We start from the raw sequence: 72,089 nt of genomic DNA on the forward strand, positions 1-72,089 counted from the left end.
TTTCATTTTTCTGCCTCCCAGAGCTGTTGATTGAAATCTGGAGGCAGGTGAATAATGACTAGCTCTCTCCAAGTGCTTGAAATGCAATATGGGCTCCATGGTGATTCATTAAATTCGGTAAGAATACACGGAGGTTTTCCCAAATTGCAGGAAGCTGTCCTAGTTATTAGAAATGATAAATATTGTTATGAAAATAAATGAAAACTAAATCATCACTTTTATTCCTCGGGATGTTCACAAATCACTCATAATAATCAGTCAAGATTAAACACCTCAGCAATCTGGCAGATCCAGAGTGTCTAAACTTTAGACATTAAATACCAATGCTTCTTGTCTGCTGCCAGGGACTTTGTCCAGGATAGGATTTCAGACCTCAATAAATAGCCCTTGTCCATCAAAAGTTTGGATAAAAGTGGTGTTATTGCCATTTGAGAAAAATTGGCGCAATTTATTTCTTCTGAAAAATTGTGCTTCTTAGAGATATGGACTTAGAATCTCTACTGACACTAGGGATCATTGCTGGTGGCCAAAACTTTAGAAATGGGCATGATTTATAGGGCAAGCATGGGAAAGAAAGTTGACAGCTCTGCTAGTTGTGATCTCAATAGGGGTGCTGGATCTGTGGCACCTCACAGATTTCCCACATGGCACCCATTCAGAGCAAGCCCCATAGGAAACACTTTCATCACTTCATTTTCTAACTCTGTTTCTACCTGCTCCATAGGAATGAGATGCACCTTCCTCTCAAATCATCCAGCTGAAAGCTCACTCATGCCCAGTTTGTTGTGATGACTCCTGACCTGTCCCCTTCCTGGCTGGAGGGCACCTTAGTAAAATAGCAGAGTAAACTTATGTGAGGAGAAATTTTTCCTTTTTTTTTTTTTTTTTTCCTGCATAACAGAGAGCTGTAAATTACCAGCACTGCTTTTAGCAAGGCAGATTACATCTCTGATGTCCTGTAGTGCTGCTGACTGCAGTCACTGCATCATTAAACCCTGTGTGGCAAAGGCAGGTGATGGTTCACTGTAAACAGAACAGGACTTTTCCCCTCTTGTGCATCTGAAACCCCTGGACTACAGGAACAGTCTGTAACAACTTCTCTGTGGGGCCACAATGAATCAGGAGGACTTGGGAACAGTGTCAAAGCAGTGCCCAGGGCTGGCAGAGAGCAAAGGAAAGGAAGGTTTCCCCCTCTAAGGACTGAAAAGGAAAGCCAGAAGGGGTTGCCATAGAAAGGGAGGTAAACAAGGATAATTTGCCTACAGTGTGTTCCAATAAGATAAAGGATACACTAAAACTTTTCTAATAAGGAATGAAAGAACTGTCAGGGGTGTAATCATTCAAATAAACACTTTTTACAATTTCAGTCACAAGGAAATTTCTGTGACTGGAGAGAGTAAACAGTGGCTCTCACAGAAGATTATTTCTAAGTTTGGGAGCTGAGGCTCAACAGACATTTAAAATAGAGTTTTTTCCTTTTTTCACTCTTCTTCTGAGCCTGAGGGGAAACATATAATGTCAAACCTTTAAGTGCAAAGGTGAGAAGCATGTGCACAAAATTCCAGAAAGCATGGACAAGGTCACTCATATGGAAGGGGACAGTGGCTTTCAATGTCCCCATGTATACTGTAACTAGCAAGGAATTTTTAATTTTGAAGAAGAGCTATTGAAGATTTTAAGAAAACGTCCACCAAAGCTCGTCAACTACAACTGCTAGAGGCCTGAGGCAAAAATCCAGCCCTTCACCTCTGTTGCAACCTGCTCCAGAAGGTGAGAATAACTCAGGTTCTTGTTAATAGATCTCTTGGGCTTGATTAGAGTGAAATGACACTGAATGATCAGTGTGTGCAAAAAAAAAAAAATAAATATAGACTTTATCTTTGAACAATTTGGTTGCAATGGAAGTTTTCCAGCTGAGCCACTCACAGTCTTCATTTCTTATGGGACTAGACTGTGTTTGGTAACTGACCTCAAGTGGGAAGACAGCTCCAAAGAAAATTGTTCCAGGTGAAGGAAAGGAAAGAACATATAAATGGGACAATCCATAAGAAAACAAAATTATCTTCATCCTAATTGTTCCAAACATATCATCAGTCTGCCTTACCCATTACCTGAAAATTATCCAGTATCTTTCATGAGTGTTTAGTGGACAGTTTGCTACACAAGGGTGTTGTTGAAGTAAAAAATCAGCTCTTTCCAAGAACAAGGTCATGGATATTTGATGGTTTAGTTAAGGATAAAGAACTGTCTAGTAGAAAATTAAGAAGAGGCTTATTGCCTTAGTAACAGATAATACAGCTATGAGGGGGGTAGTGATGTGAAAGCAAAAACTGGGGCTTCCTGGAATTATTCAGATGGTTTGGAAGCCAGCTGAGCTTCCGACATCCAGTTATACCTAACTGAACAAAACCACATTCAGCAGATCCCTGATTTTGCAGAGATGCCAATATTTTTGTCAAAAGCTATGATGTTGATTTGCAAAATAAATACACCCTTCAGTGAAAAATTAAAAAAAAAAAAAAGATAAAATAAAAGGGATTAATGAAGTAGCAAAAATTTACTGTGTGGTAAAGTCTGCAGAACCATTGTGGTCAATTCATCTAAGATAGGAAGCATTTAAATAATTATATAGCAGAAGTTCTTACAAAGATTATAGAGTATTGCCTTGAAAACAGCAGTACAGCCTACAGAAGATGCTGGCCAAGATAAAAACTGGCACACTTAATTGTTTGAGCTTCAGAAGTACTTAAAGGTTTACAGAATTGCAAAGAATCCATAGCTGCAGATGAATTGACTTTTTTATTCAAAAACACTGACACAAAGACAAGGAAAGATGACACCTGTAGGGATAAAATCAACTGTGAACTTCCACCTGCTAACTGAAAGAGTGCTTTGTCAGGATGACTGACTCCATGTGTGCCTATTATTAAAGAAGCATTATGGAAAAACAGTTAAGAAAATAAATGATACAGAGAAGCAAACTGTCATTATGGATTTTTCTATCTGAAACAGAGAAATAAAGATCTATCTGACTTAAACTGCAACAAAATTAATCTTCTAACAGGAGAGTTGGGTGGAGTTTCTGAACTGCATCGCATCTTGGACTCTGAGCAAATCAGCATCCTTGGATGTTCAAAGCCAGACATCCCTTAGCTTAGATCTTCAGCTTATAAAAATGGCACACAAAACTGATCTTTATTTTCAGCAATTAATTAGGCCATTACCTAGATAAAAGAAATTCATCACTGAGAACAATAGGCATTTCTGTCTGTGGGCAGTTGTCAGCAGGATGGGCCCAGACTCTTCAGTGCTAGGCAGCCACAGGACAAGGGGTAACAGTCACAAACTGAATTTCCATCTAAATAAGAGGGAAAACTTTACTGTGAGGATGACAGAGCACTGGAAGAGGCTGTGCAGACAGGTTGTGAAATCTCTTTCTCTGGAGGTACTCAAAATTCACCCTGATGTGATTCTGTGCAACCTGCTCCAGGTGAACCAGCTTTAGCAGGGGATCTGGGCTAGATGATCTCCAGAAGTCCCTTCCAATCCCAACTGTTCTGGGACTTCTGGATTTCTGTCATTCTCTGGATACTTCAGGGAAAATTTGAGCTGTATTCTGTTTTTTAGGCTCCCATGCCTTTTTCTAAAGGCCATATTCTGGAAACTGCTGCTTTCATTGCTCAGGTCATTATTGGATCAAATAATATTTGTTCAGGTTCTCTTGGATCAAAACATGATTGTTATAGGTAACTCTGATGCAACATACAAAGCTAGCACACAATGTAACATCAGTGTTGCAGAGAAGAGGAAATGCTCTAGTACTCAACTGTTTGTGTCAAGGGCATCACTGGGATGACTAATCTAGAAACCCAGAGAAGCTTTGGCAAAATGATGAATTAACTGACATAAAAGAAGCTGCTTAAGATGTTTGGCCATGACATGGCCAAAAGAAGACATCTTTTGAATGTCCTGAATTGAAGCATGAAACATGCTCTGAAAAAAGAGAAAGAAAATTGAAGGGAAAGTACTGAAAGTGTCACCTAATAATACAAGAAGGGAATGCACAAAGAGTGAAAGAGGTTAAATGAACCAGTGGAAAGGACACACATTAGGAAGAGGGCTAGGGAAATAGCAGATTAAACATAGATGTTTTTTTAAAAAGGAGAGTTGGGATGAAGCATTTGCGGCACATTCTCCTTTAATGTATAACACAAGAGAAAAGATGACACAGATTAAAAGCCCCCCTTTGGAAGGGGGAAAAGAAATAGCAATTTTAGGCAAACATCAAAGGGTGTAATTGCTCTGTTTATATTGAATGAAAAATGTTCTGCAAAGGAGTCAATTTACATAATGTGGAGGCATTTAGTATGATTTATAGCCCTGCCTTAAAGGCAGTGGAGTGCAAAAAATGTTCTTAAAACCCTTACATTTTCCTAGAGGAATAATTGATGTTGAAGAAGAAACTTGAAAGAACATCACGAGTTCAGAGACTGGGAAGAAGGTGCAGGTGGACGTGTTATTGCACAGTTAGGTGGGCAGCTGCAAGGACACCTTTTCCTCAGTACCATGGAAAATGGGAGGAAAGAGCCTTGCAGGCAGCCAGAGTGAGATCCCATAAGACCCCGAAAAGGACAGACTTTCCCCACAGTGCTCTAATGTGTGGTGATATAGTCTCCATCCTAAAAAGTAAACTAGCAGCCACCTGCCCTGCTGAATCTCCCCAAGTTGCCTGCCTGCCTGTGCTCTAGCTCATGTGTCATATTTTGCTTGGTAATTTCCACACCAAAACCAATCTGAATGCAAAAACTGTTTCTTCATTTCTTTCTGCTCCTGTTGCCAGCTGGACCTGCTTCTTGAGATTTCTCAGGTCTCGGGTACCAGTACTCATAGGACCAAAAAAGTGGATATGGAAAACACCCAGCCCAGCAAAGGGATAGGGCAGGACCTCTCTTGTGACAGCTGCCCCTCCGATTTTGCAGCTTAAAGCAGTTGCAGAACAACAGCCTCATTCCCTGCAGAGATCCCAGCTAGGAAGAGAGCTAAATAAGTGAGAAGCACAAGGCCTGAGATTGTATCAGGCTTCAACAACAAAACAACTTTCTTATACCATTTAAATTACACTCAGGGGAAGAGAAGTGCAGATAACTCAGAAGAGCCTCCTTTACACCAGTGTGACAGGGCTGCCCAAAGTTCATGGTAGGAGAAGCCTGACACAGAAGGTCTGGCAGAGCTTTGAGAGAGAGCTCTGTGCAGGTGAGTTCCCAGCTCTGGGGGCTGTGCTGATCACTGCCTTGGAGCTCAGAGGGTGCACATGGCATGAGCACTTGCTGCTGGGTGCCTTTAGGCTGAGCCTAAAGTTACAGCTCAGCTTTGCTGCTGAGATCCCGGGCAGCTTTATTCCCAGGCAACCTCTGGTCTCATTCTGCTCTTGAAAAGGGACTGTTTTTCCCATAAAGATGTTGCCACAGCACTCTGTGCCTGCCCTTTATGCTGATCCTTCTGCCCTCTCCTGTTCTACAGGTCCTAAGGCCAGGCAGCGTTAGCTCCTTGCGACTGGCACAGGGATATTCCTGTGAGTTCTGCATAGCCTGTGAAATGTTCTCCTTTCCGAGAAAAACTGCTCTGCTACTCACCTTCCAGCTGAGAAGGAATTTGTGGCATTCCTATTTTGTTTTGAATCAAAAGAGGTGATCAGATTTTGATTTGCCCACGGATAACATTTAGTGCAGGCTTTTAAAAGGAAGTCTTTTTGCTTTGTTCTGCAAGACATTGAGCACTCCCAAATTTTTAGCAGCCTGGCGTAGTGGGACTTGTCCCTGTCCATGGTAGGGGGGTTGAGGCTCGATGATACTTTAAGGTTCTTTCCAACCCAAACCTTTCTATGATGCTATGATTCACTGATCTAAATGACAAATCATAATTCCCCACATGATAATGGAATAGTCTTGAGCATGTTCTGGTGATAGCCTCTGAGAAATTAGTAAAAGCTAGAGCTAAACATTCTTGTTTTCAAACTCAGTGTTCTATTTACTTCCTTGAAAATGTAGAGATTGAGCTTCCTCAACCGAGCACAAAGTAATTTCTACCAAACAAGTATTTATGGAACAAACTTGTTCATGCATTTTTGAAAGGTATAAAAAACAAATGAGAACATTTTTGTGAAAATTGCCATATATAATGTTTCACTGTTTATCTTTGAAAAAAACATAACAGAACAACATTAAACTAAAGACTCCACCTCTGCTAGCCAGGGGTTAGCAGGTTGATAGTGCATGTAAAATCAATACCAGATAACTTAATTGTCAGCTAATCTCAATTCACACATTCCTAGGGATAAGTGTACTATACAGTCTGCTAGGGATAAGTGTACTATACAGTCTGCTGGGATTTTTATCCTGTTTCATTAATGAAAAGGAAAGATTCTTTCCAAGATTACCCAGACTGTTCATTTTATAGACTGCCCTTTAAAAAAGACTGTTCTGTAAAAGTGAAGAAACGGGAATCTGATAAAAATCTAATGCAGAAGGTAGTCAGGTAATTCATAATTTGAGCTCCATTCATAAATGTATTAGCTTCATAAAGGTAGAAAAATATTTACCCTCTCACACACAATCTAACTCATTGTCCTTGTCTGGTACTGTAGTCAGGACATTTGTCTTTTGAGCATTATTTAAACAATTTAAACTCATTAGGGACCATAATACCATTACTTACAGGGAGCAACATCTTACATAAAGAGCAGTCTCACCTGTCTCACCTATGGAAGGAGACATTGGCCAAAAGCAGTAGAGATTGTACAGCAGGGTCCTGAGTGTGTGGTAGCCATAGCAGAAAGAACAGGAAAATGTCATGGTATTTTTATGTTGGCACGAAAGGTCTTATTGTTCCCAGTCGAATTCTCTTTATTCCTGAACATGCTCTGTTACACACTTGCTGTGGGATTTTCAAGCTATTTTAGAGTATCTATGACTCAGTTATGAATCTTCATAAATACAGATCATTGTCAGCATGGGCTCAAGTGAGTTCAGCATTTCCAAGGAGAAATAAATAGGCAATAAGAAGCATTCTTCTCATTTCACATGTCTATTCAAATACTGTCTAACATCAGTCAGATCCATACACTTTAAAGCCTGCCTCAAGAGACTATGGCTGCACTTGTAAATAGGAGCAGAAGCACTCAACAAGCTGAAAAGGAGTCACTGTGGGGATGTCACTGAACACAGAGCTTGGCAGACACTCATGGAGGAGCATGACAACATGAAAGCCTTGACTGAATGCGGATCACGTCCATGGTTGTTCATTTGTGGGTTTTTTTAAGGAGAATAATCTCTGCTTCCAGAGTGATTAGGAGTCTTATTTATTGCTTCATTCTATCCACTGTAGAATGGATACACTGTAGTGTAACAGCACTTCACTGCTATTTCTTTCTTTGAATCACAGGATCAACCATGTTGGAAAAGTCCTCTGAAATCACTGAGTCCAACCCACAACCCAACACCTGCCAATTGGACCTAGGCACTGAATGTCACATGCAGTCTTTCCTTAAACACCACCAGGACAGTGACACTACCACTTCCCTGGGCAGCCCATTCCAATATCTAACCACCCTTTCTGTGAAAAAACTCTTCCTAACATCCAATCTAAAGCCTCCCTGCAGAAGTTTAAGATTATGATGTCCTCTTGTCTTGTCATGTTGTCTGGGAGAAGAGGCTGATCCCTCTCTGGCCACAACCTTGTTTCAGGCAGTCACAAAGAGTGATAAGGTCAGTCTCTCAGACAATATACTTTGCTGCTCTGAGAGAGCATTTCTGCCCAGGGAACACACCAAAGCCTGGCAATTGTCTTGTAGGAAATGGGTTGGATTTCAGCTGTGTCTCAGTCCATCCTCTCTGTCTGCTTCTCTCTTCAATCAAAGAAAAGTGAGTTGCTACATACTTCACAGGGCTTTGCTCCAACAGCCATGAATTTGATGGATGATTACATTGATAAGGAGATGCTTACCTGTCTGACACCAGTGTTCCTATAAATTATTAGTAAATAACAGCAATCCCATGATTAAGCATTTCTCCTCCTTTGTCTGTAACAATTGCATTTGTAAGAGAAGTGACTTAATTTTCAGGAGGTAAACCATTAGAAACCAGATGTTTACAACTTTACATTTGCCTCAGGATATAATGCCTAAACCTAAGAGGAAGATAAAAACTAAAACCAACACCAAAACCAAAACCAATGTAAAAACATATACTGCATCTATCCCCATGCTGCACAGGTGGGGCCCATAGCATTAATCTAAAAATTTGAAATCCTTTCTACTATTTCTGATACATGATGGACATGGGGAAGATGAGAAGTACTTTGTTTTTATTAATCCTGGTATCTATTACAGAAAAGGTGATCTTACTTCATCCCTGACAAGCATCTGCAGGGTGTTTGCCAGCTTGCCAATTCCTCTTGATTAGGGCTATTTGGGTCAGCTCCAGTGAAAATGTTAATTGTTGTATTGAACCAAGTACAGGAAGGAAAAGATGGATGGGTTGGTGGAGTAATGACCGCTGCTTTCGGGGGAGGTGCAGAGCCAAAGGCATTAAAAGGAGTGCAAGGCTCAGGAGTGCGATGAAGATGAGAAGCCAAGGTGAGAAAGGTAAGGGAGGGCCGGCCCTGGAAGGGGCTCTGTGTGTGTCCCTCATTCTGGCAGTGAAGTGTGAGTCCTGCCCCATTAGAATATGCTTACTTTACTCATCTACCCACCTGTTCACTCCTTCAGTGTGCAGTGGAGGAACAGCACAAAATACAGAAGCATCTGAGGTGGCAGTGTGCCCTGGTGGCCAAGAAGGCAAATGGAATCCTGGGGTACATAAGGAAGAGCACTGCCAGCAGGTCCAGGGAGGTGATCCTGCCCCACTAGGCAGCCCTGGTGAGGCCACATCTGGACTGCTGTGTGCAGTTCTGGGCTCCTCAGTACAAGAGAAACTTGGAGATCCTGATGTGGGTTCAGTGGAGGGCAAAAAAGAGAAAAGATGAATACAGGATCTGAGCATCTCTCTTATGAGGAAAGGCTGGGGAAACTGCTCCTGGTTATCCTTAAGGAGAGATGACTAAAAGGGAACCTCACCAATGTTTACTCAGTATATGAATGGAGGGTGCCAGAGGATGGAGCCAGGCTCTTCTCAGTGGTGCTGAGTAATCAGACAAGAAAACAACAAAAAGTAAGAGTCTTTTGAACTCCACTAACAAGTTGAAAGGTAATTTCTCAGAGTGGAAAACTTTTGCTCATAGCTTTTTATTGTGGCTTAGTTTATCCTCACAAAACACTGAATGAGCACTCTTAACAACCATTCTGAGTGAAAGAACAGCTTGGGCAGTGAGGTGAAGTGCCTCCACCTGCTGTGTTAGCCCAGAAAAAAAGAGCACTTAGAAATGCCTTTACAAACACAGAGCTTACTGTCAAAAAAGGTATTTTCATTTATCAGCTCCCGCACAGAGTTTTCATAATAACATTTTCTAGCTTTTCTGGTTCTTTGGTCTCAAATTAGAGCTATTCAGATGGGAAATGTAGGGTGTCTTCCTGAGTACAAATATCTTGATACTTTTACTCTTCAGTTTAGTTAAAGTTTTTATGTCAGGAAAATGCAGTTAGGCATTGGCCAAGAGTGTTCCCAGCAGCCTATTGGCATTAATGGAAAACCTCCTATTTGACTACCAAGGTATGGAAAAGAATCACAAAATTTGGACTGAGTTTTCAGTTGTGGCTGAAAGTTATACAGCTGTGTTGGGTTGAGTCTGCCTCAAAATTGTTTTAGATACTGTTGAGGACATGGTTTCATTTAACCTTCATCATATTTAACACACTTGAAATTGTGCATTGTACATTACAGAGAGCAGCCTGAACTGTTACTGCTGATAAATGTCTTATCTGAACTGCTGGGTTTTTTTTACCTAAGGAATAGAATGGTTTTCAGTTTTCGATGGCAAAGCATTTAATTATTTCTACTCTTTTTTCCCCCCATAATAATATGATATCTGTGTTTTGGCACACCTGAAAGAGCAGACTGGATTAGGCACAAAAGTTTAATCTCACAGAAGGTGGGTGAAGGATGGTCCTGTTTTCAGTCATTACTCAAGTTCCTGGAAAGGATTTTCAGTGTGACAGCATAATTGGTGTGTTACAGATAATTGCTGATAATTCAGAGTCCTCTGATGACTTTCATCTGTGTCCAATACCCCACCAGCATAGCTGGTTTTCTGAGGCTAGAAAATCTTCATTTTACTGACAGCATCTTTGCTAAATAAATGCCTGCTGAAAATATTTTCTTTCCTGTCAGATTGTAAGGTGGAAGCAGAAGACCTCAACATTCTTCATTTAGTCCACAATGTGTTCATATTGCCTGAGGTTTAAACTTCTTTGCTGAATGGAAGTGAATAATTTAGTTTCAGCTGCAAAGTTACTGACAGCTGGAACAGTCCTTTTGCCTTTTCTAGTGCTGCATATTGCATCCAAATTAACAGTACAAACACACTAGAAGAATGCTAATACAAAGATTGCAGGGTGGATGAAAAGCAACCCAAAGTTAAAAAAAAAAAAAAAAAAAGGTACATGTCCAATGTACATGTGTCCCAAGAAAAGAGATCAAAGCAAAGTGTCACAACTACAGCTCCACAGCTCCAGTTGAATGACTGCAGAGCCATTCCTTGGTAGAGGATCCTCAAAGCATTTGTCAGATGCTTTGTCTTTTCCATATTCACATTTTCACTGAACTTCCAGGATGATACATTCACTTTGTACTTGAATTCTCTCTTCTTCTAACAGTACAGTCTGACAGATAATAGGATTAGTTCCACGAAATGCAGAAAAAGCAATAGTTATACTTGTTGTATTGTTTTAGGAAGCCCCTTATTTGAGATTTCTATGAATAGGATGTTTGCTGAAGCACAGTGATATGCTGAGAAAATTATTCAAAAAGTAATTTATTTTCCACACACTTGTCTGTCTGCCCAGAAAACCAATAATTTGTTTATTCAGTTAAATCAGATAGGACACTGACTTGCCAAGAAACAGAAATGAGTGCTGAGAGCTGTCAATACATTCATGAATACAGACAGTATTTTACACTGACTTTGATTTAATTTTAGCTGAGGGCTTATGCAACTTTCTGAAAGATTTTTTCCCTGTGGTATTCATGGTAAGAACCATCAGGGCTGTAAACTTCAGGGATCTTCCAGCTCTCTTATTTTGTATGGATAACACCCATCGTGGGAAGAAGAGCTGTATTTTATTGGAATGACATAACTGAATTGAGGTCCTATTAAATCATATCCATTGGCACATTCTCTACAAACCTTTGGCACTGAGATATCTGAGTGAAGTTTAGGAACATGTTTATGAATGTACTCTCCATAGATGGAGTGGGAATTGCACACTGTGCCTTTCTTCCTTACGAAGCATGGAGAGCTTTCTCCTGGTTCAGTGCTGACTTTTACCAGTGCATTCAAAGTTCTGTATCTCAATTTTGTCTCTCTCTGCAGTTACTATAAATGCAGAACTGAATTTGCTGAATGCTGCTATGTGTCTTTTCCTGGTAAATCAAGACAACAAATCTCTGAGTTCAGGGAAGTTATGCTACTAGAAAAGCAGTGTGATATGAGAATTGGCTGTCTGTCTCATTGCAGGCTAAGCTATGGTCCAAATCAGACTAAGCTTTACCTATTTCACACTTTCAGGTTTCCTTCTGATACACTATTTTTCTGGGGATAAAAGCCCAGTTATTTCAGCATTGCAAAGCCTTTTATCCCTCTGTCTTCATTGTTGCTAATGTAATTGCTTGTTGCACATGATTGATTATCCCCCCTTTTTTTCCTTCATTAGTTTATCATTTGTTGGATGCTCAGAGAATACGAAGAGACCATTCTGAACACCCATCTACCATACAGGTAAATATACAATTTTCAGATGTTGTTTATACAAAGCACTCATCTATTTTGCAACCTTTATTAAACCCTAGGTTTATGAAAGCTTTCATGGAGTCTGAGCACAAATGCATTGTCTGACTATCCTTATTTATAACCTCACTGTCTCTTAACGTAAGTAACATTAGGTTTGAGGGCAATGGTTTCCTTCTATGAACGATTTCCCCCCTACTCTTTGCATTTCTTCTACTGATTTTATTTTTAAATATGCTGTCTTCTTCAGACACCAGAAGCTAAGTGTCTGCCTTGCAGCACCCTAGCTCTCTCTCTCCATGTTTTTTGGACATCAGTGTAACATTTACACCATCTTTCTTTCTACTACCATTTGTCAGAACAAAGTCACTTGGCACAAAACCCAGCACTGGCAAATTCACAGGAGGTGTTTTAAGAAATGGAACTACACTGGTAGATGGCTTTGCTTTCAAGAAAACCCAATTACTCCTGTGCTTCCCAGACATCAGCTGGAGTTAAGCAATAAGGATGGAGTCAGATGCTCTGTTAATATGGCAAAGCCACTAAAGCAAATCCCGTGGATGGGTGTTGGGGACAGCACAGGAAACTAAAATCAGGGCTAAATTAAACTGAGACGAGAACAGAAGGTCTGCCCAACTTCTGCCTCTTCCTAGGAAGACCCTCCCTATCTGTCACTGTCACTTGCTGACTTCTCGCGCCTGCTGAGGCCTGAGTTCAGCAGAGGAGCGTTCTCGGCCGGCTCTCGGTGCCTGCAGCCGCTGCTGTTGCTGTCGGTGCCTACGATCTGCACTGTCGATGCCCGGTGGGGCAGCAGAGGCCCCTCCAAAGCCCCTTCCCGACCCCGCCGCCGGCCCAGCCCGCCCTCCGGCGGCCGCGCCCCGCAGCGCTGGGGGAGCGGCGGGCCCGGGAGGCTCAGCCCCGGGAAGGGGCGGCGGGGGCGCATCCCACCGACACCGATAAAGCACAGCGGACTTGCTCAAGCATAACTGCCCTCAGAGCTTCTGTGAGGGTCCAGGGAGTCCCCCTGCCCTGCTAGAGTACTCTGCGGAGATGCACCGAGGGGCTTGGGACCTCTTGTCACAACTACAGCCGCCTACCCTTGTAACTTAGAAGGCAAATCACTGCCTTCAAGTATTTGAGATTTGCTCTTTTTCTCATGTGAGAGAATAGAAAACAAATCAGATACCAGATGTAGACAAAACCGATTTGTTTAGAATTATCATTACTGCATGACTCTATATTGCGTGATTTTCTTCTTCAAACATCCCTCAAGTACAATATGAAGATGGTAAATGGTAATATTACCTTGCTGTTTCTCCAGCACATTTCTTGGTGAGTTATGCTAGGAAGCTTTGGAACTATTTGTTTAGAAAAAAGCTTTAACAGCCTTGTTGATGATGGGTTTCAACATATTTTTCTTCTCTAAAATACATATTTGACACTGAGTTGTTTCATTTGTTCCAATCTCCCAGAGTACAATTCTTATTATTAATAATAACAATATTTCCATTTTTGTGTTTTTCTCTTAGGTGGGGAATTGTACTTTCCCATGACAATCAAGATGGGAAAAAAAAGTGCATCTTACCTTATAAAAGGAAAAGAACACCATGCATTCAGCAATGATTTATTCCACCAGCTGCTTGCCAGTGACAACATAGAAAGAAAAAAATGTTCCTACCCCAGGAGCCCAAGGAAGATACTGGGATGATGGAGGGAAGGAAGGGAGTGAAACTGGGCGTGAATCCACCAGCACTGCTCAGCCCAAGGAAGGGCAGGCACATCCTAAATGATACTTCTGGCAAGCCAGGGGTCAGGAACAAAGATTTAGTCTTGTTAAATCAGCACCTATATTTCCTGCGAACTGACACACCTGAAATGCTGATGGACACAGGGCTGATGCTCACAATTCTAAGTGTCAACACAGACCTTTTGGCCTTCAGGATTCCTGCCCGGCCTTGCCAGAGTTAGTGTTTGAAGAAACTCTCAGACTGACTCTGCCCCGATTTCACCAACCAAATAAAGTCTGAGGTACCTCCTAATGGTCCCAGTGCAGTTCAGTGCTGTCTGGCAATAGGTGCTGAAAAAAAGGCGTTAGTAGGAAGAACTGGTAACACTGAGGGTGGTGTTTCATTACCTGTTTTGCAATGTGTATGCCACTCAATGCTCAGCTCTGCTCAGCAGTCTTACCAGAGAAATGCTTCCACATCCCTGCTAAGGGCCAGCAACTGCACGAAAATTCTGGCTCTGCTGATGGCCAAGAGCAGGAGAGCTTTCCAGGAGTGTTTGACCAAAGTGCCCTGCTATAAAGTGCCCAGCTTAAGGTGCCCTTCAGGAAGAATAAGCAAACTCAGGACAGGCATGAGTTATGTGCACTTTTCATGCCCTTCTAATGCTGCTGTCCCCAACCTTCCTGCACTCAGATCCTTTTAATCCCCCTTTATCTTGGAAAACAGATGCATGGAAAAAGAGCATCTTCTTTTACAGCTCCAGCCCCAACTTTTAATCTGGCTTCATCCCTTCCACTGCACTGAAGTTTCATGCACAAAAGTCTATAATTCTTTAAGATTCTTCTAGCCCAAACTGTGCTACTAGCTTCACCTGATTTGGACATGCTACTTAGTATGATGTATTTGATTATACATCAAATACAAATCCAAAATCTTGGCTTCCTCTGCTTTTCTCATCTGCCATCTCTTTTTCTGCATGCTTTTTCCCTTCTGCAGAATCTTTGATGGTTTCTTTTTGTCTTCCCTCAGCTGTTTGTGGGATGATCTTTCCTTTGTATCCTTCCTTGCCTCTCTGAGCTGTCCTTATCCACAAATTTATGTCTTCTTTCCATGCAGAGAATTTTCCTTCAATGACTTTGCCTCCATCTATCAAGATGGGAATCTCATCCTGTAACATTTCCTTGGGAATTATTTGCTGCCAACATGAGCTTTGCATGGTTAAAAGAGATGTTAATGTTTTCTCTGCACCAAGGTGGCAGCACTTGTCTTGACTGTTTTTCACTCAGTCCTGCTTCCTACTTATTGCTCTCCCTGCATCCCAGGTCTTTCTGCCTTGCAGGGTGTGGGTGTGGAGAGGAGTGTGTCTTATAAAGTATGTCAAATAAAACTTTTCCTACCTCTTAAGATTTCTTGCCCATATCTTGCCTGTTACAGCCTTCTTTGCTCTCAAAAAAATGCATTGTTACTTCTTGAAGGGTTGCCAAGATCCTTTTCCTTGCACTGGGCTCACAACAACACTCTGAGCATGTTTCAAATGTGCCCTCCTTGAAAGTGGCTCACACAGATAGTTCTCTACATTCTCAAGTCCCTTTTCATTCCTCATTTACCAGGTACAGGCTGGTTCCTTGCTCCTGCTGGCCCACCATGCAACCTTTACTTTCTCACTTACAGCATTTTCAGATGCTGTTATGGCTTTTTTACTCTAAAGCAGAAGATTCCTGTAAACATATACCTGCATGTCTCCTTCAAACCCTTCCAGTGTGTTAGGCAGTTCAGACATTCCTTCCAGCTGTGTCAGTTTTTGATGGCTGTGTGTCATGATTAAATGCTGGGAATAAGAAAGGGATTTTTGAAGCTAAAAAGACACTGAAAGAGTTGCCTAATTTAGAATGAACAAGCTATTTTCAAAGGCACAGTGGGAGCACTTCACATTGTATGGCCTGCATCTTCATTTGCACTGTAGGCTGTGCGTCAGCAAGGCTGCAGAATGGAGGAAACCTGACAATGCTTCATTTCCATTTTTACATATGCAAGAAAACCAGCACATCGTGTCTACTCAGGGGATTTTTACACTGTGAATTATATTCAGTTTCTTCCTCAGCCCCTCTGACCTCCAGTCATGCAGGTATGAGTAAAAATCCTTGCTCAAGAAAATAAAAAGTTTATGTAATTTACTGTCTGTAAAGCCCTGATATAAATCTGATCCCTGGAACGAAACGGGTTAGAAAATCACTCTTTTGTGAACTGTTTCTGTTAACTTTGGTGACTGAAACGGAGTGGTGAACACAGAGCACTATTTGAGCATGTAGGGGTGACAGCAATAAAAATGAAGAATTTGCTTGAGGAGATTATAGGCAGGATGCCTTACACTGCCTTGTTCCCTCTGGGAGATGAAGTTTGCAGGAGAATACTTGGTAAATCAGCGGATGTTGTGCTTCACAAGCTCAGCAGTGAGTAATCCCTGGTTCACTGGTTCCTAGCCCCAGTAATCCAGTTATCAGGAAAAGCAAAACCCTGAGCACAGAGACTCTTCTGACTCTTGACCATGGATGCAAGTTTATCCACCTCCTCTGAAATGGGAAGAGGTTGATACGAAGGACCATGACACCCCTGGCAAACAGCCATGCTCCAAGGAGATGATTTCCCATCGCCACCATGGTCCCTGCATGTTGGACGTGCCGGGTCTGGGGGATGCTGCATGGGCTGCCCACCCTGGTGCAGCAGGTCGCTCCTGCTCTCCAAGGTGATGGCTAGGCCAGCCTCAGGGTCTGCTGGTGACCTCACCAGCATTCTCTGGCTCCCATCACCAGATCATCTCCCATGGAACCTCAGAGAATCCCCTGTTGCATTAGATTTTCCCAAGTGGTCCATTTAGATATGTAGAACATGATCAGTGTCTTACAAAAGACCTCGGCACACTGGCTGTTAGGGCTCTGAAAATCTGCCTGGAGCTGTGATTGTGGCAGCTGCAGCTCTCCAAGCGCCTTTGAAAAGCAGGTCCTCATGTCCTTTTCTCAATGCAGACAGCAGTTTCAAACTCTGGCTCCACTTCCAGGTGGTACACTCATAAGCAATGTAGGAGCCTAAATTTCATTACCTTTCACGTAGGTTTAAGTGCTTTTGAAAATTTTGCCCATCAAGCTTTTACAAATCTCCCCCGCTGTGCACAGTTAAGAAAGTTTTCTCTTTGCATCTGTCATTTGGAGGTTGGACAAAGGCTGAGAAAAAAGATGCTTTTAAAAAAGCATCTACTGAAAGGATGTGTGGAATCTCCCATTGTCCAACCAAAAACCATTATAATGCAGGACCAGGCTCACAAGCCTTGCATCATTCTATTCACAACTCTGCCAACAGTTTGTTAACTAACTTGGTGCTAGTCACTCTTTTTCTTTTTTTATTTTTTAAATGCATGCAGGTTACTCCAGTGGTGAAACAGGGATATTGATTCTTACTGTCCTTGGGACAGACATTTGGAATCTTGAACGGAACACAGAGGTATTATGCTCATACAAATGCCCAGACATTTTGCCCGCCCTGGGGTGGGGAAGCTGTGGGGATCCCCAGGCCCCCCGTGTAGCCTGTAGTAGGGGCAGTTCTCTAAGGGCGCCGAGCTCATCCGGGGGGGGGCAGCTGAGGGGGACCATCCCCCATCCTGGCTGGGGCACAGTGGCTGCTGGACAAGGGGCTGTTGTTGTGGGCAGCGTTGGAGCTCACAGACGCCAGGGCCTCGCCCAGCTCGGCTATCAGGGACAGGTACTCCTTGTCCATCCGTGCCTTGTCCTGTGCCAACTGCAGGTCCCCAGGCCTGACAACCTTGCAGCTGGAGGCGACGTGCCCAGACCCACCACACTTGGTGCACACTGTGCTGTTGGTGATGCTGCGAGGCTCGGTGCTCTGCCATGGCCTCAGGATGCGGATGTCATCCTCCCGCAGGGTCCCACTGAGCCTTGCCAGCTCCCTCAGCTGCATTTTGCACAGATTGTTCTGGTCTTCGGGGGTCTTGATGCCCTGCTTCAGGATGTTCCTGATCTGCTCCATGGCTTTCTTGACATTCTCCATGGTGTTGGCGGTGATGAGGGCATGCAGGGGCTTATCCTCACCTGGCAGCATCTGCCTGTCCTTGCAGCCCACCTTGCCCTCCTTCACTGAGCCCTTGCCCCTGATCATGATCTTGGCGTTGCGCTCCTTCTCCATGTTCTTCAGCATGTTACCCCTGCGCCCAATGAGGAGCCCCACTAAGTTGATCTGGGGGTACTCATACTGTGGGATCATCACCTTGTCACTCACCCGCATCACCACTGGCTTGTAATCAGCTGGGGGCTTGAAGTCGGGGTTCAGGGCCACCATCTCGGTGATGAGGTTGTGCCTCTCCTCCTCCAGCTTCTTGCACGACGGAACTCCCACGTGTTCAGGCGCTTCCCCTCGCTGTTGTAGATGGGCTCTGGGAAGGGGGACCTGTCCTCGGGGTTAGGGAGGATGCCCAGGTCTCCCGTGCACAGTTTGCGGGTCAGGTCTTCAATCTGCAGGTGCACGATGTAGGCCCGCTCCTGTTCGTGCGTCAGCCCGGACGGGATCACCGTGGGCATCCCCGGGATCACTGTCTTCTGCTCCAGGGAGTCCTGGTTCCAGCGGCTGGGCTTCCGCTCCCGCGGGAAGTCTGCCCTCCGGGGCTTGTGTGCGGCGCCCGCCCGGCCCCGCGCATCTCCCGGCCCCGCGCCCTCCGTGCCCTCCTCGGGCCGCGGCTGCTGCGGAGCCCACGCGGGCTGGGGAGGGCGGAGGGGGCGGCCGAGCGGGGCTCCCGCGGGTGGGTCATGCCGGGTGGCGGCGACGGGAAGCGGACCTGCCCGTAGGGAGCGGCGGGCGACAGCTGAGGGGCCGCGGGGCCGCCCGGGGCCTGCGCAGGCGGAGGCGGCGGCGGACGAGGCGGCGGAGACAGGGGTGCAGGGGGTGGCGGGGCCGGGAGCGGGGCCAGGCTGGGCCGCGCTCGGCCCGGTCGCGACAGAACGGCCTCCGCACGGCCTTCGCGAACCTTCCACGCCGCCTCTGCCTCGCGTCTCCTGCAGGCACAGAGGAGCCCGACTCGCTCAGGGCTCAGCAACCCCGCCTCGCCTCACACCGCTCCGCGGGCCGGGGAGGAGCCAGCTGCAGCCCTGCTGGCAGGAAGGGTAAGGGCAGGCAGGAGGCCGGGAAAGATGGACTCGGTGGGAAAGACGGCGTCTCAGAACAGCGTGGTTGCGCTGTTTTTTAAAGGAGCGCCTGGGACGGCGTGGCCAGAGCCTTCCCAGGCAGGGAGCGGGGGATATGGAAAGAGACGGGGGTGAAAGAGGACACAGGGAGGTGAGAGGACGGTAGCACTCCCGCGACAGCACTGGACGGTTTCCGACCGTGTCTTGCCTTCAGGGAAAGGAGGATAGGGGGGCAGACAGGCAGAAAGTAACGGAGAAGACGGTAGCAACTCCGAGCCATCTTGGCAGTTTTTGTTTCTTGCTGTGCTCTTAGGAAGAAAGGGTAAGGAAAGACACAGGCAGCTTCACAGAGACTGAAAAACCTGGGGCTTCACAGGAGAGGGGACCACAGGTCTAGGGCATCGACACGCTGCATGCAATTGTTCATAACTGTCCATAAGTACCCTCTAGGGCTTTACTGTCCATATGCTGCAACAGACGTGTTGGGAAAGCTGAGAAGATGGTCCTTTTGCAGGCAGAGTAGCCACCTGTAGCTCTTAAAAACTCTCTCCCATGAGAAAATTGTTCATAAGGATCTTGCTGAGTGATGGTAGATGTCAGTCCCATCACTCGATCCCAGTGTGCTGGTGCCCTTACTGGGAATTCCCCTCCCCGTAAGCATTTTATCTCAATGGAAGACGGGGTCCCGCAGGATGTATCAATCTGCGGGTGACTCACAGGGGTGCCAGTCCAGGTCCTCAATGGCTGCCTATATTCTCCACCATTTGTAGCAGTGTGTGGCAGCCGTGATGTGGTTGTGATCCAGAGAGGCCACAACTAGCAGCAGGGAAAACAGACAAGTCTTTTTGTGTAGCATGAGAGTCCATTTTAGTTGTGGCTACGTTTTACCCACTGAGTAAGTGGATAAGAGAGGATATCTGTACCAAAATTTGGCTGTAGGCAGTAGCAACAATGAGGAGAGTTGTCTTGCTCCTCTTCCTCACCTGTTTTACAATTGAATGTACAAAAGAGCTTCCTAGCCCTGCTTCCAAGTCATCTGTGAAGGAGAGGTGCAAAGGACTTGAATGGGCTTTGGACCTTTACTGCTGCTTTGTGATGTGCTGAGGAGGTAGCAATGATGTGATTGTGATCCACGGAGGCCACAGCTGGCAGCAGGGAAAACAGACGAGACAAGTCTTTTTGTGTAGCACAAGAGTCCATTTTATTCCCCCCACCCTGTGGTGGGGGGAGCAGGGGTCCAAGAGCCTGAGCAAAGGCCGGAGAGCCCGAGAGCGAGCAGAGCTAGGGCCATGGGGTTTTATCGGGTGTCCCACGGGAGGAGTCTTAAAATCAGATTACAGCCTCCTCAGAACAGGATGGCTCTACAAGCTAGAGATATTATATCTGTTGAGTGGTGGGTATACAAATCCCAATGTCAACAAGTAATTTGAATGGGAAAGGAGACAAGTCCCCACCTCCTACTCAGGGTAGGTCAGTGTCAGCTACTGAGCAGGCTGCTGGGCACAGGTGTCCATCAGGATTACACCAAGTGGCTGCTCCCACTTCCAGAAGTGTCGTCTCCCCCTTACCCTAATCCTTACACAAAGTGTGGGGGGAGGGAGGAGGTGTGCATCCCTTTGTCATCCAGCCCCTATCACCAGGCTTCCAGGTATGCTGGGGGATGTTCTGGGAGAGGTGTCCCACCAAGGTGTGTGGCAGGGCTGCTTCAGTAGCTCCACAGTTCCTCTCTGTGCCTTTGGCTCTGCTGCTCCAAATACTGCATTGCCTCCAAATGGCACCCACCCAACCTGGCAGGCCCTGCCCAGAGCTGGCCCTGACTCACAGAAGTCTCGTGTGCCCTGAGAATGTGCACAGTTGCTCTGCGTCCTCTGCTTTTAACCGTGGTAACCTCCAGCCTTTTCTTAAAAGCAGGCTTCTGTCTGAAAGGAACACTAGAAAATTTGGCTTCTCCTCTGCCCTCTTAAGCACTCAGCACAGCACTGTCATGTGTGTTTGGCTTGAAAAACATATGTAAGTAGCCCTTCTTAAAGTTAAGGGTACACATAAGTCCTTTGTTGACTTAGAGTGGACAGCAGAAAAACAGCTGAAAACACTGACCCAGGTCACGAGACTAAGGCAGAAAAACAGCTATTGAAGCCTCCTGCTTCAAATCCCACCCTGGGACACCACTTTCAAACCCCTGGAGATTTTCCAGAATGTGTCCTGAAATACTTCTTTTATGCAGAAACCAGTGATCACACTTTAATGCCTGCTTTGAATCGCTTCCCCTTTCACTTCCAAGTAACTCTAGCAGCTGGTGAAATATTCTTTTGCCTGCAAAAATGAGCAGTTGTGAGAGAAAACTTAAAGTACATATTAATTTAACTCTGCAGGCTGGTTTCCAAATTAACTATGTAGCTCTGCAGTCCAGAAAGTCCTCCTATATATTCATAAATAGCTTGTTATAAAGGAGTAATAGTAATAGTTATGCAAGAACTGTTAGTAATTACATAATAGTAATAGTTATGTCTTAATTCAGTAATAGTTATGTCTTAATTCAGTTCTAAGAAGGAGGTTTTTCAGACTGTTATAAGCCAAGTAAATTTCTTTCTGTTGCATCTCAACATACATTATCTATGGATGCCAATATGATGGATACCTCATAAATAGAAATTATTGCATTGAATGGTGAACTTTGTCTCTTGGCATAGTTACCTCCAAATTTAAAAATTAACATAAAAGTGTGCAGCGTTAAGGTTTCCCTGTAAAACTTCAGGCTCACAGTGCTAATATTCATTTGCCTACCGTAACAACAATGTTGGGTTTTATCCTAATTGGCTTTATTAATTTCACCTGCCTGCGGGGGGGGGAGGGGGGGGAGGGAGGGAAGGGAAGGGAAGATGAATTTGGCTTTATATCATCATTCTCTTTCACTGGAATAATTGAATACCGGAGTGCAAGAAAAATAGGTGTGCTGTTAGTTAAGAAGGTGGGATGGCTTTTCTGAACACATTGTTTGCAGTATGAAATTGCCTGGGTTGAGTCTTGTTTGGTTGGTTGATTTGTTTGGGGTATGGCTGTTTGGTTTTGGTGGGTTTGAGGCTTTTTGTGGTTTGTTCGGGGGGGGCTTGGTGGGCTTTTTGGGGGGAGTGTAAGATTTGGGGTTGAGTTTTTTTGGGGGGGAGGGAGTGGGTGGCGAGCCGATGACGCACGTCAGGAGCCCTAAGAGAGCAGATGTGTATTTTGTCACCTAAAGAGTTAAGGGCGGTGCTGGCCGCCCGCCCCGCGCGGCGCTGCCCGGAGCATCCAGCAGGCGGCCGTGCTCCCGCCGCTCCCGCCGCTGCCGGCAGCCCGCGCACACCGTGGGAAGCAGCGCAAGGACTGACGTCCAGAACATCCTGCCTATAGGATCCGAGCCGCCAGCCGAGCCCCGCTTTCCCCCCTCGCTTTAAATCCGGCTGGCGATGGCAGGCAGCGAAAGCGGGAGAGATTGGCAATGCAGCGTGGCAGCAACTCTCCAAAGTTCTTGCTTTCTGTAACTCCCTGCTTTCGGACTCGGAGCTGCCGAGCAGACCTGAAGCTGGGAGTTTAACGAGCCCCGTTTGCGAAAATGCCTGCCACTTGCTGGTCTTTGAATTTGATAATTGGCCTTCCAGAGCTGAGGAATACTTAACAGCAAGAGAAGTCAAGGAGGAAAAGGCAAGTTTCACTATTCAAGCAATGCTAAAACAGGTTCTTCTTTTACCTTATGGAAACAGGACTGTGGAGCAAGCTGCAGGTGCTTTTTGGTTGGGTTATTGACAAGATGTGTCACAAAGTGATATGACTTTTAAACTCTTCTGACTGTTTAAAGCCAGCAAGGAGCTGCAAAATTAAAGCAAGAAATAAATTTGAGGAATTTGGGGACTTTCAAAGAAGAAAGCTGGTTTCTGAGAAGAGCAAAGTAGGACGATGGCATCTGGAGAGTGCCTTCTGCTAGATCTAGAAACAGATAACTTCATTTTCTATAACATCTCTGTGAACCAGAGTGCAAACTTCTCCCTCCTGGGGGATGACTGGTTTTACCCAGCGTTCCTCTACGCCATCCCCACTATCTATGGGATCATCATTCTGATAGGCCTTATTGGCAATATCACTTTGATTAAGATCTTCTGTACTGTGAAATCCATGAGAAATGTCCCTAATTTGTTCATTTCCAGTTTAGCTCTGGGAGACCTGCTGCTTTTAGTGACTTGTGTGCCTGTGGATGCCAGCAGGTACCTTGCTGACGAGTGGCTGTTTGGCAGAACTGGATGCAAACTTATCCCCTTCATACAGCTCACCTCTGTAGGGGTGTCAGTCTTTACTCTCACTGCTCTCTCAGCTGACAGGTAAGCTTGGCTGCTGTTGCCTTGAAAAGAAGCCTGCATAATTATGACTCCATAAAATGCACTATTATAAATTTTTATTTTCAGGTAAAATGTTTCTTTTTAATGTGATGAGGGAAGAAGAACCACCTCAGGTGATTTCTGATGAGTATTAGCATACAGCTTGAGGAGGATGCAGATTGAACACAGGATACTTTTTCTAAACTAAATGTTTGTGCAATTTAGCTAATAGTCTACATTAATTCAAAGAGAGACAAGAGCAGATCAAGCTAAAGACCAGAGAAAGAAAATGCCATTAATGAAGCTCTGTTAAAAGATAGTATGTTCATGTTTGCCAAAAAGCTAATTGATCCATAGTTCATGAAGTGTGAAGGCATTGGAGCAGCAATTTAAAGTGCAATGAGAATCAATTCTTTCTAGTGGCTTGCTTCCTTAAAATGAATAATATGTGAGACAATATTTCATAAAATATTTTTTCAAATATTTAAATGAGCTTGCCTGAAACCAGGAATCGCAGTTGCCATACTGTATTTCCCTTGGTTAAACAGTTTGCCCCTTATCCAGTCAAAACTGATCTGTGTTGTTGGTTCAGAAACTTCATTTTCCAATAATGTTTAGTAAAAAATAATGTGTAGTAAGTAAATATGTTGGTTTATTTTCTGAATGCTTCCAAAAGAGATTAAGGAACACAGTGTCACCATGCTGAAGTGACACAGAAGTACTGAGTGAAAAATTCTTTCAGTTTTGTTGTGGTCAAAAAAGACCTGGGGACTGTGAAACTGGGTTTCTTTGGGTAGTCTCTTGCATGCCACTGTCTCTTGCTAAGCTGCATTAAAACATCAGGCTACTTTTGTTCAGATTTCAATGTAGTTCGCACACATATTTCAATATAGTTTTTGCAGTCTCAACGAAAGCAGGAACTCCTTGGTGTTTCGGAGACAGAATGGTCAATATGTTTGTCCTCTCCTCTGTTTTGGGATATATAAAAATAGCACTGTCTGTCCCAGTAGCAGATGATACAAAGGCCTATGTGTAGATAAAAGTCTTAAAGCAATATGCTTTAAAGTGCTGTGAAGGTAGGAAAACTGCAATAGTGGAAGACCACATGCACTTTTGCTCCTGAGTTTGATGTGGTGCTTGATGTGGTGTCTAGATCCCCTCTGACCGCTCTGAAGAAAATATTGAGAAAACAATATTTATCTCTTCAGGAAAATACATCTTTCTAAAGCTGTAATGTAAGTTGTTTTAAGGGGTGTAAGGAAAACAAAAATGCATTGTAAAGAAGACTATGTTAGAGATATTTATTTCTATCTGGTCACTTGATACATAAAGTAAACATTGCAAATACTTTTACTGAGCAGCACATCAATAGCACTTTTTGCCTGAAGTGGTAGAACAGAACAGAAAACAGCAGCTGTGCCAAGCTTGGGGTTTTGTGACTTCAAGTTCTGAACTTCAGCCTTATCAGGAACCTGTTAACCATCATGCTGCACTGATGATAAAATGTTTCCATTTCCAAGGGATCATTTTACCCTCTTCTAATGCATCTGTGGTCCACTGCTGAAGGAGATAATAATGAAACTTGTAACTTTGTTAGGCCTATGAATCTAATATGCTGTGCATTGAAGCACAAAGGTGCCTTATCTCTTAAGTTTGCAGAAGTTTCTATTTTGATAAATTATCAGCAGTGCTGGGTTAATTTTGTTACAAAATAAGACAGTCTATATTTTGTCAGCTCACAGCCCATTACTCTAGTTCCTTAAAACTGTCACCCTAAACTCCAGACCCCAGTATTAATCATATCAGAATCATTAGGGAAATAACCTTAAAATGTAAAGGGAAAACGTCCAAAATGTGAGTTGAATGTGAACCAGTGTGGTGATGCTGGCTGGCGGCTGTGGAGGGTCTAAAAGCCCAACACCTGCAGGTGAGATGCTGAGCCTAGCATGTGGGGTGGTTTCATAGACACCCATTTCTGATGACAGACATGGCACTGCATGAAGGGAAACAGAAGAAAGCGGTGTGGTGGTGAGATGATTAATGTTCAGTGAGGTGAATCCTACCTGAGATGCTCACATGAGGCATGTCACATGAATGTCTCTGTTCTCACTAATCAAAGCCATAGGCCCTGTAAGAGAAAAGCCTTCTAAACCTCCTGCTGCTGAATAGCATTACATGACACTGTCTCCAAGGAAAGAGAGACTTGTCAGTATACTACAGACCTTTTGTCTATAATTCATGATCTGCAAAAAGTTATCATAAAACCCTCTTGATTTCAGCATCCTTCCATTGACAAAAGCAAATGGAAACAACTGCTGGCATTACTAAACATATCATGGTGATGCCTGAGAGACATCACAGGGAGCAGAATTCTGTGGAAAGATGTGGAAAGAAAAGCATTGGAGTGTGATACAAGAGGGTCATTTCCAGAGACATGACCATTGAAACACAAGATGTAAGGCAGTGGGTAGGTGTGATGGGCAGATGAGTATGTGAGACACTTATGCTACATTACAACAATGGCACAGATCAGCCTGGCTGCATTGGATCCCCTTCTGAAAACAAGGGGCCCAGTTTTAGTAGGTTTTTGCAGTCAGATCATCAGTGCATAAGTATATGCCTTCCTGAGGTATACTTTCATTATTTCCACATCCATGTTGCCCTGTGTTAGGAATTGCTCATCTGCCAGTGACTGCAAACACTTGGCTGAGTGCTAGCCTCCTGCACAGAGCACCTAAAGCTACTCAGTGGTTTGACCCACCAGAATGAGGGGTTGTCTAGAGGATTGATTGTTCATTTGCACATTTCTCAAGGAGAAGCAGAGGGACAAACTGATGATCTCAGTTTTTCCTACAGTGGGAGCCTCCCAGCCTGCAAATGCTCTGTGCACATATGGACATAGCTGAGCATGCCTGCTCAGGTTTCAGCAGCAAGGGACAGCCAGAGCATCCCTGGGTGCTTAGGATGGCTCTGTGTACAATCATGAGATTTCCTTCAGATTTCATTGTTATTTCAGAAAATATGTAAGAAAGGGCAAAAAAATAGTTAACAATATTATAAATGTATTTCCTCTGGGACCACTCCACTGTCTGCACAGTGCTTGCATTTTTTTGGCTGTATTTGCAGGAGCAGTGGGAGCTGTTGGAAGACACCTGTTTTCCTGCAAGTGTGCCAAATTTTCAGAGCAGCCAGGACAGGGTTAAGGCATGTGCTGTGCTTCCAGCCACCTTCCATGAGTGATAAGTCTCCAGTGCTGAGTATACAAGAGCGAGGAAACAAGCAGCCCATGTGTGTGCATGATGTTTGTGTGTTTTAGAAACACTGTAAATGAGGTTGGTAGCAGAAGGACAACTGTCTGCCCTGCTGCTCTGCACTGTTGAGCCAGTGGTTTCTTCAGCTACTGCTCAGTTTATCCCAGAAAAAAACGGGAGTTTGTGTTCTGCCCTCCTCCTCCTCCTTCACCTCCTCCTCAGTGTAAGGATAAGCGGTACAGAGGCACCCGTGAGAGCAGTGACACCTGAGCTTCTAGCCCAGGCAGAACACCCAAGGCTGTCTCAGCAAGGGACAGGAAATTAAGGAAAATCTTTGCACAGCAAGAGGAAAAGCAACTATTTAATTGCCCATGTCATAGGAGATGTCTTTATTTAATTGGCTTTCTCCTGTGACTGACAGGGTATGTACATTTGCATTTGAATTAGCCAGGCTGTCAAGCATTGATCATACAGTTCCTCACTGTTAGGCTGGCATCGAAAAAGATCGAAATACCCTGGTGCTCGTGCAGCGAAACCTTCCTGAAGCAATGCTCTTTTTACAAGCACACAATAGAGTAATGTGAAATGTAATTGGAGTTTACAAGCAGCATCTTTACTTTAAGCACCTTGGATTACAGATTACGTGGATTCTAGTGCTGGAAAGCGGCAGCATGCCTGCCAGCCGGGGCTGCCTGCAGTCTGTGGTGGGAGTGACAGCGTAGTGAAATATGTGGAGTGACGTTACACAGGAGATTAGGTGGCTTACGGTGGTAAAACCAGCTGCAGACAGCAGGGTTACACTCATGTGGGATGTCTGAAATGGGGATGTTAGCTTTGGAAATATTAACCTGAGTGCCTTGGGTGCAGGGATGGATGGAAGAATGCTGCAGGTCTCCCAGCTCTGCTGGGTCCCTTGAAATGCACCATGGATGCAAGATAGTTTGTTTATCTAAGAAGTCAAACTTTGAAACAACACTCCTAAAAAAAGTAGCAGTGCAAGGAAAGAAACAAATCCAGAATTTCTACAAACACTTTTAAACATGCAAAAGTCTTTGTTTAGCGGACTCATCTCTTCTGTGATTTAGATGTCTCCAGACCCTACTATTAATATTACCTACAGTACTACAGGAGGTGTAATATCTATGTGCCAATTCATTTATTTTACTTTACAATCACTGGTTTATATCTCCACTACCGGACTAAGGGAAGCATGCCATGGTAATAAAAAGCTATGAAAAATCAACCCGGATTTCCCTGAGTTCATTTACATGATGACACTTTTTAAAAATACCATCAGTTGTGAAGTGCCAAGTCCATAGTATTTAGAATGTATTCTGGGCATTCTAGTCACAGGGAAGAAACCTGGAGGGATTTTGGGGCCCAGCCCAAAGCCTTTCCTCACTCTGAAGCACCAGGCAGCCCCATTTCTACCTCCACTTGCTACTGACACTGTGTCTGTGCTGCTGCCCTTCATGTGCTGATGGATGCAGGGTGATATACACCTATCTTCTTCAGCTGATGTAAAAGAGTCTTAGATCATGGTTGCTGGACACTATGTCAATAGAATATAAATGCTCTTTACACCCTTAGTTTTAGCTCTCATTTCCTCAGCCCCTGAATCCATCTGCACCAAGAGCAACTGATCAAAGAGCACAAACTTTCTTAATATCTTGATTAACCATAGCAGATGGCCAAAGCACAATGGATGCACTTCTATAACCAGGAAGATTAGAGCTCCCATTTATAGCAGTGGGACTGGTACGGAAATCTGAGTTTAGAGTCAGTGCTAATGTGCTGGAGACTGTCAATATTTAGGCAATCAAAAGGAAGAAAATTCAGATTACCTATTGTTTACATTTCAGTAAAACCTAAAACCTCCAATCAGTTGTCATGGTCTCATAGTACGAGGTGCTGTACACACTGTTATTAAGGACAGCAACTGGCTGCAGAGAATTTGCTGGCTGTATGTCCCAGCAGTGGGCTGGGATTTCACCATCACTCAAGCAAGGAGATGAGCTTACTGTGGACCCATCAGTTCATGTCTTACTATTTCATGTTCAGATGTGGACAAGAGCCTGGCTGAGAAGAGTAGGAGGTACCTGTGCTGAAAAAGTAGAAGCAGGCACATCCACGCTGTGAAGCATCCGGTAACTGCTTTGCTCAGAGACAACCCTTGCAATAACCTGTTTTCCTTTATTTTGGAAAGAGACTTCACCACAGTCCCTATGGAGCCCCCTCACCTTGTTTTTCAGCAGTTTGACACCCAGGTGCCCACCTCACCCTATACAATCTAGGACACCATGGGCTGTGATCTCCTGCCCATAGCAGGCTCTGCAACACCCCCACACATTGTCTGCTGCACAGGATCTCAGGCAGAGCAAGGGCTTTCAAAATCCCTGTGCCATGGGGCAGAAAACAGGGACAGTCCATGGGCCTCTCACAGTACTGAGGCATGTGAAGGCATCCCAGCAGCAAGCCAAGTGCTCTGCTGTAGAGAAGAGCAGAAAGCTAGAGATGCCTTGCAGAAACTCCCCTCCTATGTCAGGCTAGTGATCAGTTTAATTGGACTGCAGAAAACTGTGGAGCATCAAAAGGAGAAGCATTATCAGAGCTCTGCCCATCCTGTCCTTACTTGCCCTCTGTCCACAGTCAGTCTCTGCAGCTCTCAGGGAAGGCAGGACAGAAAACAGTACCATGACACCTGAGAGAAAAAATGTTTCTTCACACCTTCAGGCAACCCTGAAGCATGAGACTGAGACATGAATGTTCAAATGACCTGGGAGAACCAGAGATGTGGGTGCAGGACTAGGAGATACCACATTAGCCATCAACTCAGCAGTAGTTCTTGCCCACACCTGTGCACAGAGGCTATTGAGTATCTCACAGGATTTGGATTAAAACAAATCTTTCCAGTGGCATGAGGCTGCTTTCTGAGCATTCAGACTAAAGGCACATATATCACTCTGCCGCCTCTGGTGTGTCTGGCACTCTGTTAACCTCTCCTTTTAGAACTCAGGTCATGTTTCAAATTGAAATCTGTCTGACCTCTAACCTCTGCATAATAACTCACAGCAAACCTGAAAGGCTGAGAGCATTGGGGGTGTTCAGTCTGGAGAAGAGAAGGTTCTGGGGATATCTTATTGCAGCCTTTCAATACTTAAATGGATTTATGAGAGAGGAACTTTTTACCAAGGCCTGTAATGGATGAGGGACAATGGTTTTAAACTGAAAGACATTAGGTTTAAGTTAGACATAAGGAAGAAATTTTTTATGATGAGGGTTGTAAGGTACTGGAGGGAGTTTGCCCAGAGAAGTGCTGGATACCCCACCTCTCAAAGTGTTCAAAGCCAGCTTGGATGGGTCCTTGAGCAGCCTGACTTAATTGAAGATGTCCTTGCTTTTTGTGGGGGGCTTGTTAATCCTTTAAAAGTCCCCTCCTAACCAAGCTATTCTATGGCTCTGTGATTAAAGCAGTCAAGGATAGCAATCAATTGTTCAGCCCCTACATGCTGCTGAAGGTTCGTATAGTGGTGATGATCTCTTATGACGCCTATGTTTACTGAAACCACAGAAAGGACTTAAGGATCATATAACTAGCTTAGCTTTATATGGAATTACACTAAAGCCATGACACCATGAGAATCCTACATATCTCATTTTGTCACATGCAGAAGAGTCGCTCTAATGTCTTCTTTTATCTCTTCTTAACAGAGCACTAATTTTTTTTGCATCTCCAGCTCACTTGGTTCCTGTATTTACTATTTTACACATAACTGACTTAAAATGGTTTATTTTAGACTATGGCCATTTACCCCAATGACTCCACAGCGTTCTCAGTCTGGTCAGCCACTGTGTCATCTGCAAACTTTTCCAGCAAAGGTTTTATAGCCTGCTCAAGGCAGGTGATATGCACAGTAAATAACACTGCAGCTAGAGAAGGTTCCCAGGACCCAGGCTACGAATGGTTCCACACACTGCTTTTTACCACTATGCTTGATGCACTGCTAGGGAAGCATGGGGCTCAAGGTCTCCACCTGGAATCCCCCCTTCCCAGACCAGGAGTCCTAATTTTAACCTTATCCTGTGGGAGTGGGACAGGGATTGCGTGGATAGGAGAGGCAGGACCACATGTTCCCTGGTTCACGCATGTGCATATCTACATGCCCGGTCACCCGTGCCAACATGCCCCCAAAAGCTGCCATTCTTCTGTACACCAGCATGGCCCACACCCTATTTACATCCCCTACTATGTTGTGACAAGATAAAACAGTGCTGACATCTGCTGTGTGTTAAACAAGACAGACATATTAATTATCACCTGTTAGCAGGATTAACCTATTTCTTACTCCCTCTGCAACTGGCCATGGGCAGCAGAAATATTTGCACTTTTCTTGGTCACACAATCCAGCTTTTCTGAACATCACATCTTTGAAGCCAGTTCTCCACTTCTGAGGAAATTCACCACTTTTTCAAGATTTGTAAAAAAATTAGCACCACTAGTTCCTCAGCTGGTTCCTTTAGTACTCCTAGGTGTAAATTATTCAGGCCTGCTGGTGTGAAATTAATTTGTGTTAGCAGATGTTGGCTCACAGCTTCCTTCATACAGCTCACAAGTTTTCTGCTACATCTGTAGTGCTGCACACCTAGTATAGAACCACACAGATCTCCTGCTCATTTGGTCCTGAAGATGGCTATCAAGTTGCTGCTTTTCACTTTGTCTCATCACTGTTCATATCTTCACTATTTATGTGTATGCCTGATTTACTGATTTTTTTTATTCCTGATATATTTAAAAATGCACATTTGTCTGTTGCAGAGTGACCTTTGATAATTTGTTGGCTCCTTCAGCTTCCCTTATCAGTCATGAACATTTTTAAGCTCCAATACTTGTTGTCATTTACTTTTTCTTTTTTTTCCCATCTGTTGCATATTGATTTTTGTAATTACTTCTTTGAGGTTTTAGCATGACTCCTCCTTTTCTGTTATCCAGGGCAGCTTTTTGCCGTGCTTTTTTCATTTCAAGGAGGGAGACACCAGGGAGCAGGCTGGAAGTCAGTGACTATAGTTAGTGATTCCCCTTTAGATTTGTGTTCTCAGTCAGTTGATTTGAAAGCTGCTTTTAACTTAAGGGAATCTGCTTCTCTAAAGTTAACAGAATTATAGAATCAAAGAATGGTTTGGGTTGGAACAGACCTTAGTGGTCAACTACTTCCAGCCCTCCAGAAGTGGGCAGGAACACCTTCCAAGTAGACCAGGTTGCCCAAAGCCTCATCCAACCTGGCCTTGTTTCTAAATATGTATAGCTTCTTATTCTATTTCCACAAAATTAATATAAGAACACCACAGCTGCTATAGGTTATGGAAGTGCTAATTTTTAGGTCAATGATGAGCTCTTCTTTTTCTGTCAAAACAAGGTACAATATTGATTTATTGTACAGGCAGAACTTTTTCCATTGAGCAACTGTCATTTTTAGAAACTCTAATGAATTTCTATAACTGGCTCTGTGGGATATCCAGCAGTTGTACCACCTGCTTAGATTACTCAGTGATTCTGTCTTTATGCACCACAGGTGGTGCTTTCAGCAGAAATAAGGCAGATTCTCTAGTGAAATGAGGAGTCCATGTCTGAGGCTGCAGCTTTAGTTGCCCTGGTCACAGTTCAATCCTCAGGCATGCAGATCTCCCACTCCCAGGCTGCTGGCATCCCTGGAAACTTGGGCTGAGGCAGTAGAGCCTTGGATGGAAGCACCCCTGGGGCTTGGTTCTTCTCATTCCTGGTGGCCCTGTGCCAGCACCAGTTCTCCCAGCTGCCTCCAGACTCTCACCACATTGCAACCCTGACACCAGCATGTGCTCTGGTGCCACATGGCTCGAGCAGGAACATCCCCCTGGCTGCACCCAGGCACTGAGCACATAGAAAGGATTGCAGTGCTTAGCTGGTGCTGGGGAGCTGAGTGGGAGCTTGCCAGTTTTGAAATTAAATGATGTTTCCAAACTATGTCCAAGGGGGCATCAGGCCCTGCATCGCCATCCAGGCAGGGGAGGGGACTGTCCCTTGGCAAGGGAGGGGACTGTGTTGCTGGCCCTGCACTGGGGCAGCCTCACCTTGAGTGCTGGGGGCAGTTCTGGGCACCACAATATAAGAAAGCTATTAAACTATTACAGAGCATCCAAAGGAGGGCAAAAAAGATGGTGAAGGGTCTCAAGGGGAAGCCGTGTGAGGAGCGGCTGACATCACTTGGTCTGTTCAGTCTGGAGGAGACTGAGGAGAGACCCCACTGCAGTTACAACTTCCTCATGAGGGGAAGAGGAGGGGCAGACCCTGATCTCTGCTCTGTGGTGACCAGTGACAGTTGACCCAAGGAAATGGCCTGAAGTTGTATCAGGGGAGGTTTAGGTTGGATATCAGGAAAAGATTCTTCACCCAGAGGGTAGTTGAGCACTGGAACAGGCTCCCCAGGGAAATGGTCACAGCACTGAGCCTGATAAGAGTTCAAGAAGCATTTGGATAATGCTCCCAGGCACAAGGTCTGACTCTTAGGGTATCCTGTGCAGGGCCAGGATTCAGTGTTCCTTATGAGTCCCTTCCAGCTCAGCATATTCTGTGGTTCTGTAAATGGGTGGGTCCCAGGCCTGCTTCAGACAGCAGGTCTCACATCTGTTTGCAAGGATCCATGAAGCTGGCCCCACTGAAATCTTTAACTTGGCATGAAGCTGAAGATCACCTTCTGGGAATAACTACCCTGGGTGTAAAGGGGATTCTTCTGATGTCCATGGTTTCCTGCAGTAACCTTTTAATCCATTGTTTTTCTATATGTGTAGTTAATTCCTGAAATATTTTAAGTTGTTGATGGTTATGATTAGGAATAACATGTTCACTATCAAATGATTAGTGTTTAAGGTCTCCTTCTCCAGTATGCAGTACAGTTCAGTGATCTGTAAAACACTCTCTCTCAATTCTGAATTTAGGCATTCATATACTGAGATTTTTCTTTGTCCATATTCCAGGATAACACAGTATGCAGGTATACAGACTGAATTTTGAATGTATGCTTTAAAAGTAAGAGCTGTGCCACTTCCATCAATGCCTCCTTTTTCTTTCCATTTAAATGTTAAATTAATAAAAAGAGAAAGTAGGCAGTACCTGCCAATGTATTTAAGATTTGCCCATTAGAGATGTCTTTGTGCCCATATGCAATTTACTAAAGATTTTAATAACAGATGTTCACTCAAGAATCATGCATAATAATGATAATCTTAACTAAGTATGCAGAAAGCAGATAGACCCAGAATAGGTTGTCGGAGTGTGTTGATGGGTTAGACAGTCTAGCAATTTTGTGGATTTACTGAATTGTCTTCAGAGCTATAAATATTCATAACATTCATGGTGAAAACAATAAAGAAAGTTTGTGGCATTGCATTTGTCATAAATTTCTTGGTATATTTAATAAGATTCTTTTCTTGCTTTCCAGGTGGAGCTTCACACTCAACGGGGCTCCATCTTCTTCATTTATGTAGTTTTTCCATGGCATCAATTTTTCTCTGTTGCCTGAGGCGTTTTTTGCATGGTAATTTAGCCAGCCCTTCATATTATGTGGGCAAAACATTAATGTGATGCTCATAAAACTTAATTGCAAAATCTTAATGAAAGGATTTTTGTTTGGTCTGTTCTCAGGCCAGGACCAGACCAATGGGCCATTAACCTTACAAATGGGAACAGATGACTGGGGATCAGGGGGACTGCAAATTGCATATTTCTCACTATATCAGATACAAGTGGGAGCAGAAGTATGGGGGATGTGCTGACTGAGAGGCAGCTCTTCCATCCTTACCACAGGGAGTCATGGCAATTTCAGGAGCTCATTTGCTAGAACTGGGAGGAACTCAGTGTTTTCACTTCTCAGCAATTTATGTGACTTGTTTCTGTAAGACATCAGTTTGTTCCAGCCAATCCCTGCTTTTTTATTTAAGTCTGAGTTTCAAATTAGTTCAACTTCTTAAAATAGAGCACAGTTCAAACAGATTTAAAACTTTGTAAGTGGAATTCTCACTTCAGAGAGAAAGAAAGTGGCAATATGTACATCTTTCCACCAGCCTCTTGAGGACTAAACAGTGGCATCAGTAATGAAGCAAGGGTGGGCAAAGCTTCTGAAGTCTTGTTTGAGCAGGTTTTAATACACTTGGATTTTAAACCATGATAAAAATTCAGGAATGGGGCACAGGATATTTTTATATAAAAGGTGTAGGGCATAGTAACAGATGATACTACTTGGAGGAAACTTTCCGTGACATTTAGGTACTGCTGCAAATTCATTTTGGAAGGGCACTGTCCCTCTTCTTTGGAGGAAGGATGGGCAGACCTTTTTTCCTCTTATATTTCTTGCAAGTGTGATGTTAAGCTGTAGAAAGATGGACATGCTTGGAAGTACTGAGATAGAAAAGGGCACCACTCTGTGGCAGAGTATTTTTCAGCCATTTTCTCTCCCTAAACTCCTGGGTCATCTACATTAGCTTTCCTTGCTGTCATAAGGGAAGGGAGAAAGGCATTAATACCAAGCAGTCGTGGAAGAGGAGAGCAAGCTGAGGCTGCCTATAGCACCAGCTTCTCCACACAGCATGAAGTTACTTGCCTAAAAAAACCCAAAAAAAACTAAAACCACAAAACCTGAGATTTAGCCACATGGAGCTAAATTAATTTAAAATCCCAGGGAAACATCTGATTTTCCTCCCCATGCTTTAGTTGTTTTCATTTATTTTTTGTGGCTGTTGTAGCAAGCATAAGTAAGTGGATGAAGGTGACAGGAAAAAGCCATGAAGGAAGCACAGAGGCTGCAGTCTTTGTGGATAAGGTCCTTTCTTCCCCAGAGAGCAAAAATTGCAGCCCTTCTATGCTTAGAAATGTATAGGCAGTATGGCTTTGAAGGCAAAGCCTGTTCATGCTTCAGGTGACATGTATTTTCTTAGCTCAGCTGAGGAGCACAAAGATGGATAAAATATTTTTGTACCAACAGAAAAACTACACTTAGGAAACACTGACATCCATTTGGGGCCATATTTTGGTTGGTATCTTTGGACAGTGTATCTGTAAGTGTCTTTTTCATGCTGCAGCTACTTCTGTGTTTATATTTGAAGCTGCAGCTTGGGGCTAAGTGCATGGTATTAACCAATGTTTGCATACTCCAAGCTTTAGAGTACATTAGGTGATGCTATCCTTTGTTACCTTATTATTAACACAGGGACAATGACACAGTTGTCCTGTTTCCCTGGCATAGTAACCTCAGAGGGAAAAGTATTTACCACAGAAAGACCTTGGGTGTGCCACATTTTAGTGGTTTTTGGACATTTCAGTAGTTTCAGATGTGAGAAACAATTCCTCGATGAGCACGATAGAGATCCTGAGGGATGTGTAAAAGTTGTTTTCAAGGATTCAGTGGAGATGCATGTTCTCAGGGGACTCCTTCCAATCTACAGTGAATTTTTGGGATTAGGTTAAAAAGTGATCAGGTGTTCTGGGTTGAAGAAAAAAATCACCAGCACCCTGGAGAACAGGGACAGCACCAGAGTCACTGTGGCTGGTGTGGGGAGGATTTCCTTAGCAGGAGAATCCTCACAGTGCCTCATGAATTCCAATTACATCAAGCACACTTAGGATAGCTCCATAAGTCATTTCTTTTGGGGGCTTCTTTGAGTGAGACTATGAGATAAGCAGCTGACTGGCATTCCTCCTGGCTGGGAGGTGACTGGCAGCTACAGTGTACCTGGCTGCTTCACCAGTGGGAACAGAGAAATTCAAAGACTGAGCAGTAGTTAAGGGTAGCATCTCTTTCATATTTCCAGTCAGATCAGCAACTCAGTGATTTTCATCTGGGCTGTTTGGCATGAGTTCTTGACTGTGTCTTTTTTTATTTAACTGAATCTTCACAGGGCACATTTTGAAGTTTTGGGCTTTGTTGCAGTGCATGAATTGTACCTCTGGTTTTTAAACTTTTTCAAAAATTTCTTTAAAAGCCAATAGAGAAAGCTGAAAAGAATATATATATTTCAAATAATAATTCAAAATTAGAGACTGAATGTGTGAGCAGCAGAGGTGATCAGTCCAGGGCCATGTCTAGATCTACTGCAGACAGTTGAGCATGCATTCTCAGAGGCCATGTTATGACCTGGGTTAAAAATTACGCATGAAAGCTCAGTTCCATGAGATCCATAGCTCCTCTAAGGTGTATAGGTATATTCATCAATGTCTCCTTCAAAGTGGATTGAAATATTCACATGCTGGATGTTAAATATGGGAAAGTTGCATCCCTCAGGCTAACTCATTGAAAAACAAATGGCAGAAGACAAAGCTGTGGAAACTTGAAATATTATTTGACACACAAACTGGAAATACACATGCTGAAAAGCAGAATGAGCTGCTACTCGAATCCAGTCTACTTGGATGAAGTTCTGAAGAAATGTCAAATAAATTATAAACCCCAGGCTTGATCCTGCCAGGAAAGTGGTATGGAAAAGTAAAGGAGTGAAGGCATTTCTGAGCCCCACTCAGAAGCCAACCAGGAGATGCAGCTTTTTCACACCCTGAACACCAGCAACAGGAAAATCTAGTGGAGTCCCAGCCCAAGCACGAGCAAGGGGGGGCAATTCCTCATGTGTAACATCCCCTGTGCCCTCACCAGGAGCAGCCCCTGCAGCTGCTGTCCCGAGCCTGAGCTGGCATGGGAGAGTGGAATGCTGGAACACAAACTGGAGAGACCCACTGACACATCAGCAAGGCAACTGGAAATGGGGATTCCTACCAGATCACTCACACATTAATACTTGGAGAGTAATAGGGATTACTAGAGATTTCTGTTTAAATTTACCCACCATCAAGGAAGTCTTGCAGATAGTCAGCAAAATAATTTCATTTGATTGCCAGGCTATTAAGAGAATACCTACCTGTGGTTCTGCACATGAGAACTTATATTTTCAAAACCTGTTTTCTAGGTTTGTTTCCTCTGTTTTATCTTTCTGTTCTTTCAAACCTATCCTATGGGTCTACACTGAACCCTTTGCTAGCAAAACCTCTCTCACATCTTCTCTTACATCTGCTGTAGGAGGCTTTAAAAATACACTAAAATTCTAGTAATCAGTGTCAGCATCCTAGACATTTCTAATTACATTCTGTCCAAATTAAATTGTTTGGATATGCCATCTCTGGTTAAAATGTACCAATGACTTGAAATGGAGCAATTTTCTGGGTCTCCCAACACCTTAATGTTAATAAAAATTAAACAGTTTCTCTATATTCTTTAACTTATCCACGTTCCTGGAACATAATACTTGAAAATTTTATCTCAGCTGTCTATATTTTGTAAGACAATCCCTGAAATAATCATGCTTACATGTCATGTTGATAAGCATTCAGTAAACATCTGCAGAAAGACCTTCGAATCAACCAAATTTGCTAATACCTTGATATATTATTAATTTCCTTTTGCATTTCTCAGCTTTAAGATTTACTGAAGACTTTCAGTGAGCTAATGTTTCTGTCAATAATCTATATCTGGCCAATGAGACTATAAATGGAGCTATTTTAACACCACTCCTTTAGTAATCTGCCTAGCACTTCTGTTTTATGACTGCAATAGTCAGAGCATCATATTTGTTTAAGAGCTGTGACGTTCTTTGCCTGTGTTTGTGATCTGGTGCTGGAAGATTGTGCTTTGTAGTATGACACCACTTAATCCACAGTTTTCAGAGTGAAAGTTAAAGAGGTGCTAAGCAAGCCTTAAAAATACTGTGTCTGGCCACTGCAGCTGGAAAAAAGGGGAGCTGCAGGGCTTGGAGATTAAGTGTTTAAACAGCAAACTACTGAGCACAGTGTTGGTAGTACATGAAAGGAAAAGTCCTCTACACAAGACACCTGTATGAAGAAATACCTGCAAATGACAAAATGTCTAGATGCAGTCTTCATAAAAATAAGTATAGAACTATCTATGTAGTTATGTATGCAAAATGTACATGCATATAAATATGTGTGTGTGTTTGAAATCATACACAAAGATACGTAGACACATATATACCTACATGGAGGGAAAGCTGGGTGTGCTGAGCAGGATATTGCATATAATCAGAAGTTGAATGCATGCTTACCCTGCAAATAAAGCAATTAAGCAGTTAAAACACTTCAGGAGTGATGGACTCCTCTTTCAGATGCTGAGCTTTAGGATAATGCAGGCTGTAGCAGGTGGGGAGTCATGGAGTGTCTGTAGAGCCTGGTTTGTGCCACCCACACTCAGGCAGGGTGTTTGTGCTCACTGCCTCTGCTCCCACCCCAGTGTTCACTTCAGCTGTCTGAAGGAGCCAGGATGCTGCAAGGAGCTTAGAGGTGGACTGAGGAGCTGATGGGATGTACCCTGCCATGCCAAAGAGGGCCGGGACTGCCCAGGACCCAGGCACACACCAGTGCCCAGGGAAAAGTGACCAACAGGGAGCCAAGTGCACCATGGGCAGAGTGAGGCAGATCCTGGAAGAAATATCCAACAGTTTGTAATTGTTATAATAATGACCCTCCATGCTAATTTGTGAAACCTGCAGATACTCCTTCTTAATTACTTTTTTTTCTTCTACTATGTTCTTTAAATGCATATGTGAGTTGTGGCTTGCTTGGAGTGTCAAATACTGCCAAAGCAGGGCTCCAGCATATATTAAGCTCTGATGTTTTCCATTCCTCTCATTATGAACACACCAATTTCAAATAAGCTTATTTCTTTGATATTCTTGGATTCTAAAGTACAGTTTTCTGAAAGGCAGAAGTCATGAAAGACAACATTTCAAGTTGTCCTAGGTTGACTATATGATGCTTTTATCCCCAATCGTCTCATTCCGTTTATGCTGAATAGTAAGTTTTGCACCTTTAAGACTTGCTCCAAGGATTGAGGGGGGGAGAGGAGGCGCGCAGTTTGTTTTCAGACACTGAACTCACTCCTACACATTCCTGCTTCTGGACTGTGTTTTTCTGCGGATGAGCAGACGGCGGGACAGGGCACTTTTTATTCCTTGCTTTTTAGTTAGTTTAGCTAGCTGAGGCAAAGAAGTTCCCTGGACTGCGCTTTTTTTTTCCTTTTTTTTTCCCCTTTCTCTGGACCTGTTCACACCTGCTCTGGACTGAACAACCATAAGAGCACCAGCAGCTCGCCTCGGTGGGCCGGGCCGGGCCTGGGCCACGGCATTTCCAGCGCCGGAGGGACTGATAAGGGACTGAGTGAGCTGAACTGGAATCTGGGGAGGGGACTTTCTGGGTGTGTCATCTCCTTTGGAGCAGCAAGGGGTTTTATTGTTTAATATTAAGTTTTCTTGTTTAATAAATAGTTTTTTTCCACTTTTCTCCAAGGAAGTATTTTCTCCTGGACCGGTTGGGGGAGGGGTGGTAGAATCCGATTTCCTAGGGGGGCCCTTTGGGGGTTCTCTCCCAAATTTGCCCTGAACCAGGACACAAGTCAAAAAATGTCTTTATACATCTAGAATAGTGAGGAACAATGGTGATTTTCTGCAAGAGATTCAGCTTCTGGCTACTTTACCTCAATGCATTGAGTTAGAGAAAACTCTTTCCAGCTACAGCACCAAACAGCAATTAAGCAGGCAGCATGCTCTTTGTAGCTTGAGAAAAAAAGATTTGCAGGAGACTGCTGTACTCACAGCTTGAAAAGTGTGTCAAAATCTCAGCCCAGTTTCCTTCAACAGTGTTCTGGGGTATAAGCTGCTGTACACTTTGGAAGAGAAGTTTATGCTTGCACTTCCTGTCTTAATGCTGTTTGGACACATATTAATGTCATTAATGTTAATTAACATGTTAATGTCAGGGAGCCCTGGGCTTTGTTGGGTCAATTACAAATTAAATGAACTCATAATCATTACACATGAAACTGAATGAACTGATGACAGGTGGCTCTGGTTTAAATTGAGAAATTTATTGAAAATATAGAAATTAAAAACACCAGAAAAAATCCAGTCTTCAGTAAAGAATGATTTTGTTTGTGGTTTTTTTTTTTTTTGAATGGAAAGGAAAAAACAGTAATACTCAGCTTGAATGTTGAGGTCAGTAAACTAAATCCTTTTTTTGTTTGTTTTTAGGTATAAAGCTATAGTAAGGCCAATGGAGATCCAAGCATCGCATGCACTGATGAAGATTTGTGTGAGAGCTGCTATAATCTGGATTGTATCCATGTTGCTTGCCATCCCTGAAGCAGTATTTTCAGATCTGCACCCTTTCCATGACAAAGGGACTAATAAAACCTTTATCAGCTGCGCTCCTTACCCTCATTCAGATGGGCTGCATCCCAAAATTCACTCAATGGCATCATTTCTCATATTTTATATTATTCCCCTATCTGTAATTTCAGTATATTATTATTTTATTGCTAAGAATTTGATCCGGAGTGCTTACAACATCCCCGTGGAAGGAAATGTGCATGTGAGGAAACAGGTAGAGATTTGACTTTCTTCAAAAATCCACATTTTCTATGAATCTGGGAGGAAAGAGGGAATACAGGGAAATTTATACTGAGACAGACCGTGTACTGTCGTACTGATTTTAATAGATTAGGTGGGGTAAAAGAATTTAAATGGAAGAAGCCATAATACAGGGCTAAACAGTTAAAGCATCTCCTCCTGTTTGTAAGTTCAGAGACTTTGGCATAGTGGTTACCTTGATAAGCATAGCAGGAGACCCTTGCCAAAGCCTGGAAAGGTAGTGACTAGGATGCAGGGAAAGGGGCAGAGCAGATACAGTGCTTGCAGATTGAAGCAAAGGGGTGATATGGGAAAAAATCAAAACTTCACAAAGTTACTTTGTCAGAGAGAGGACATTGGATGAAGCCTTGCCTGTTTCTAAACAGCCTATTTACCTTGAGGTAATTATCTTATTTGCCTTACCTCTTCTTTTTAACTGAGGTGTGCTTCAACCTCAGCAAAACACAAGCCATTTGTAGCTGAGCAATTGTCCACTCAATTGCACCCAGCTGACACCTCCACCTTAGACTGACCCAACAAAATCATCTTACCCAGCCTTCAGGAGCTATGCTGAAGCACTAAGGCTGGAAAGACTTGGGTTTTGCCCATCAATGGTGTGTTATCCCTGAAATCCTTATCCTTTTTCCCTTCTGAATGTGCGTAAATCTTTTCCCCCGCAGGCCATTTCTCTGCTGATTCGATGGCTGTTTTGATTAGTGGCAATAAAGTGAGCAGTACAAGCAGCCCTTTCCCCTTTGGTTTTGGGGAGAGAGCTCTAAAGAAAGCAAAAGGCCAGGCTGGTCTAGCAGCCTCTGTCCATCATTCCCGTCCTGCAGTGCATTCAAGTGCTATACGTCTCCATCTGAGATAACTGGTATCGATTTCTTTATTGCATTGCTTCCTTTCTTTATAGTGCAGATGTGGCCTCAATAGCCCTATATCAAATTAAGAATACATTTTAAAAGAATATATGGTTTAGCCAAGGAGAGCCCTTCTCAAAGGATTTAATTTTCAGCCTGCTCACTGGAGATGTTTTCATCTGGTGCATGTCAGTCCTTCCTGAGCTCAATGGCTGATTTTTAGTCAGTGCCATTAAAGGGGCATGAAATAAAGTCCAAACGGGCTTGCAGTGTCTCTCCTGCCTGCTTCCTGCTTGCAGCTGTCCTGAGAATAGATCAGCCTGTGTAAAATGCTCAGTTTCTGATTTACCTATGGAGCTTGGAAGCAGAGTGAGGATGGGGCAGTGTCCTGGGAGCCTGGCCAGGCGCTGTGGCCACAGTGGGGCAGGAGCAAGAGCAGCAGGGCTGAGGCTAGGAGCAGTTGCAGGCCATTCACATCCTACTTAAGTACAAGAAGTGGGATGCAGCTAATCCCCTAGGAGTGTCTGGAGAGCATTAGTGGGATTACCAGAGAACATTAGGGAGCCCTAAAAGATCAGCAATGTTACATTTTCCAATCCTGCAAACTCTGTCTGCATTACCTCTCCCAGGGAGTGATGCATTTTAGCAGGTTTTTCAGGGCAACTCTGTCCTCTCATTTTGGGCAGCCTCCTTCATGACTTTTGCATTCATAAGGAAGAGAGATGTGTTTTTCAGTGGCTTTGTTATCTTAATGTACAGCACTTGTAGGCAAAAGACAAGGTATGGCTTACCTCAGCTCCTCTCAGTTTAGCAATACCTTTGAGTTGACTCCAAGCCTGTAGAAGTAAGTAAAACAAAAGTGTGGCTGGTCTGCATGAAGGTTACACTGCGTGCTAGCTGGCTTTGTGGAAGCACCTTTCCCTGACAAAGCTCAGATTATGCTGAGAGGTGGTCATCCCTCAATTCACCACCTGTAGCTCTCTCCTGGTGGCTCCAGTGCTTTCAGCCGAAGGGTCCACCTCACTGCTGCCTTGGTGTTCCTCCAAGTACGGAATATCCTCTTTTTGTTTCTCCATCTGCTTCAGACTCTGCGAGCTGAACTTGGTCTTAAAGGGCTGTGAGCTGTTGACAGCACTTTTGTGTACATACGCCACATGGCCCCATGGCAGAATGTCCTGCTTGTGAGCTGTGTGAAATATCCCAGACTCCTACATGACAATTAATTATAATAATAGGAATAATAATAAGGCAATTTATTAAAATTACATATGATTGTATATATTATGTGTGGATAACTAATGCAGATTGTCCACACTTTTCTTGCCAGAGCTGGGATTTTGCAAAGTGACAAGCCACTGGGAATTATATTTCTAAACAGAAAGGAAAAGAAAAACTACTTCTTATGTAATAAATTCTCAGAATTATTTGTTTATAAGGCAAGGGGTTGAGGAGAGACAAGGAGAATTCTTGACTGTGTTCACCTGCAGTCCAGATTTCCCTGCTCTGGATGTGCCACGTGCCATATGTTTGCTGGAAAGCTGCAGCACTGGCAAAAACAGTCAGCCCCTTGTCTGAGCTAGGAACAGCAGCTAATCTGTGTTTCTCTTTCTTCATCCAGATTGAGTCCCGTAAGCGCCTGGCCAGGACCGTGCTGGTCTTCGTGTGCCTCTTCGCCTTCTGCTGGCTGCCCACTCACATCATCTACTTATACCGCTCCTACCACTACTCCGAGGTGGACACCTCAGTGCTGCATTTCATTGCCAGCATCTGTGCTCGGATCCTGGCCTTCACTAACTCTTGTGTCAACCCCTTTGCTCTCTACTTGCTCAGCAAGAGCTTTAGGAAGCAGTTCAACAACCAGCTGCTGTGCTGCAGAGCTCGCCTCCTCATCCGCTCTCACAGCATGGCCAGGAGCACCACACGAATGACCTCTCTCAAGAGCACCAACCACTCCCTGGCCACCTTCAGCCTGATCAATGGCAACCACATCTGCCACGAAGGCTGTGTCTAAAGGGCACAGTCAGGGACGTCAATTGCTGAGCATGGCTGCTGGACTTTGCTCCATGGGCATGGTGAGCAGCGCACACACGCATGCACACGCACATGCAAGGAGGTGTGGTGTGCTCAGAGAGCTCAGAGGAGCTTGAAGCAATCAACAGTTCATCTTGGGCTGAGGTTGAAGCATCCAGCATTTCACCTGGACTGAGGCATCGCCAGATCATCAGATCATTGAGAACCATCTCACAGGATCTCCCTGGGAAGTGCTGCTGTGCTTTCAATGAGAGCAAAATGAGCACCTTAAGATCAAATCTTTTTTGGCTCTGCAGAATCTTCATCACTTCCTGCTCAATCCCAAACTTACACAGACTTGCAGCAGTGATAAAGACCATATCAGGTGCACACAATTTGTCAGAACAGTTACATCCATCACTTCATGGTGTAATGTATTTTGACATAGAAATAAATCCATTTAAATAAGGTAAATACTTTTACAAAGGAGTTCAACATAGGTCATTTACAGACTTTTCAAATATTTATTAATGTCCTGAGTACAGTGTTAATTCATGGTCTAAAAGATATCAAGAGTTTACTGGGGCATGTCTATGGCCCTATCTGAAGTGAGCAGTATCTTGCACCACGTCAATGTGAAAGAAGTAACGTGAATAAATGTGAGTTGGATTATGTTTACAGCTTTCAATTGTGTGAGCTTTTGCTGTGTTGTGGAAGAGACAGCAGGACAATTTGCAAGCATTACTGTTTTGTTCTTCCTGTCTTCAAAGGTGTGAGATAGTGAAAGTTCCATCACCTAAGTGGTACCACAAAATTTGAGTTGGGTTTAACTAAGGGCAGGCTATAGCAGAAACTGATGTACAGCTATTTTTCTTGTAGTAGTGCTTTGTAAAACACTAGTTTTTCAGCAAAAGCTATCAGCAATGCAAGGTGTCATCTCCAGCCTACATTTTTTCCTACTGTCTTCACAGAAATCTGTGGAGACAGAGTGCCAAAACTGGCTGAGAGATTGGAGAAACACGTCTACTGTAAAGTTTGCCCCAGAACAATTCCTGTTCCAGATACCATCTATTCTGGAACAGGAGCACTGTGTCCTGCAGATAATGAACTCCTGAAGCGCCTGGGCTATAGAACATTCAATGAAGCTGCACACCTGATAAATAAAACTGCTGCCAAATGAGGCCATAAACCAATCACTGTAGCAGAATATTGGGTTTTTAATGGTCCTTATCCTCTTTGATGATGATCCTTTTCATTACCACACCAAAAGATAAATTAAAGCTGATAAAACTTTACTTGGGTTTGCTTTGTGTTTGTAGAAAAAGTCATGTGTGCAGTGTAAAAGCTCTCAGCCCTGTGCCTGCAGCTGCTTTGGGATGCTGGTGGGATCTGCTGTCTCCAAGGACTCAAAGAGGCTCTGATGCCAAAGGCAGAGCTCTGAGAACTTCGCCTCATTTTCCCTTTTGTGCCCCAGATGAGGCTGGACATGCAGGTACGTGAGCTCGGCATGGGCCACACCACTGTGCTGCTAAGGGTAACACTGCCCTGCTCCCCCCCAGCCCTGGGCACTGCCACCTGTGTGTCACCCCCTCCTGCAGTCATCAGTGCCCCCACATCCCAGTCAGGCTGAAAACTAATGGGATAGGGTTATTTTACAGATGAGTAAATTCCCTTGCTTGGCTGACTGTGTCACTATGATGTTAATTTCAATTTACTGAGCTACTTGAGGTCCTCCCTTACTAAAATTTTCAGTGCTTTCCCTAATCTTTACTATGAAGCCACATACAGTACCAGAAGCTCAGTCTGCAACCATTTCAGAGAGTTTGGTTGAATTCTGAGCTGTTTATGACATTTCAAAATTAGAAAACTTTATCTGGCCTAAGGTATTTTTATTAAGTATTTTCTTTAGCCTTGTAAGAATTTAATCAAAGGCAAGTAGGAATTAAATACTTCAACAGCAAACACACCAGGTGTGCTACACAATGTGTCCTCTTGTTTGGTAAAAAACAAGAGATTACCGTTGTTCTACAAGAGACTTCAAAAGTTTCTGAATTTTTGTTTCTGAGGGAAGGAGCTAAAATCATAATCATGAATCATAAAAATGAGAAAATCATAAATATGGGGAAAAGAGCACGGTTATAACTCCCTTAGGGCTATGCTGAATCAAATACCCTGCCTCCCTGAGAAAGGCATTGTTTTGAACACAGGAGAGCTATGAAGATTTAGCACTGTACATTTAAATAAGTGCTATTGATTACATACTTCAAGCCAGAGCTAGTGACTCCTCCAAGAACAGGAAAAGGTTATGGCTCTGGTCTGAAAAGTGCTTTCCAGAAATGCAGCTGCAGGTTGTCCACATGTGTCACAGCCTCATTCCTACTTAAATTGCTCAGTAGTATTTAGTGATGGACTTGGCACTGCTGGTTGAACTCAATGACCTTAGAGGTCTTTCCAGCCTTAATGATTCTGTGATTCTATGATTCCTTTTGTCTTTGTTTTTGCATCTGATAGGTTTAAATTTAGGGGGAGTGTCACTCTTGCGCCGAGGTCAAAGCAGGAACAGGCGAGAGGCAGGATCGTAGCAAAGGCAAAGAAGGCTTTATTCAAAAGAGCCACGTGGTTTTATAGAGCGGTATGATAGGTTCTATCCTATTGGCTAACTGACAGAAACATCTTTCTCATGCACTGTCTTTGAGAGGAACAGAAAAATAAAGTAGAAAAACACCACCTGCAAATTGTTTATAGTCAACAAGTTATCACATCTTTCTAACTCCTTAAAACTTCTCACAAGCCACTGTGTCCCATGGCATCTACAGGGAAGCTCCATGCAAAATGCAATCTTTTCATCAGAATCTAAGATACATACAAGTTATTTTAATATTTAGAAACTTAGATCAAGTCTTTTCAAATGAGTTGTCAATTTTCATTAACATTCTTCATTTTATTCAGATCCCTGGCTCCCTTTTCAATATCTGAAAGATAATTTGATGGGTGTGTAAAAAAAAAAATGTAAAAATGTTCTTTGCAAAAAATATTTTGAAACCTATTTCACAAACTCACACTCATGTTTTAATACCATTGAAAGAGCAAACCTGAGGTTGGAATGGTTTCTATTTCATCCTCATATTAAAATAATGAAAAATATCAATGCAGCGGGTGAGATCAAGGAAGGAAGGAAGATTCAAGAAAGTTTTCTGAAATATGCCAGCAGGTAACAAATATTTGTAGCTGCAATTTTTTATGTGTGTTTCTCACTACTTGTCTCATTACCTTGGTTTCAAAAACACTATGTACTTTACACTGTTGCAGCAGCCTGATCCCTTATCTAGGGCTCTCCCAGTGTTTGCTGGCACACCTGCAGTGCTGATTCTTTGAACCTGGAGCGTTGTCTGCAGCATTTTGTTTGTTTGGTAAATTTTCAAAGTGCCAAAGATAAAACCTGTGCCCAAGCATATTGCAAGAAAACCTGCGCCCAAGATAAAATCCTGGCAGGCAACTCCGGCCTGCGCTGTGCACTCAGGTACTGCCCAGTCCTGGGAGGCTTTGCAGTCCCTGGCTGTGACCCTGGGGTGGCTCTTTACCCTCCTTTCAGCTGTCTCCATCAGCGCTGGAAGCATTGCAGTAGTGACTCAGGCCATGTTTTTTAAGGAATGCTGTAGTGTGTTTCAATGTCCCTGGCTCCTGGGAAACTGAGGAATTTTCCACACTGAGTCCACATCTAAAAGTGGAAAGGTGAAGTTCCCTTTGAACCAGGCAGCCCTTTGGGTTCAGTCTGCCCTGTCCTGTGTGACACATGGCAGTTGTGTCATTTCAGCTGTCTGCAGGGTGGGTGTGTGGCACAGCAGGGCACTACTGCTTTCCTGCAGCTCTGCTCTCCTCCTGGGTCACAAGTGCTACCAGGCAGAGAAGCACTAAAAAAATACATGGCTGCCATTTGCTGAACTGGTGTGAAATGCAAAACTAACATTAAACAGGGATAGAGCCAGTACCTGAAGAGAGTACGCTGAAGCTGGAGAGGCACTCTTCATCAGGAACTGTAGTGACAGGACAGGGAGCAATGGATTCAGACTGAAAAAAGGGAAATTCAGGTTTAGACAAGCGGAAGAAATTATTTACTCTAAGAGTGGTGAGGCACTGGAAGAGGATGACCAGAGAAGTTATGAATAGCCTATTCCTGGAAGAGTTCAAGGCCAGGCTGGATGGGGCTTTGAGCAACCTGGTCTAGTGGAAAGTGTCCAGACCCTTGAGATGGGGGCTGGAGCTAGACGGTCTTTATGGTTCCTTCCAAACCAAACCATTTTTTGATTCTATATTGAGATATGTTCATGCTTATATTGAGTTATGCCCCTGCTTGCTGAGGAGAAGTTAAATAGGATAAAACATTGTTCTTCATTAAGAATTGAATTTTCTGAAATTCCTGAATTCCCCTCCTGAACCTGGTGGGAGATGAAGATGCCAAGTAAATCACAACTTTCAGCTGTTCTTGCGTTAGTTTAGGATTATTCTGAGCAATTTGGCTCCAAAACTATTTATTGTAGGTTTGAAAAATCACTGCAAAGGACTAAAAACTATAGCAACTGGTTAATACTGACACAAGATAAACAATTCAGATTCCTCACCTCTGTCTACAAGAGGAATTTTTTTCTTGCAGTATTTCCAAATATTGCCTTTTAGACTATTTTTAAATATGAAAAATCAAAGGTGTATGATTCTGCTGCATGGCAACAATAGGTGCAAGCAAGAAAAAATATCAGATGGTGAAATGGAAGAGTCTTAGTTTTAAACACAAATATTTATTTATGAAAATATTTGTTGAACTCAAATAGTTATTTTAAAAATCCACCAAAAATACATAAGGTAATGAGTTTTTCTTTATTTTAAATAACAAACAAAAATTCAAAGCATCTCTATTCACCTAACAAGAAAGTAGGAAGCCTGTTATTGATATATGTAATTCTGATTCTCCAAATTAGCTTGATTGGAAGAATCCAAATCAACCCCAGAAAGATTATACTTTTATGCATGGTTTGGCAGAAATAATATACCTTCTTCCTCATTTTCCTGACAAAATACATTTTTTTTACAGGAGAAAGCCATCTGTGGGTATTCAGTTGGGGAAAAATCCCTGTCTTTCAGCCTTCTTTAAAGGCGAGAAGCTCAGTGCTGCTTATCTGAGCAGTGAGCAATCCCCTGAATGTTAACTGCTCGCTGTTAGTGCTGGGCCATGATAACAGGGTAGCTTATCCTCTCCATCCTAGGAAACCACAGCAGGTGATAGGCCTCTGTCCTTCGCCATGAATCTTTAGAGATTAGTGATATTGCCCTTTCCAAGACTAAGATGGCAGCAGTTCAAAGATGCAAGGAAATATTTAGATGGCATTGTTCAAAACAGAGTTTTCTGTTCTGCACCTTAGTGAAATATTTGTGCTACCCTCACATCATTGTATTTTTTTTTTATTATTTTTATGACACCATCTTTATATGTGATACTGTCTTTTAACCCTGAAAATCATGGAGGGAAGATAGCTGATTTTAGCTGACTTGGGTCTTCTGTAAATTGGTATTTATTTAGGAACAGAAAAGTTGTTGTTGTTAGGCTGTAACATGTATTTTAGCTTGGGGAGCTACAGACACCCCTCCCAGATGAGTTCAGCCAGCTGGCAGGAGCTCAGCAGACGGGATGGACGAGCTGCTGTTCCTGCAGCCCTCCCTGGCACAGGGTGTTTCTTGCAGGGGCTGTACATCTCGCATGCACCTCTGCAGCCAGACCCTCCCAGAGCCAGCAGCCTGGGCCAGCCTGGTGCTCAGACACTCCTGGTCAGACCACCTTGCCCTGACCCCTCTCTCCTCCCAGGGGGGCTGGCAGGGTTCCACCCCTGCCATCCTACTGCAGCTGGGGCTGTGGGCAGCTGCACAGCCTCCTCCTGCCCTGGAAGAAGAGGCACTACACATCTCCAAATCATGCTTCAGGCACCCCAGGTGCTGCTACTTAGGCCCAGGCTGCAGATCTCCTAGAACTTATTTCTCCATTGTGATAGCTCCCCTAGGAAGGCTAAAGTTTAATTGTTAATTGTACAGACCACCTTGAAAGGCTCAGCACCTTGAAATTCGTGGGAGTTTCATGAGGATTCACACAGGTAGGGCAGCTGTGCAGGTCATGCCACAAAAGGGATGAAAGAGTTCCCTTTGGAAAGAGTTCCCCCTTGGAAAGTTCCTCACTGCTGGCCAGCTGGATTAATATTATGTCTTTATTACTTCCTAATAATTGAGCACAGCAATTGTAAAATCTTTAAAGAATAGAGACTGAATAACATTTTGCTTAATGCTAAGATTATCAATGAAGACTATGTCTCATTTTATATTAAAATCACATCTAAAAGTCATTTTACAAGTGCCTAATTGCTTGTTTATGGAAATAGCTACTTCAAATTATTTCTGTGATTAGCTTTACTGTTTCACTGTAAGTGGATATGAATTAAAGAGAATCAATCCTAGAATTCTTTTGAAATAAAAAAATGAATCTATCCTAATGTAAATTAATTACACTTACTGGCAAAATGCCTGCCTTATGCTGAACATCTCTTTGTAAATGCTACTCTGTGTTTTCCAGGCAAGTCAGGTCCACCCAGTGTGTTGCTTTGAAGAGAATGGATCTGGGCTTTCTGTCAGCACTTCCAACTGCAGTCAGTGTATTATCCACACCAACATCCCTCTGCAGCTGGGTTTTAGTGGGGGTGGATTTGACCCCAGGTTCTGCACTGAGGTAGAGAAGGAAGACTATAACACCTTTCCATTGAGCAAGTCTCCTTGTCCAAAACATTTCAGAGGGTTAAAGGAAATTTTAAAAAAGTTGAGCATAGTTCCAAAGGTGTGGGGTGCCACTCTCCTGCCTACAGCACTGATAAAAGTGGGCACACAGCCTTGTTGAGCATCCACCTTGTCCTCATCAATCCATGGAGATGGACAGGCACACCCAGTGCACACTGTACCCCCTGTTTTGGACACCTCCCTTTGCTTGAGACCCAGGCCCCATCTCCCATCTCCCAGACCAACTCTAGCTGACCACAAGGGCTGAATGCCTAACTTTTAAATGGCTGATGTCTGTCCAGCTAAGTCCCAGCACACAAAGCTGTCTCTCTGCCCAGGGCCCCTCTCTGTCCAGCCCTGTCTCCCTGCTGGCCAGCAGAAGGATGAACCTGATGCCCTGTTATTCTGTTCTCACCAGCTGCTGCCCTGTCACCATCTCATGTCACCTTGGGCTGGCTCTTAGGTTAACAAGGAGAAGGGGTCTTTTACTCCCCACAAGTCACCTTCATGAGGCATATAGGAGACCTCCTCAGATGGTGGTGCAGGTCTTTGCTCATTTGTCCCTCTGGGGTTGTCAAACTCCCCAGTGGCATGATTGAGAACTGACTGTGAAAACACTCCTAATGGCCACAGGGACCCTGTGGAGCCACCTGAGACAACTTGCTCAAGCTCTGCTAGACCAGAGATCTAACTTATGGCCTGTCTCCCCTGTGCCATGTGGTTACTCGTGTAGCAGACTGAATAGGGAGGAGTAGTCAGAATAAAAATGTCTTGCTGCCATAGATTCATTCAGAAGAAGGTAATAGCAAATCCAGAAAGTTCTCAAGCTAATCTCATGCCTACAGTACTTACACTTTTGCTATCTATGCTAGAGGCTGAAGGTAAAGAACAAGAGAAATGGTCCTTGATCTGATACACACTCATATGTGCCATGAAAGGGACAATCTGTAGGAAAAAACAACTTATGGATGACCAAAACAAAACTTGGGGAAAGTTGGTCTGTTTCTCCCTATAAGTGCAGTGTTGCATTTCAGGGAAGAGGCAAACTTCACAGTATCACCTGAGGGACAGGGTCTGGGTTGAAAAACACTCTAATTTTATGCCCTCACTCAGCAGTTAGCAGTCTCCAGGCAGAACTCACCTCTTTCCAAGAAGTGGAGCCCTTTGAGGGAGTGGTGAGCACTAAACTCCAGGAGGGCATTTCAAGTTCAGTTGTTTGTTCCTAGAGGAAAAATCATTGAGCACTTCCAATCATTCTGAATGTGCATTCAGGACCAATTGCTGGCAATCTAGAACAAGCCAGGAATTGATTCAGGAAGGGTGGCAATCCATTACCATGACACGCACTTAAAAATATCTTAAAGAGACCACACAGTATTTGCTTTTTTATAAAAATTAGAACAGCAGGATGAGAAGCCACAGCTTTATTAGCAGTGCACTCTGAGGACAGCAGAAGACACAGCTCTCTTCATTTCAGTTTCCAAGTGCATGTGTGCAGAAGCTTAGTTACAAACTACAAGATTGTACATATTTCATAAAATATGTATAAATTTGATACCTCCTATGAATATTATTTATTGCTTTGTAAAGTAATGTATATATGTATTCAGCCATCTGCATAGAATGTAAATATCTTGTATTGCTGTGCACAGAGACAGTGCAGTTCATTTCATCTGAAACATATTTTGCTTTCCTTTTCCAGAGGCTGTATAATCTGCTATGAAAAACAGTGAAAAATAATTTCCCTATTAAAAGAAAATTTGCATTAATGTCAATGTCTCAGCTCTCTTGAAATAGCATTTAGAAGGAAATTTAGAAGAAAAAAGATCAGAAAGTGAAAACTTGTTGCAATTTGGATTTTTTCTGTGACTTTGATGTATTTTCTAATTTTATGCACTATGCTTTTAAAATTGCTCATGAATGGCCTCTACATAAATATGGACTCAATTGGAGACTGTCAGATGTGAATATTGAATTGCCCAAAACTTACAGCTAATAAAGCATGACAGACAAAATAGATGACATCTGTTGCTTCTTAGTTAGAAGAAAACCCACAAGTTTCATAAGCATTTTTATCCACTCGCTTTTGTGTGAATTTTCAAGCCTTAGAAAGGGTTATCTTCCAGTGACCAAACAGACAAAAGCACAGGCTGTGCCACCAAAAATCCCACTGAGAACGTCATCCCTGGTCCGGTTTGTTCCCATGGGCAGCACTGGACTGGCAACAGGTGTGCAAACCCAAAGGGCTTGGCAGAGGTTTTTGAAATTCCCATTTCTGCCACCACTGACCTGCAGCAGTGGTGAAGATGTGAATGCAGCACCAGGGGCTGTGGAGGGAGCAGGGGAGAGAGGAGGCCACAGACTGAGCAATGAAAAGCTGCACTCAGCATTGCCTGTAAAAACAAAGGGGTCAAAGCAATCGTATTAGAATAATTGGATACATCTAACAGTTATTGGCTGTGAAACTCAGCTGCATAAGGTTGACTAATTAATGGAAAAATACAGAGGCACGTTGTGAAAGCTCTCCTGTGACATGTTGGCATCAGTGGGCTTTGTGTCTGGCTCACTGGAAGGAAACTGTGAATGACCTTTGCTTCAACATCCATACCTCTCTGAGCATCTGTTACACAACAGTTTTGGCCCCCTAAGAATCAAATGCAGCTCACAACTGAAGGAGATGTTGCTTTTGTGGAGAGTTATTGCATGTGAGGTCATCGATCCAACCCACCAAGTCTGTGGCTCTTTTCCATCCTCATTACAAACATTGTGAGCTGGATGCAGATATAGGAATGCAGAAGTGCTGCAGAAGGCAGAATGTCACACTAGCTTCAATTTCTTCTGCTTGGCATTGTTTGATTCAGATTCATAATGCAGCTCACACTTTGTTCCATGTTTGGCTTACTATTAATAATATTATTTAAAGTATAAACAGTATAGACAACTGACAAAAGACAGTTTATTGGAAAGGTTTTCTTTACATGTTTATGCCATCCCTCATTTAAAATTTCAATTTCTTTTTCTATCCTGTTGGCTACAGTTCTGTTATATATTATTTGATAAAACTGCTTTTTATAATGCATTATCTTGCAAGTGATCTGTGTATTATAACATTAAACACTATGAAAAAATCTGAATACTGCACTTGAGTAGGTATTTTTCACAGATTACATGTATCAAAACAGACCTTTCACTGTGCATTTAGCACTAAAATGTATAGAGTACAGTAATATCCCGTTAGTTTTTTTGGTTTTTTTTAATGCCGTATTTGGCACAAATTGGAAGTTCTCTGATACTCACTGGGAATCTATAGAGAAAAGTGTTGCAAGGCATCTATAGCACTGCAAGCAATGAAGTTCCCAGAGACTGCAAATTCTACAAGTCTGCAGTCTGGTTTCTTTCTGCTCAGGCAGACAAGGCCAGTACGAGTTGTGCTGGCACATCAGCAATCTCATGACTTGAACACACGAAGAAGTAAAGAAATTCTCTGAGCAACCTGTTCCAGCATCTCACTGTAATGAAGAATTTCCTCCTGACATCTCATTTAAACCTGTACTTTTTCAGGGTGAAGCCATTCCCCCTTGTCCTAGAACTACAGGCCATTGTAAGAAGTCCAGCTCTCATTTCAGTGCTTTGGGTGTTGCAAGGCTGATAGCAGGTCATCGTCATCCCAGAGCCTTCTCCTCTCTGTGCTAAAGAGCCCCAACTCTCTCAGGCCAGGCTGTCCTCATAGGAGAGGTGCTACAGCCCTTTGTCCCTCTCATGCTGGGTCTCCAGAGCTGGCTGCAGAACTCCAGGTGAGGTCTCATGAGAGTGGAGTTGAGGGAATGAATCCCTTCCCCCGACACCACTTCTGGTGCAGCTGAGGACTCCGCTGGCTTCCAGGGCTGCAAGCACACATTGCTGGGTCATGTCCACCTCCTTGTCCACCAACACCCACAATTCTTAGAACAGCTTTGTCATCTAATACAAAGAATGGTAAAAAGAATCACCTTATGCTGCCTGACATTGCTTTCAGATAGTAGAAATGTTCTGGAGCAGAACTGTGCTTCTCTTTGTTTCTGCTGCATCCTGTCCAATGTTGACATTAATTACCAGTTTACATTGTATTTCAATTTACATTATATTTCTATTTGCATGGGAGATCGTGGGAATGCTCTACTGAAAAATACATTTCTTTGCTGTTTCATACCAACAGACTTAGGGATTTATTAGGATACTCATTAAGAAAATATGTCAAGTCTCTTACCTAATAGGTTTTATTAAGTTTGGGGTTATTGACTTTACTGGGTTTTATTAAGTTTTCTGCCACTGGCTTAAAGGACACCCTTACCAGGAAATTAAGTTAATGAAGCTTCTATTTCCATATTATACTTATATTAGGAATATTATGTGCACCCTCATTCAGAGCTGGTCAAAGGTAAATAAGGATATCTTTACTGGGAGTTACTCCAGGGTCCCTCAAGCCACTTAATTCAGTTTCATCATTACGACTGAGAATTGATTCTTAAGCTTTCTTGTGTAACCTCAACTTCTTGCTAATCTTCCTGGAACAGAGATTATTGGCCTTTGATTAAGGTAGATTATATTTTCTTTATTATAATTTTTAATTTGTTTGTAGTAACCATACTTGAATTTGTTAAGCTTCAGGAGACACTCAAGTAAACTTGTGAGTGCAGTTTCCATGTAAGAAGGGAACAGATCTGATAAGTCACTATACATTCACACAAACACAACAGACCTTAGAACAGGCTCTAAAATTCAAATTAAGGCAGCGGATCTAAAAACACATTCTCTTGCACTGAAAAATTAAATAAATGGTATTGGGGGAAACAAAAAATTTTTGCTGAGAGAAAAATGTGCTCTCCCTGCAGCTTCACCAGTCCAGGATAATTTTCTGCAATGACACTCTCCAAAGTCTACCCAGTAGATATTTTCCAGGAACAAGAGGTGCAGGAAGAACAAAATGAAATATCACTACAGCTGAGTTGGGGTGTTTCATCCAGTGAGAAACTTGAATGGAAACATTTCCAGTGTTGGGATTGTTAGAGAAAGTGTTACCTGCAACACTGGCTTCTTTGCAGACTTTTTCTAGATGCCATGTGAAAATAAGGCTTCAAAGAAAACAGCAAAGATGGATGGGGTCAGTCTTCTCAAGAAATGCAAGATGTTTTTTGAAAAAAAAGTTACCGTGCCTAGTGAAAAGAGCAGAGAGATAACTGAAAAAAAAAGTGATGGAGATATCTAAGAGAAATGCTGAAGTTTGAAAGTGACTGGCCATCCAGGCTAGCATGACTTTCAGTGAAGAAAACAGGGTTATCCTACTCTTTTTGAAGATCAAAACATCAGGACACTTCTCCAAACATTGCAGGCTCTGCTATTACCTCTAGCATGGGCACTGCAGAGAGGTAGAGTCTCACCTAGATTAGGCTGAACCCCGTTCATTGAAAAGAGGCAATCACACTGATTTCACTCCTGCTAAACATTAAAACCATTTCTGTTACATTACTTTAAAGAGTATAATTGTTATGCTCAATTTTTCTAAGAGCACAGGATCACTCTTCCATCTGAACATAGGTGCTCGCAGCATTTGGAAGATGTCAAGGCGAGTGTAGTCATAATTTTCAAAAAAAGTAGAGGCACATGGGTGCATACAAAATAATGACTCCTTGCTTTTAGATTTTGCTTCTTACTGCAGCAGATTTTATCATTAAACTAAATGCAGTATAGACAAAGTGCAAACACCAGAAAAGAAATTACCTGTGCTTTCATAGGTAGCATTGCTATAAGAGCTACATCTCCACAGGTATCAGGGAAACAAAGAGATAACATTCATTCTCATGCTTCTAAATGATGACTGGTAGGAAATCTTGACAGCTCCTTTATAAAGTGGTCCTTTTGATTAAGCATTTATCATTGTTGTCAGTTTTTTTTAACTATAATGCCAATGGCAAGCTCATCTTCTCCCTGTGTGCTACAATGATTATGAAATGGACACACAACAGAACACAGAACACTCCTACCTTGCATTGAGGCTGGGTGGTCCATTGGCTTCAAAGGGGCTGTGAGAATCTGTCAGACTCTTCTTACTGAAAGTTACAGGGAGTTAGGTATTGGTTTGGGTTGATTTCTGCACCTTCCAAAGTGGAGAAACAGGCCTATCTTGAACACTGGAGAGGCATGTGAGTGTGTGCCTTCTCCTGGCTTTATATGAATGGTCCTTGCCTGCTGATGGTTCTTGTGTTTGTCTGGCATGGGTGTGTGAGTTCAGAGATACTTTAGGAAAAAAAAAAAGAAGTTATCAAAATGCAATTTGTAATTGCCATTTTAGCCATGTATGGGATGAGTCATTCCTGAGTGTTTGTTAATGGTAAATTCTCCCCTTAAAGGGAATATTCTTAGCAACCAATATTTGTTTCAAACCATCCCTAGTCATCCTAAGGCAGCTCCCATTTGAAATGGCAGATTCCCACAGAAGTCTCCTTTCTAATCTTTGGAAAAGATGGCATCGAGGCTGAAGAGTCAGATGATGAATTCACACTTCTTTTCAACATTGCTTTGGTGAACACACGTCCCTGATAGTATCTAAAGGGCAGGGAGCAGCACTCAGGCTTGATGGGGTTCAAGTCTATCAGCTGCACAAGTCTGTTGGAACTCTGAATCTCTAGCCTTTTAGTGTCTAATCCCAGAGCTGTATTCTGCACAAAGCTGGGATCTTTGGAACACTTTCATGTAAGTATGGCAATTATTGTGGCTCCCAGTGCATCCAGTCTGCCTACAGCTGATGGTGGCATACCTGCCTTTAGGCAGTCTGAGGTAAGTTCAGATCCTAGCTGCTACCACCACATTCCACAATTTTCCTGAGGAAGCTCCAAGACTTGATTCTGTCAGTACACAGAGGAATGCCTTTCCATGGGAAGCTGCAAATGCAGCAGCAGTCAGGTATGGACATCACGACACCAGCCCTGGTACAAGCTCTTTGCCCAAGTGACCTGGCTCTGCTGCACCAGAGCACTGCAAACTTACAGTCCAGGCTGCCTTCCAGTAACTTGCTGGCATGTCAGTTTTTGTAAGCCAAACAGGAAACACTAGTTGAGCTGAGAGATTCAAGGGCATCTTTCAGTGGAGACATGCTTCTATTTGAGATTTATAGCACCCTGCATAAAATCATGACTTACTGCTTATGCCATGGAAATTTCAATTCCCATGATAATCCAATCTTCTTCAAACCTAGTTAAGAGATGTCTTATTATAGCTGTTGAAGTAGATCACAAAGCCTGAAATTCCCATTAGATTAATTAATATTTTGAAGGCACGCTCCTAAAACACTTTTTGAGAGCCCAGGACAAGAAATAAATTTCATAATGACACCCACTCTGCTTCTGCCTTCCAAAATGCCCAAACCTTTCAGGGAAGCTCATCACTCATGTGCCATGAATTAAATGTTTATTAGATGCTCTGCATCTGTCCCCCTGTCATTGCAGAATGTTTTCTTGAATTTCTCTAGACACAAATTCTATTACTATTTTTAAATTGTCTTTCAGAACTTGTTAATCTTCTCTATTCTTCAGTAGTTCTGTAAGTTTCTCTGCACTCCTGAAAGATTTTTTTAGTATCATAGATTTCAGAATTTCTTTTTAAATATAAGGTTTAATCTGTACTTCAATATAATTCTTATAATCAGCAGGAAATTAGGATAGCATCCGGCAATTTGCAGAAAACAAGGAAACGAGAAACAGAAGTGAGCAAGAAGCCTTCAATAAGTGTATAACTGCAAGATAAATAAGTTGCTTATCTTGATTATTTGCCATATTGGTATCTCTGGAACTGCTGGAAAGAAGTGAGAGAAAAACCTGTTTTGCTATGTTTTGGCTGGGATAGAGTTAATTGACTTCAGCTGGCATGGGGCTGTGTTTTGGATTTGTGCTGTAAACAGGGCTGATAGCACACGGATGTTAGGATCATAGGGAGGGAGGGAGGGAGGGAAGGAAGGAAGGAAGGAAGGAAGGAAGGATTGCCAGTCACAGCTCCAGTTTTGATCCAGCTGATGGGGTGTCCTAGGATGTGTGCACCCAGGCTTAACAGGGATACCCATTTACAGGTAAGTTTTTCCCACCCTGGAGCTAAGTTTTTGCTTTCTATGCAAATTAGTTATCACACACAGTTTGTTCTTCTAGACCTTGCTGGAAATGGGTCAGAGGGCTTCAGGGATCTTTGGTGGTCTTTCTTGCAGATGGCAGAACACCCATCTGCCCATGGGAATTGGCTGCATGGGGCTGAGCTGCCAGCTGGGGGTAAACCAGGAGACAAATCTTGCTGCCATTCAGAGTGATCTGCAGCAGCTGGAAGGGTAGACCCAACTTCTCACTCTTGTGATATGCTGCCAAGCCACAAATATATATGACATTTTACACCTCAGTGGATGTTTTTATTTGTGAAATTAGAGAGAATGAAGCAGAGATTCATTTCTTCTGACTGTGCCAGCTGAAGTAGTACAGATGATTGAAAAGATTCTCAAGTGTTCTCTTTTGTTTAGAGGTGCAATTCCCATCCTGACAACCCCCCCATTCCCCCAATTAATCCTCCCCCAAAAGATAGAAGAAGGAATAAAAATTATTCTTTGCTTTTTATATTTTGGACTACATCCCATTGGACAGCCCATCAAACATCCAACTTTACCCCTCTCTCTCTCTCTCTAGGAAAAGTTTCCCAGATAAAAGCTATCCAGTTTGAAAGGTATGACACCAACTTCTGCAGCTTGCACATCCCCTTCACAATCCTCTCCATCTCTCTCAAGGGTCACCTGTCCTCATGGTCCCCTTCAAAGAGAATTGGTTGAGACAGTTGTACCTGGAAGCTTTTACAGCTAATAAAAAATAACCCTGGCTTTTGGTGACCTGTAGTTCATGCCCTGATTCCATGAAAGGTCTAGTAATAAGTTTTTTCTACCTCACACGATGATGACCAGTGACTTATGTTTGAGAGCTAAGTCAGCCTTTCACAAAAATTTCATTACTCTGTTTCACCAGGTCAAAAGGCTTAGGAAATGAGACACTTAAAAGAGCTGTGACAGAGGGAGCAGTGAATGAGCAGGAAATGAAAAGGGCTTGTTGCCTGCAGCAGTTCCCACTGCACTGACTCAGGAGGAGCTGTCTGAGAAGGGACTTTCATTGTTCTGGTGTTTCCATTAACAGGCAGAGGAATGAATTCTTCACTGCAGCACCTCACTCAGGAAACACAGCCAGAGCCCACAGCTTGGGTTGTCAAGGGGAGCAGAGTATGTCACACTGCTATTTCAGCATGTACCCACTGCTCCTCCTTGCTGTCCTGGAAATTCATTCCTTCTTCCTCTGCATTTTTACTTACAAGAAAATACTGTGATCTGCATGTATTAAGTATTTCATGATCCATATTCAAATTGTACCACCATCATACATACTTTACTGGAAATACAAATTATGCTCTGTTCTCTTGTGTTCTTTTAAAAGATATATAATTGCTCCATGTAACATTTTGGTTGCCTGATTATTTCAGCTGTTTAATATATCTCTGAGCCAATAAATTACAGCAGATATAAAGGCAATATATTATAGAGAATGGAGACAGTCTTTGTTGTTGACTGCAAGGGTGAGAAGGGAAGAGAGCAAATCTGACAACACTGGACCATGGAGTCTAGTGTAAAGAACTGTAAATTGTAGAGAGCTGGAGATGAACTGTGCTGAGTACTCAGGAGACTGGAATGGGGAAGTGTCAAGAGGTAAAGTCCCACTAAAGCAGTTTGCTGCTGCAAATAATGATTTGGCTTAGTGGATTTGAGAGTGGCAATTGAACCTTCCTGACTTATGTTTTGCCTACGTACCACCTACTCCATTCTCTCTAAATAGGCAAAACCAACAAATATACTATTTTAGCTGCTTGTGTATTTTGCTACTACAAGATGGGACCCACAAGCTTCCATTAACACAGTGTTGCTGAGGCAGTGGGGGAAGAATTATCATGTTGCAAGACACATTAACTATCATGACCAAATATTTTTAACTGCAGTAACTCTGTTGCAGTGACTGGCTCAACTGGGAAGTTTAAAAATAAACTTCAGAAAGATGCATGAAGGGGTCTGAGTAGCTTCTCACAGATGTGAGCCAGTGCTATCTCATGTGGCTAATTACAGAGATTTTGCCAGACCTCTTTCTGAATTGTTCTTTTCTATATCCAGCCATAGGTCTCTCCCTTGCATAGCTTCACTCAGTGTAAGATTTCTGTTTGATCCACACTTCATCCTGCTCCACTCTGCAATGCCATCTCAGTCATCATCTGGAAAAGAGGGAGATGTCTGTGCACTAAAGGCTTTCCTCACCAAACATGAGGAACACCAGCCACACCAAGTCCCTGTGGGAGCTTCTGGTTTGTCAGAGAAGAGGGATTCACCCACTATGAATGCTTTCAGCAGATATCCCAAACATACACCACAATTAACTTAGCTGTGTTCCTCTGACTTTTCCACCAAAGCCATCACTCAACCTAATGTCCTCCCTTCAGGACACAAGCCCAAGTACATCTGCTCCGTGGAAAGGAATGCATACTCCCTCTTCCCTTGGTGTTGCATGTGCAGAATATGGAGATTTTGGTCAGCAAATAGATAAATTCCCAAAGTTTCCTAGAAGGATTTAAGCAAAGCAAATACTTGATGTAGTACAATGTCCATGGCAGAGCTTCATCAGTAGCAAGTGGTCCTTGGAGACCATGCAGTGATTGTCACTGTCTCCAGTGGCCTCCATTCCCTTTGTCTGGAGCCCACTGGGGCATCCTGGTTGCCCCTCTGTGTGTTGAGGCACCAGTAAGAGGTGGAAAGCCATGATGGGGGAAAGATGCAAAATTGTGCTGCTTCCTGTACCCCAATTCCTGACTTCAATGTGACCTTTTTTCCTGCACCATCTAATGGAGTGGGGGAAGTCATGCAGGCAAGTATCTTTATAAATGTACAGTCATTCCTGATCTGTAAATACCACAAACCAAGAAGAAGAGAGAGAAGTGACAAAACCATGAATATCATCCTCCCTCAGTTGCCCCAAGGAAAGTGAGAAATTAATGCTCTTGTGGCAGGGTACTCCCACTGAGAGCATCCTCTTCTCTGTGCAGGGAGGATTTCAGAGGTCTAATGATGCATGTCACTTCTTGATGTTGCAACTGAGACTGTGTCCTGCCGTGGCACCATGCCTGGGAAAAAGTGTTATTGTTGAGCCTGGCCTCAGATGCTGAAGGAAAGAAAGGAACTGCAAGTGTGTATGTCCTGGAATATATATTGAAACAGCAATATGGTTGACAGTACACCAGGCCCCTGGATTGAATACCAAGCTATTGTATAAATTCAAAAGGCTTGGGAAAAGGGAAAAGCTGATGACTACAAATTAGCTGTTTAGGAAGCCATTAACGTGGCCCCTGGAAAGTTCTTTGTTATGCACTCTTTTACTTTATTTGGGAAAAAGGATAGTGGTGGGAATGGAGACATTCTCATCTGTGCTGGGGAGCAGCGGAGCAAACTAAAGGCATGATGTGAAAGCACAAGTGATTTTGCAAAATTTGTTTGAAAATATTGTGGGAAGATATGATTGCAGCAAGATGCTCTGCCCTGGAATGTGATCAAGCAGCTTGGAAAATGTCCTGTTTGCAAAGCTATTAATAGTGGATTGAGAGGGGCTCCTAGCCATGTGCTGGTTTTGCTGTTTTGAATTATGCTAAAAGCAGTTGCCTAACAAACCCCAAATTTGGTCAGCAAATTGTCATCCTAATAGTGAGGCAAGAATTTGGCAGATATGATGCTAAACTCACCTGGAGACATATGATGGGCAGTCAATCACTTCATAGTATAAAAGGCCAGTCCACTTTCATTGAGTTAGATCCTTCCAACATATTCCTGCTTGGGTAGGGGAGAGGGCCCCCACAGATACTCCTTGAGGTTAAGAGAAAGGGATCTGCCCGCGAACACTAGTGTGGTAAGGTACACCAATCTCTACTTAACAATTAATTGTTTCATTTTGCTAGCTTTAATATAATTGCTTTGATATAGTGCACTATACTATACTACACACTGCTAGTAGTTTTAGCTTCTTGTACTGTGTAGTAAGTAACTCTGATTAAGATCTTTTAATATAATGATTCATATTATAGGAATGTATCTGATTTGCCATCATTAAAGCCTGCAGGACAAAGTTACTTGAGCCATTGACAGTCTGTGGCAAAGATCAGAACCATCTGCCCCCAGGCTCCTCTCTGAGAAAGAGTTTAGTACACAAGGGGGTCCTTTCTGCACCTCACAGCTCAGTGGCAGGGTTTCTCTAATATACTTTTCCTGAGGCTACCACCACAATGACTTAAAGGTTTCTCATGCTGTGGTATTACTGATGCAGAGTATAGGATGAAAATGAAAAACATCTCTGCATCAGATGATGAAAACCTAAGTACAATATGGCATGAAGGACTGGCAGCTCCCATAGGGTGGTGAGATCCTGCCCTGATACAGATCAGAGCAGACTATTGTGCAAAAGTCGAACCAATACAATAGTCAAAAGAGTAAAAGGCAGAATCTTTAGAAATACTGAGTGATATCCTCTGTAGGTATTCTTCCATCTGAGCCCCCTAGCACCTACTAAAGGCAAAAAAATACCACAGGAAAAGATGTAGACACATCTACTGCTCACCTATTAGGAAATGTCTTTTTTGTTGTTGTTGTTATTTTATGTCCTTAAATCATTAAGTTAATGGACAGACTTTGCACTTTGTAGCTCTTTGAAAGGATGTGTGCTGGAACTCATGTTATCCCACATGTTCATATGTCATCTGGAAAAATGAAGTAATGAAATTTTCTGATGATACTCTATTATTTAAGGCAATAAAATGGAATTCAACTGTGAAGAGTTGCAGATGGCTCACAATACCAAGTGATTGTGAGAAAAATGGCAGATGAGATGCTGATAAATATGAAGTATTGCACATGGAAATAAACATTCTTAACCATGCATAACCGTGATGAGCTCTAAATTAGCTATCAGCAAGCAGGAAAAAAAAGATTTTTGAGTTGCCATTGACAATTACAATAAAATCTCAATGCCATGCTCAGGAGCGATCAAAAAAGTAAATAGAACATTAAGAATTCTTGAGAAGGGAACAGAGAACAAACAGAATAATAATCCTCTGTCACTGCATGATCATATTGTGCTGTTCAGATTCTTTCCTCCTCTCCAGGAAAACAGAAGTAGAATATATATATATATATATATATATATATATATATATATATATATATATATATATATATATATATGAAGGCAAGAGCAGTCAAAGCCTTGGAACAGTTTTTTGTATGAAGGTTAAAGAGTTCAAAATGTTTTCATCTTTGAAAGAAAAGGCTCAGAAAGGAGCCTGTGTATCTTCATGTGTACACAGCCATGAATAGCATGTAGCAGTGAATAGGGACTCGTATTCACTATTTCTCACAACAAAATAAATAAAGGTCAACTAATTAAATTCTCAGGCACCATGTTTAAAACTTTAAAAGAAACAGTGGTTGTCTTTCATGTGGTGGTGCCAGGCATTTCAGAATGGGATAAAGGCCATAAAATCATGCATTTTTTCTATAATTCAAACAGCATCAGAGATTATTTCTGGACAAAAGCAATGTGAGTAGCCTCAAATACAACCTGGCTAGGAAGGGTAAAATTACTGAACAGAACAAAATGCCTGCTAAAATATTTTGACAGAGAAAATTCCTGCCAGCCTGGGAGCTGTGAGCCTGGGATCCAGGCCTGAGAACCAGAAACATACTTGAAAAATGAAGCAGCTGGTCTTTTTGAAATATACCCAGGGTTTCTAGAAACTAGAGACATTCTGAGATACCACCAAAAAGTGCAAAAACAAGGTCCTGTAATGACCATTTATAATCTGTAAAGGTGAAAAAGAGTCTAGAAAAATAAAAATGTATTGGATAAAGTCAGAAAACATCAGCTATCATTTGTTATATGTGAAAAATCAAGTTTGCAACATCTACTGGCTCATCCTCTTATACCTCTGTGATATGAAAAAGACTTGATTTTTATGCAATGAGTACAACTGAGTACAATGTATGCTGCATGCATTTTTTTATCCCTAAACAGGCTAAATGCTCCACATGAACTCTTTACAAGATGTTGGACTCTTACCGGGGATCCGGCTGCAAGCTCTGTGATGTGAGATAATCTTTGAAGTGAGAGTTTCTGTGTTATCTTACTAGACACCCTTTTGGAGTCAGTTTGGTTTGGTTTGTTCTCCCGCCTGTGGGATGGTTTGGCCCCTTCTGCAATCTGTCTAACTCATTTGACATGGGTATTAGACATCTATATAAGTAATCTGTCATAAGCACATGTGCTGCTAATTGTTGATAAGCTTATTTCACTAGTGATGAGGGTATAGTAACCTGCAATAATCCCTACACCATTAGTGGTGGTTGGCTGTTGGTTGCTATAATATTGATTGCTGCTGTACAATTGATTGTTGCTATACCACTGGTTGGTGCTGTATTGACTGCTGATAGTAATTTTAATGGCTTGAGAGATAGATATGTAAACTTTATTGATATATGTATCCTTGCATAGCATTTGTGGTGATCTATAATAACAACAGAGAAATTTAGAAGATAAAGCCTCTTGTGTCCTTGCATATTAAAAAATCCTGCAAACCCACAGTCATGATCTCTATATACCCATGGGCTGGATAACCCTTTAGGCCATGACAACCAGTCACTGGCCCAGCTGGACCTGGGAGAGCTTTGCACTCTCCTGGAGAGCTGCAGGACATACCTGATGAATTAGCACAGGCCAGGGAACTGTCTGTCTACAGCCAATTTTAGAGGGTGAAATATTTCCACAGTACAGATGTGCTCACATTGCTCTTCTGACATTCCCCAATTGGCCTCTATCTTCATTAAACCACAGTGCCCAAAACTGGACAAGATATTCCTACTTGGTTCTTACTGATACATTCGGTGTTTTGCCAACTCCACGTGTGTTTATAGATCATGGTAGGTTGTTTGCCTTTTTCATAACAGTACAGTATCGTTGTGTTCTGCTCATGATACTCCTCCAAAACACCAACCTGTCTACTTGTTAAATGCACTGTTACCAAGCAGCTGGTGCTCATCCCTTGGAGCATTCCCTTGCAGTTGTCCTTGGTTTTCATGCCCTTTCTCTATATTGCCAAGGAATTTTGAACCTCGAACTTGTGTTCCAACCCAACTCTGTGTTATCTGTAAGTGTGTAATTGGGATCAGCAGTGCAACCACTGGGCAGAATTGGAACAGAAAGACCTCTGGAAGAGGTTGACATTTTACATTTTGCCATTGAAGTAATTCTCAGTGTAGATACAGAACTTGTTTTGGATTCACCATCTAGTGATTTAATCCATGCTGTATTTCTTTGGCTGGCATATAAGAATGTCATGTGAGATCAAATCAAAAGAGTTCCCAATGTGAACTTTTATAGATTAGTTCTAGATCTGCTTTTCTGCTGCAGAGGAAAATTAGATTTTTTTTGTAACACAATTTGCTCCTTACAAATCCCCACTGCCTCCTTAACTTTCTTTATCTTTCAGGTTCTTTCTGAATAGTTCATCATTTGATTAAAATAATTTCCAAGCACACTGACATGTAATTCTCCACATCCTCTTTTTTCATGATTATTGGGAGAGTCACTACCATTGATCTAAAATAGGTCCTTCAGAAGAGCAGGGAAGCAAAATGATTGCTATTGAATTTATATCCTAGACCAGCTGATCATGTCTAGTGTAATAATAAGAATGCTCACCATTCCTAGAGACTTCCATAATGTGACAATTCTGAAACACATCCTCAGAAAAGGTATAGAGTAGCAATGTCTTTTTACACTCTGCATTTTAGGCAAACTGCTACCAAATCTGATCTGTTGTGGGAGGTGGACTTGGTACAGCAGTGGTGGGAATCAGTGGTGTGGATAGGCCTGCCGAGATCATCACAGAAGCTGGAGGCAGTGGGCAAGAGGGAGGGAGAGAAAGAAGGAGGGTGCAGAAAAGCAACTGTGTAAGAGCTGACAGAAGTTATTCCCACTTTTTCTGCAGAAATGTGCCCACAGACTTGGTTATACAGGGTTAAGCTGATATGAGACACAACTCTGTTGTACACAGTCAGCATGCTTTTCTGATTCTTTCACACGTCACTGCCCATGGAAGGAGAGAAAGCATTGAGTGAGGGAGGAACAAGGCACATGGTGATCAGGGCACATCAATATCTCAGCCGCAAAGTACTTCACAATGAATAAAACACTACCTTGTTCCTGTTTCATGTTGTGTGCTTGTGCCTTCAGCACATCTACAGAGTTGTCACACGCTGTGGCGGCCCGTTGACTCCCATTGGTTAGGAGGAAATAAAGTAAAATTAGCTGTGACATAGGCTGAAATGTCAGGCTCTGACTTGCTGCCTGCCCTTATCAGCTTCTAAGATGAGTAATGACTAAGACCACCTGCCGGCCTCCAGGGCCAGCCTGCCCAGGTCCCAAACAGGGTCCTAGGAGAGAGATGGGGAACAGGACCTACACTGCCCTATCTGAATCTGTCTGTGCTTGCAACAGTGGGACTGAGGTCAGCTCTGACCGTGGTCACAGCTGTCAACCAGTGGAGAGTGCCTCGTGGACTTCCCCCAGATGGTGACATCACCTCAGGTGCTCATCCAGCATTCCAAGGCTGGCCCAGAGGCCCTGGTGCCCAATACTCTCCTGCAGCAGCTGATATTCCAGTGGGGTCAGTCACTTGGGCTCTCAAGATGCCTGGGACCCAGTCAACCCAGATCCTCAGGGACTGAGCCTCAAAGGGGAGCCTCTAGTGCAACATGCACCACTACTGACCAGGGACCTTCTGGTAAATTTGGTGCAGTGGAAAGTCATATTTCCCAACAGGACACTTGAAAAAATTCAGTTGAATGCTTAAATTCTTTGCTTATCAAAGACACATTTTACTTAAAACTGAGAATAGCCAAGAGGTCCAGAAATGTGCAGAGTTCTTGCTTTGAAATAAAAGCAGGTAGGCAGAGTTATTGAAAGTGTTTGAGGGCTGAAAAATAAATATTTGAGTGAAAGCAGAGTTCCTTCCAATAAACTGTTCTATAATAATACATCTAAATAAACAAATAGAAATCAATATTATTCATTAATAATTCACTTTGGGGATTTTCTTGGCAACTTTCAAATGGAATGTATTTTTTCAGTTCAGTGCTCTGGATTTCATCTCAAGAAAGGAGAAAAAGTTATTCTTTCATCTATCTTTGTCTACTTTGGGGAAAATAATTTCTGTATTATTACTGGGCTATTTTTCAAAATTTCCTCCATTCTTATAAATGGATCAGGATCACCTTGAGCAACACTGTACAGAACAAAGTTCCTAAAAGTGGATGGGAGAGGACAACCTCATGTTTCTCCATCCATTTTTTCACAGTCCAGCCTGACATAAAATGTAGTTAAAATACCAGAAAAAGCTAATGTAAGGGTTTGATTTTACGAAACCCTAAATTATAGGAATATAGTTAGTGCTGCTTAGCACAATGTCCCAGATAAGAAAAATCTCATCAAATAAATAATGATTTCGTTCTTCATTAAGATGACATGTTTAATGATTAAAAATAATTTCTGTGATATAATAGTCACATACTTTAGACTTCAGGAGATGACAATCCTCTGCTTAAAAATGTAAAACATAGCACAGACTGGAAAGAAAAATAACTGGCTTGTTGACAGACTTCAAGTTTCTGTCAGCATGGAGGCCACTGAATGGGGAAAGAGGGGAATATATCTTCCTCAAGGACTGGCCCAGGTACTCAGCATCCTCATCAGTACCTGCAAGCAGATACACACTCACTTCTGGTAAACCATAGGCATGACAGAGGTTAGCAGGGAGGTCAACAAACACTAGGGACTGGGGCAAGAGAGCACTTTGAGAAAAGTGCATGAGTCTAGCTAAATGCCAATTATACATCAAGGCAAGAGAGAGAAGAGGCATCCCTGCCTAGAAAACCAGGGTGTCTGAAAGGCGTGTTGGTCTTTCAGAGGAGAAGCAATCTCTGTGGAAAATGCTTTGGCAAAAAGCGTAAACAGAAAGATTATCGTGGAGAATTAACTGGGAGAGATCAATATTCAGTTGTTTCTTGGTATCACAGCTCTAGGGAGCAAAGTCCAGCAAGAGCAAACAGCTGGAGAAAAGAGAATTAGTCCCAGACGTTTCAGCTGGGAAATCAAAGAAGGACACCACTGGAGAGTGACTACTGAAGTACCTGGAAGAGCTTGTCTTGGCGTCAGGGTGACTCTGACATGAGAAGAATGCACTTGAGCTGTTTCTGAGGCTGAGAACAGGTGTGCAGGTGTATGAGTACCAAACTTCCTGTACAGCCTGTAAAACAGTCAAAGAGTACTGAGGTTGAGATCTTCTCTTACACTGGGACTTTGTATTACCTATTGGTCCTGCAGAGGTAATGGGCTCCTGCTATATGGAGGGCATGCAAGGCTCTAAAGAGGAGCAATAACAATTTATGCAGTTGCCTGTGTTTCAAGTGTAATACAGATTTATTATTTTATCACTGGAAATTATACGGGGCTTTTAAAATATGTGTCTGACTCATATTTAACTCAATACGCTCATCTTCCTAACAGTTATCACAAACAATTTGTGAAGGTAGATGGCAGAGGAACTGCTTTAGGGAATGACAAAGGGTGTTTGGAAGCCAGGCAGAATAAACTGTTGAATTCTACAAGTAGTGAAGCATGCTGCAGGGCTTGCTGACTTCCTCATATGGTTTGTACTTCCCAAAATTCAGGTTATAAGTTACTGTGCAATGAACTGAACCTTCCAAGACAAACAACTGTGTGCATATGTCTGAATTAATCACAGGGATACAGGGTAATGTTAGCTGTAATTGATATAAGGTGACGTTTATTGGAAATACAGCTTTGATTTTTTTGTGTTAGTGAGAAATGTGGACACAGAGTACTGCGGTAATACAACAGAGTACAGAAAGAAACAGACGCAGCATTACCTCTTTCATCTAAGCAGCCAGACCACCAAGTAAAGCAGTCTGCCTGGTATCTTTGAAGTTAATGGATTTAATTATGCTGACTGCAGTGTGCCATTACAGAGGCACCTTCTGAAAATGTGGCTGCTGTCATCCTAATCCCCACCCCATACAGCTGTGAAGTCCCATAAGGGTGGGATGTGTCTCTGAGCTACACCCTCCCAGAGTTGTCATCCTCCAGCTCCCAGGTATGAACATCTGCCCCCAAGACTGTTCCCAAAACCTCATTTTGACCATCTCTCACAAGAGAGCCAAACACAGAATGGCCACATTGACAAGTGACACCATGTCCAAAGTGTCTGTTTATAGGGACATAGAGAAACCCACATAGGGATACGACAGCCGGGCTGGATAGGAGGCAGCAGGTAAGTGCAATAATTCACTGGAAGATATATGAGGTTGTGTTTCATATGAAAAGGTCTGCTATGTGCTTTGATTCCTTTTTCTTCTGACACTCTTAGCTGCAAATCACAACTATTCCACATTACAAATAACACATGCCAGGGATTTGATTTTCTGATTCTGGTCTAAGGGGTACTTTTCATTTCACCAGAGTCTTCTCTGTTTGGAAAGTAACAATTCCCTAGACAAAGAAAGATTTTTTTTCACTTCATGTTTTAAATTCTGGGATGTTTTTTTTTTAAGCCTTGCTTTGGGGTAAGTTCCTTCTTCCTGTTTAAATTCTATACCACACAACATTCCAAAGCTGAAGGTACTAAAACACTGTAATCTCATTATTTCCTTGGAGAGGGAAGAAAGGTTTTGGGGAGTTAATACATTTGAGTTAACAGGCCCAGCAAAGGCAAGATGAGGGCTGGCTTTTTGGTTGATATCAGCTGCCCAGTTTGTATTTGCTGATTGCATTAGAAATCAGCAATTGCTTTCAGTTTGGCAGAGCTTTCTTTCCTTGCTTAAAAAGTTATAAACAGAAGCTGCAAGAGGCATCTCGTGTTCTAGTAGTTTTGAACCCCAAAAATGTGGAAATGGAGATGCTTTGATTTGTTGATTTTACTTCTAATGATTCTACAGTAAAATACAGAGAAAAGGATTTTTATTGCAAGTGTGATTTTCAGCTCAGATATTACAAACTGGGAAAATGCTTTGGAGAAATTCTAAAGATTCAGTGTTTAGTCTTATTATTTCTAGGAACCCCATTTTAACTATCCATGTTTTTTAAAAATATTACTTTGAGTAATACCATAATTTATGCTGCCTTTAATTCAGTCCAAATTGAGTAACTTTTCATAGAATCATAAAATCCTTTAGGTTGCAAAAGACCTGCATGATAATAAATTCCAACTGTTAACCCAGCACCCCCAAGTCTACCACTAAGCTATGTACCCAAGTGCCACATCCACATGTTTTTTAATATTTTCAAGGATGGTAATTCCACCACTTTCCTGGGCATCTTGGATTGGTTCCAATACCTGATCACCTTTCCAGTGAAGAACTTTTTCCTAATATCCAACCTGAACCTTTCCTGGTGCGACTCAAAGATATTTTCTCTTGTCCTGTCCACCTGGGAGAAGAGACTGACTCCCACTTGGCTACAACCTTCTTTCAGGAAGTTTCAGGAAGTGAAAAGGTCTCCCCTGAGCCTTCTTTTCTCTAGGACAAAAAACCCAAGCTCCTTTTGCCATTCCAACTGGACTCACACCTTCCATTTCTAATATTTCTTTGCTTAGTCTTCATAAGATATTTTCAGGAAGGAGAAGTCTTTTTGCATGTAAATACAGAGTTTGGGAGGAGAGGTGGATGGCAAAAAGCTTTTTCTTTAGCATATCTAACAGACAAAATTCTGAGAAGCTAGTATGTCCAAAGAACATCAATAAACAAACTTTTTTAAAAAATCACTTCTGAAAAATTGACTGAATTTTTTATGGTATTTGGATAGCAAAAGACTTCTAATCACATGAATACACATGCAAATGTGATCTGTGAGAGCAGTCTCACCTATAAAACTGTATCTCAATATAAACAACATGGATATCTGAATTTCCTGGGCAAATTAATTTGAAGGAAGTGATGACAACTATGGAGTCTGGGAGAACCCATTCCAAAGTTACAGTGACAATGACAGACACGTGCCATAAATGATGTGCAGGAGAAACAAAATTCTATTGACAAAAAAGCAATTCGTCCAGGAGTTCTCTGGAGATGCATTAGAAGTCAGACTGTGTTTCAGCGTTATCCCCAGCGATCCTTAACAAACCAAAAAGTGGGTTGGTTTTGCATGGCCTGGTTTCTGGTAGCAGGGGGGCCACAGAGGTGGTTTCTCTGAGAAGCTGCTGGAAGCTTCCACCGTGTCCAGCAGACCCAGGCCCTGATGGCTCTGAAGATGGACATGATGCTGCCCAAGGCTGG

The 72,089-nt window shown here is 42.8% G+C and overlaps 2 protein-coding genes across 2 annotated transcripts; one reads left to right on the forward strand and one right to left on the reverse strand.

The window, feature by feature from the left end:
• Positions 1–13,533: 13,533 nt before the first annotated feature.
• On the reverse strand, positions 13,534–22,226 carry LOC132324221 (splicing factor 1-like). Its single transcript, XM_059840322.1, is given in 4 exon segments — positions 13,534–17,297; positions 17,300–18,052; positions 18,055–18,721; positions 22,101–22,226. Coding segments are annotated over 4 exon segments (1,731 nt in total). The 3' UTR covers positions 13,534–17,112.
• GRPR (gastrin releasing peptide receptor) lies at positions 22,203–45,102 on the forward strand. The gene is made up of 3 exons (XM_059839817.1): positions 22,203–23,199; positions 40,560–40,911; positions 43,416–45,102. Exons 1-3 carry the CDS (start codon positions 22,781–22,783, stop codon positions 43,806–43,808), a joined length of 1,164 nt encoding a protein of 387 aa, XP_059695800.1. The 5' UTR covers positions 22,203–22,780; the 3' UTR covers positions 43,809–45,102.
• The last annotated feature ends 26,987 nt before the right edge of the window (positions 45,103–72,089 follow it).

The sequence above is a fragment of the Haemorhous mexicanus genome, chromosome 2 (genome assembly GCF_027477595.1).
Source record: "Haemorhous mexicanus isolate bHaeMex1 chromosome 2, bHaeMex1.pri, whole genome shotgun sequence".
Taxonomy (NCBI): Eukaryota; Metazoa; Chordata; class Aves; order Passeriformes; family Fringillidae; genus Haemorhous; species Haemorhous mexicanus.

What these genes read in the sequence shown, in the direction of transcription:
- GRPR (XM_059839817.1), top strand. Translation starts at nt 22,781, where the DNA reads ATGGCATCTGGAGAGTGCCTTCTGCTAGATCTAGAAACAGATAACTTC. An exon ending in ACTGCTCTCTCAGCTGACAG is followed by an intron (nt 23,200 to 40,559) that starts GTAAGCTTGGCT and finishes GTTTGTTTTTAG; the next exon opens with GTATAAAGCTATAGTAAGGC. An exon ending in ATGTGCATGTGAGGAAACAG is followed by an intron (nt 40,912 to 43,415) that starts GTAGAGATTTGA and finishes TTCTTCATCCAG; the next exon opens with ATTGAGTCCCGTAAGCGCCT.